The sequence below is a fragment of the Rana temporaria genome, chromosome 8, assembly GCF_905171775.1.
Source record: "Rana temporaria chromosome 8, aRanTem1.1, whole genome shotgun sequence".
NCBI lineage: Eukaryota > Metazoa > Chordata > Amphibia > Anura > Ranidae > Rana > Rana temporaria.
The window spans coordinates 160,615,494-160,687,582 of record NC_053496.1 but is presented as its reverse complement, the minus strand read 5'-3'; the positions used below and the strand labels follow the sequence as shown (position 1 = coordinate 160,687,582).

General features: G+C 44.0%; 1 protein-coding gene across 1 annotated transcript; it reads right to left on the bottom strand.

The window, feature by feature from the left end:
• Positions 1-19,939: 19,939 nt before the first annotated feature.
• On the bottom strand, positions 19,940-60,321 carry LOC120909293. The gene is made up of 6 exons (XM_040321037.1): positions 60,040-60,321; positions 44,313-44,441; positions 36,042-36,164; positions 25,408-25,539; positions 21,156-21,281; positions 19,940-20,261 (listed from the first exon to the last, which is right to left on the bottom strand). Exons 1-6 carry the CDS (start codon positions 60,319-60,321, stop codon positions 20,112-20,114), a joined length of 942 nt encoding a protein of 313 aa, XP_040176971.1. The 3' UTR covers positions 19,940-20,111.
• Between the last annotated feature and the right edge of the window lie 11,768 nt (positions 60,322-72,089).

Genomic DNA, 72,089 nt, shown 5'->3' with positions numbered 1-72,089 from the left:
GCAAACTTACATATTTTTTTATATTTTTTATGTTATTACTTTTTTCTAAGGCCTTGATTCGCATTTGTACGTCTACTAAATTGAGTTTTGGACCAATTGGTCTTATATTACCTCACGGTCGGTTGGGAAATGTTTTTGTTTCCAACTCCAAATGTTTTTCTTTTTTAAGTAATTGTTTTAGTTTGACTAAGGTTTCATTGAATTCATTTTATATAAAAGAATATAAATGTGGTACAATTTGTTCACCTTCTCTTAAACCAGACATAACAAAAATTGAGTCATTATCATGCAGTATACTACGCACCATATAACTCCTAGATGAGCTTATAATTTACATACTTTCATTTTTCACGTATTCAAATAATTACCTAATTAATTGCCTTTTTTCCTGTTGTTCCCCCATATAGTTGACACCATACCATGATTATTACAATAATATCTCACAATGTACAGGGATTCAATTCCCCAAACAAAAGGAAAAAGGCCTTTTTACAATATAAAAAATTAAATGCTAAAATTGTAATGTTACAAGAGACACACTTCTTGAAAGACTCCCAACCTACATATTTCAACAAAACATTCAACCAATAATTTTACACCTCTTCCAACACCAAAACGAAAGGAGTAGCTATATTTTTTCATCACTTATTTCCCCTAGAGGAAAGACTACAAAGACCAAGATAGTAGGTTTATTATCATCAAAGGCACGCTTTTCGGGAGAGATATCACAATTGCGAATGTATATCCACATTCTTTCTACAATTCTTCAATAAGTTACAACAATTTCACTCCCCACATATCATATTAGGCGGAGATTTTAACTCCGTTCCCCAACCTAACCTTAACAGAAGCAAACAAAATCAGAATTCCAAAACATTCTCAAAGACAACTACCTCACACCTAAATGACCTGCAACTGATAGATTCATGGAGAGCATTAAATATAGGAGCATTAAATATAGGAGCAAGAGATTGTACATTTTACTCATACCCACATGATTCGTCTTCACGATTAGACCACATTTTCTGCACCCCAATAATCTTAGCAAATTCTCAAGATGCTACCATTCACCCTTGCTCCTGGTCGGACCATCATATAGTTACTTTGTGTACTAAATTTATCTGCCTCATTTCCACCCCATACTCATGGAGACTGAATGAATCTCTACTAACCGACCCTATTCATCAACAAGAGCTAGCTACTGAAATTAAAGCATACTTCACAACGAATGCAGCCCCAGATGTCTCCTCCTCTACACTATGGATGGCTCATAAAGCTATAATGAGGGGCCATCTTATTAAAAGAGCGGCACAATGTAATAAAAACAAATGGGAAAAAATGTATTCCCTTACCAAAGACCTCCACAACCTATATAGAGATCACACTAACACACATGACCCTGATGTTTTTAAATTGATAACACACAAACGCAACGAATTAGACTCCCTGCTGATCTTTAAAGCAGAAAAAGCTCTCCGCTGGTCAAAAGCGAGATTCTTTCTATCCAGTAATTCCTATTCCACAATGTTTGCTCGTAAACTAAATCACTCTCCTGGTTAAATAATCTTCCATTTCCAAAACTTAATTAAACACAGATAGAGGACCTAAACTCACCATGCACTGATGATGAATTAGTTCACCTAATTAAATCACTTAAGAAAAATTTGGCCCCAGGAGATGGCTTTACTTCTCTATATTATAAACAATATTCCCAACTTTTAATCCCACATCTAACAAAACTATATAATAACGTCCTAAAAGAAGAACAATTCTCCGAAGAGATGTTACTCGCTAATATGTCCCTCATCCCAAAGCCGAACAAGGACCACACATTACCCCAAAATTATAGACCAATTTTGGCGATAAATAATGATCTCAAAATATTTAGTAGACTCCTAGCAATTATACCTATTTTGATCTCTCCATACCAATCTGGATATATCCCTGGTAGACAAATTACCGACAACATCAGATTGGTCACAAACATTATCCAAGACGCAAATATAAACTCTAGATCACTTCTCATGTTGAGCCTTGATATTAACAAAGCGTTTGATAGTGTTTCTTGGAATTTCTTAGATATAGTACTTAACAAATATGGCTTTAGTGATGAATTTCTACATGCTTTTCACACACTCTATTATAACCCCTTCACTAAGGATGAGCCGAACACCCCCCTGTTCGGTTCGCATCAGAACTTGCGAACACACCAAATGTTCGTGTAAACTTTAGAACCCCGTTAAAGTCTATGGGACTCTAACATTTGAAATCTAAAGTGTTAATTTTAAAGGCTAATATGCAAGTTATTGTCCTAAAAAGTGTTTGGGGACCTGGGTCCTGTCCCATGAAACATGTATCAATGCAAAAAAAAAGTTTTAAAAACGGCCGTTTTTTCAGGAGCAGTGAATTTAATAATGCTAAAAGTGAAACAATAAAAGTGTAATATTACTTTAAATTTCGTACCTGGGGGGGTGTAAAGTCAGCATGTGAAAAAGCGCATGTTTCCCGTACATAGAACTGTCCCTGCACAAAGTGTCATTTCTGAAAGAAAAAAAGGCATTTAAAACCGGCTTTGCGGCTCTAATGAATTGTCGGCTCTGGCAATTCAGAGATGATTCATTCATAAAAAAAAGCGTGGGGTCCCCCAAAATTCCATTAACAGGCCCTTCAGGACTGATATGGATATTAAGGGGAACCCCGCCGTCAATTAAAAAAAAATGACGTGGGGTTCCCCCCAAATATCCATACCAGACCCTTCAGGTCTGGTGTGGATTTTAAGGGGAATTCCACCCAAATTTTTTTAAAAAATGGCGTGGAGTTCCCCCAAAAATTCACACCAGACCCTTATCCGGGTATGTTGACCTGGCCGGCCGCAGACAAGAGGGGGGACAGAGTGCAGCCCCTCCTCTCCTGAATTGCACCAGGCTACATGCCCTCAACATGGGGATGATGTCCCCATGTTGATGGGGACAAGGGCCTCATCCCCACAACCCTTGCCCGGTGGTTGTGGGGGTCTGCGGGCGGGGGGCTTATCAGAATCTGGAAGACCCCTTTAACAAAGGGGACCCCCAGATCCTGCCCCCCCCTATGTGAATTGGTAATGGGGTACACTGTACCGCTACCATTTCACGAAGGAAGTGTAAATAGTTAAAAAAAAAACACACAGACACCGTAGAAAAAAATCCTTTATTAATAAAAATAAATAAAAATAAATCCAGCGATGTGAATCCACTCTCGGCCCGGCCCCCGCTCCAACGTTGTCTTCTATCCAGCGAGGGATGATCTCTCCAGCGACGGGTGATCAGCGGTCCGGTCGAGCGATGAGAAGATCCATCCATCCAGAGCGCAGCAGGCGAGCTCCTCTCTCCGCTGGACACAGCCCAGCGGAATGACGCGCTGGAGCTGTGACATTTCTTATATAGGGGAAGTGGCCACCCGTCACGTGACCCCGCCCCCTCTGACGCACCCTCGTACGTCACTGGCAAAGACCGGGAAAGACCGGGCTTTCCCAGTGACGTACGAGGGTGCGTCAGAGGGTCACGTGACAGGTGGCCGCTTCCCCTATATAAGAAATGTCAAAGCTCCAACGCGTCATTCCGCTGGGCTGTGTCCAGCGGAGAGAGGAGCTGCCTGCTGCGCTCTGGACGAATGGATCTTCTCATCGCTGGACCGGGCCGCTGATCATCCGTCGCTGGAGAGATCATCCGTCGCTGGATAGAAGACAATGTTGGAGCGGGGGGCCGAGCCGAGAGTGGATTCACATCGCTGGATTTTTTATTTTTTTAATTAATAAAGGATTTTTTTCTACGGTGTCTGTGTTTTTTTTTTACTATTTACACTTCCTTTGTGAAATGGTACAGGTACAGTGTACCCCATTACCAATTCACATAGGGGGGCCAGGATCTGGGGGTCCCCTTTGTTAAAGGGGTCTTCCAGATTCTGATAAGCCCCCCGCCCGCAGACCCCCACAACCACCGGGCAAGGGTTGTGGGGATGAGGCCCTTGTCCCCATCAACATGGGGACATCCTCCCCATGTTGAGGGCATGTGGCCTGGTGCGGTTCAGGAGAGGGGTGGGGCACACTCTGTCCCACCCTCTTTTCTGCGGCCGGCCAGGTTAACATGCTCGGATAAGGGTCTGGTGTGGATTTTTGGGGGAACTCCACGCCATTTTTTTTTAAATTGAGGTGGAGTTCCCCTTAGAATCCACACCAGACCTGAAGGGTCTGGTATGGATATTTGGGGGGAACCCCACGTCATTTTTTTTTTAAATTGACGACGGGGTTCCCCTTAATATCCATATCAGACCTGAAGGGCCTATTAATGGAATTTGGGGGGACCCCCAGCTTTTTTATTTTTATTTTTTATGAATGAATCATCTCTGAATCGCCAGAGCCGACAATTCATTAGAGCCGCAAAGCCGGTTTTAAATGCCTTTTTTTCTTTCAGAAATGACACTTTGTGCAGGGACAGTTCTATGTACGGGAAACATGCGCGTTTTCACATGCTGACTTTACACCCCCCTAGGTACGAAATTTAAAGTAATATTACACTTTTATTGTTTCACTTTTAGCATTATTAAATTCACTGCTCTAGAAAAACGTCCGTTTTTAAAACTTTTTTTTGCATTGATACATGTTTCCTGGGACAGGACCCAGGTCCCAAAACACTTTTTAGGACAATAAATTGCATATTAGCCTTTAAAATTAACACTTTAGATTTCCGCGGCTTTTCGAATTTGCCGCGAACACCCCTAATTGTTGAGTTTGACTCGAACTCGAAGCTCATCCCTACCCTTCACTAGAATAAGACTGCCAGGTTGCAATTCAGAATTCTTCAGTGTGGGCAGGGGTACACGTCAGGGTTGCCCCCTTTCCCCATTGTTATTTGCGCTAGCTTGAACCATTAGCTACAGCTATTCTACACCATACGGACATAATGGGTTATTCAACAAGAAATAACAATTACAAATTAAGCATGTACGCAGATGACATGTTACTGTTCCTAACACAACCTAAGACTGCATTACCCAACCTTTTACATACCCTTAACATATTTGCATCCCTATCTGGCCTAACAGTTAATGTCTCCAAATCAACAGGCATGCCAATAAACATCACACCTCCCACCCTAGAGTCTTTACGCTCCTCTTTCAATTTATCTTACTCATTAGAATCCCTCCCCTACTTAGGAATTCACCTCACCCCCAATCTCAAGGATCTTGCTGCAAAAAAACTACATTCCATTAATACGAAAAATTAAGATCAACTCTAAAAATGTGGAAATATCGTTTTTAGGCAGAATCACAGCAGTTAAAATGACATTACTCCCAAAATTGTTATACTTATTTAGGGTACTTCCTGTTAGACTCAATAAGATAATGATCACAAAATTCCAATCTGACATCATTAAGTTTGTATGGTCAGACTCTCATCCATGCTTATCAAGATTGATCCTATATAAATCCCAAAGACACGGAGGTTTAGGCCTCCCTGACTTTTGATTGTACTACCTATTAGCTAGATGGACTCAAATGGCACAGTGGCACATTCCCAACCCAAAGGTCCCATGGATAGACTTTGAGAGAGTTTCCATCCGACCATATTCTATTTCAGGTATATTATGGGGAAACAAAATCTTTATATCGATATATAGACTCTCTAAATCAAATAGTCTCACAATCATATCAATTATGGAAACTGTATAACCAGAAATGTAATCTTATATCCAAATCACCCCCACATACATCATTTATAGGTGACCCGAAATTCAGTCAAATTTCACATGATACCACAGATCTCACTTGGTGGACAGATAATGACCTGATTTCACTCTCCAATTTTATAGAAGGTACTAACTTCACATCTTTCTCCTCTCTAAAATCCAAACACCAGATTCCGGATATGGAATACAATAATTTTCTTCGGATTAGAACATTTTTCAGCACACACTTCCAGACTTCAAACATGCAGACCCCCAACTTTTTTGAAAACCTTTGCCTTAAATCACCAAGAAAGCAAGGATTTATCTCTGAAATATATTCCAATTTAATCAATAACACTGTTATTAATATTCCAATTTAATCAATAACACTGTAATTAATAAACTCCCATACATGCTCAAATGGGAACAAGAAGAAAACTTCACATTTTCCACTGTTAATTGTGACAATTGTATAAATAATTTACATAAATGCACTAAGTCTATCTCTATCAAAGAAACCACCCTTAAACTGTTTACAAGATGGTATTATACCCCAATTAAACTTCATGCTATTTTCCCTACACCCCCCCCCCCATACTGTTTTAGAGACTGCAACTCCACGGGATCATCATCTCAGACAATAATATCACTCTAACATGAAAAAACTGCCTTCTTTTCTCCCCCATTATTGGCCTCTCTGTTCACAATATGGGACTGGTACATACAATTTGTGTTGCAATCCACTGGCTTATTGCATAAAATTGGAAGTCACTAGGGATGAGCTTTGTGTTCGACTCGAACGTGTGTTCGACTCGAACGTATGTTCGACTCGAACATCGTCTGTTCGTACGTTCGAGGAATTTCGAACAAAACGGGTCGTTCGTGCCAAATTCGAGTGACGCGCGTCGGCCCATAATTCACTGTGGCGTTGCGCGCTGATGATTGGCCAAGCATGCACCATGACCCTGCATGCTTGGCCAATCACAAGGGGCAAAAAGCGAAGAACCACAATTGGCCAAAGCCAGGGTGGCTTTGGCCAATTATGGCTCAGGGGGTTTAGTACACGCCCCACACTATATAAGGCCGCCTGTAAGGCGGTCGCGTGTAGTGTGTTCCAGCTTTGTTAAAGAAAAGAACAGTCAGACTGTGTCTCTATCTATCTCTCTCTCTCTAACTGTGTCTTTTCTACTAGATAGATAGATAGATAGATAGATAGATAGATAGATAGATAGATAGATAGATAGATAGATAGATAGATAGATAGAGCAGGAAGGCTAGTCAGTTTAGTTAAATTTACAGTGTGTAGAGGATCCTAGCATTGCACATATATTCATACACTGTATAGCTTAGCTAGATTAGCTATTCCTATTGTTGTGCTAGATGCAGTGCTCTAACGTGTTGTATTGCCTGCATAAGGCCAGATTCAGGTACATCTGCGGTGGCGTAACGTATCGCATTTACGTTACGCCGCCGATTCACAAAGCATTTGCCTGTAAAGTTGTGGCGGCGTAGCGTAAATCCCTCCGGCGCAAGCCCGCCTAATTCAAATGATCCGGGTAGGGGGCGTGGATCATTTAAATTAGGTGCATTCCCGCGCCGAACGTACTGTGCATGCTCCGTTTTGAAATTTCCCGCCGTGCTTTGCACGAAATGACGTTGCACCGACCGTCATTTTTTGAACTTCGACGTTGAGTATACGTCCTTTCCTTTCACGGACGACTTACGCAAAAAAAAAAAAATGAATTTGACGCGGCCCCGGAACGACGAGCTAATACTTAACATGGCAAGTCTAACTATAGGCCACAAAATAGCAGCTTTAACTATACGCCGGGAAAAGCCGACTAGCGACGACGTAAGAGAATGCCACGGCCGCGTGTACCTTCGTGGATCGACGGAAAATGCTAATTAGTATACCCGACGCGGAAAACGACGCGAACTCCACCCAGCGGGCGCCGAAGTATTGCACCTATGATCTGAAGGCGTACGAAGCCGTACGCCTGTCGGATCGAAGCCAGAAGCCGTTGTATCTTGGTTTGAGGATTCAAACTAAAGATACGACGCGGCAAATTTGAAAGTACGCCGGTGTATCAGTAGATATTCCGGCGTACTTCTTCTGTGAATCTGGCCTATAGTGTTTAGTTTACACCTAAACATAGTACTCAGTGTTAGTGGACGTGTGCTATTTAATTGCCCATAAACGCATTAGCTGTTACTGCACGTGGGCTATTTAATAGTGTATAAAGGGATATTGCGTGAGTGAGAACGTCGTTCGCAGTCGGGTGAAAACGATCATGCAGTACGACGATACAAAACTTGATTTTTGGACTTTATGATCAGTGGATGAGTTTGTGGGTTTGATATGGGGAGAAAGCTAAGGCTTGACTGACATTATTTTTTTTTTATACTTTGACTTGCAGAAATAATGGAGGCCTTCAGAGAACAGGAGTTCTTCACAGAATTTGTTCAAAGGGGGCCCCGGGTGGCAACCCCCCTTTTTTCTAGAATGTTTCTTTCCCCAAAAAATTAGTTAATGAGCCAAGATCTGGCATTATAATGGCCCCCCCCCCCACCTCTAAAATCATCGACATATTGTTGCCACACAGCACGTGCACTTTGGGGGGCCAAGCCTGTATGGACAGTCTCACGGGCCACCACCACTGGAACATCAGTGGCCTAATCAGGCACAAGTGTCATGTAGTTTGTTGAGGGTCTCTTTAGGAAATTGTGCAATATGCAGGAGCAAAGTATGACATGGTTCTGATTCTACTTCTAAGAAATCCTACAGTCCTTATCTTGTTTGCACCGCCTGTATACTGCTGTTCAAAGTATATAGGGCCAAACGGTCTTGTCAGAGCCGATCCTCGCTATAGGCTCACTATGCAAGCCGCTTAGGGCCCCGCAAAGCTGCAAAGGGCCCCCCAAATTACTAGAGGCCCCGCCTGGTGAGAAGTCATTTTCGCCCCCTCACGCTTCTAAACTCGCTGGCTGAGTCATTTCCGACAGCAGAACACCCCCTTACCCAGCTTCTCTACTTTCTTTAATCATTTTCAATGATTTTTATCCATATTGCAGGGACCAAACATTAAATTAAAGTCGCAAGCAGTATTACATTTTTTTTTCTGAGAGTAATCTCATGTTGTGCAGGGACATTTCTAAACATGTGCCACTACTATAGACACCCAGCAGGTACCATATTTAAAGGATTTTTTTTTTTCACTTTAAGCATCATTAAAATCGCTGCTCAAGAAAAAACTACAGTTTTTACATCTTTTTTTCCCATTGATACATGTTCCTTGGGGCAAGACCCGGGTTCTCAAAGACGTTTTCCAACAATAACTTGCATATTGGGCTTTAAAATTAGCACTTTTGAATTCGAACGTTCGAGTCCCATAGACTTCAATGGGGTTCTAAATGTTCGCGCGAACGGTCGGTCTGTTCGAACGTTCTGGTGTGAACCAAACCCGGGTATGTTCGGCTCATCCCTAGAAGTCACCAATAATCCCATTAGCACCTCTCAAAGCAATGATTAACAACATAAGTCTGATGGAAAAAATGTATCATACAATACAGAACACAAACCAGATATGCACCAATAAATGGGATCCATGGTTCGAACACTCTGCCTTGTTCTTTAACCCTGCCTGACATACCCTTACATAGTTCATATATAGAAATTCTATATTGTTTACTACTACAGCTATCATAACGTCCGTCCTCAATTTACCTGTCAACTAAATTACATTACTGCTATCTTTATACTTTGTATTAATCTATATATGTAAAATGACCTCCATTAACCTTGTATGTACTTATGTCATATCGGTTTTGTACCACCTTTTGTACTCAATAAAAAAGTTTGTAAACAAAAAAATGAACTTTTTGCCGGAAGCATTCTGTCTGGTAGAAGTAGCGTTCGTATTTGAAAGAGCACATTCGTGACGTGGCAAGTTCTGAAATCAAGAAAAGTAGTGCACATTCTCTTCCTCTTTATAATGTGATAATACTAAAAGCTGCTTTGCTGGTGATACTGACGGAGTAAAAACAAATGTCTTTACTTTGGATTAGTGTATTTTGGTTATATGAATCAAACATATTTTTATATATTTTTTTGTGGATCAAGTTAGCACAACCCCATTGCGCAACATGTCTGCTTGATGAACGGACGTTCAGAAACAAACAACATTGCACGAAACTGAAAATCGCAAATGCACACAGACGAAACCTCTTCTAACTCTCAATTAGCAGAAGAAGTCCAAAGGGTGACTCCGGAGAATTGAACTTCCTCTTTTGTTTACAATATTATTTTATTATTTTATATAAGTATTACAAGCGTTTACCCTATACACGGCAGACATACTGTATATATATATATGAAGGCCATCTACATATACTTGCAGAGTACAGTATATATTCTTACATATCTTCAATGCATATTTTCTTTATAAAGAAAAAAGAAAGAGAAAGATAAAAAATAAAAAAAAAAAGGAGGGGAAAAAAGGGAAGAAATAACGAAAACATTAATAATTATAATCACTCGAACATAGCTAAACAATGGTAGGATTTCCCTTAACCCAGATTGGAAACTCAGTTGACTGTCGAAACTTTGACCAAATATGGGAGAACTGTTCTTCTCTTCCCATTTCCCGTGCCAACAGACCATCTAAGTCTCTAATAAAGTCCATTTCAATTGCCCATACCCCCAGGGAAGGTACTGTCGTTGATTTCCAGTGTCGTGGGATGACTGCTCTGGCTGCAGCGAGGAAGTGTCTAAGCACATCCTCCTTTGCTTTCTTTAAAGATCCTGGAATCATGGTTAAGAGAGCCACTTTGAGTGATGCGTGGATAGTTATATCCACTAGTTTTCCATATAGGTCAAGGATATGTTTCCAAAACCTTCTCACCGGGGGACAGTCCCACCAGATGGATCATATGTTCCTTTGATTCATGACAACGCCAACAGATATCAGATATATCCTGGTTAATTTGATGGAGGGTAGAGGGACACCTGTACCATCTACTCACCAGTTTATATGCCTTCTTTTGAGATCTTGTAGCTATTGACATTTTATGGATCAAAATGAAGCTTTTTTGCCAGTTCGATAAAGTTACAGTCTCTTGGAGGTCTTTTTCCCATTTCCGTGTATACGGGGGGAGATCTGAGTGGATTGATAGCAAAAGAATAGAGTATAATACAGAGACAGAGTGTGGTATTGGTTCCTCTTGCAGGAGCAAAGATTCAAATGCAGTTGGTTTAGCACAGATATCTTGTTTTGATGGAATAGATCGTATATAACATAAAGCTTGATGTCTCTGTAGCCAGGGTTATGGTAAAGCATTGTAGATGAAGAGTCTACCATCAATAATGGGTCCGACTGGAGGACTTGAGCAATTCTTCTATGTTCCTGTTTGTACCAAGGGCCAAACACAGTTGAGTGTAAGGCTGGTAGAAAATCTGGCGTTCCAAAGAAGGGAGTCATAGGGCTCAATTGTTTTGATATTCTATAGATCATACGATCCCATATGTGTAGTGTTTTCCTAGTGAGATCTGCTGGAATTGAGAGGCCCTTTCGTAAAATAGATGAAGTCCACGGAAGGGCACAGAGATCTATAGGATTTATGTGACCTTCCAGTTGTACCCATAACTTGGATGAGGAGTGGTGAAACCAGTCAATAATACGTGTCAATATGATTGCTTTATGATAGATAGAAACATCTGGTACCCCTACTCCACCTTTGTTTTTCGGAAGAGATAATGTCCCAAAGCTAATTCTAGACTGGGCTGAGTTCCATATAAACTTGGAAAATAGCCGGTGGATTTTACGAAAGTACAAGGCCGGAAGATGAATTGGAATCGTTTGAAACAAATATAAGAGACGAGGGAGTATGTCCATCTTAAGGGTATTAATTCTACCAAACCATGAAAGTCTCTTAAATGCATAAGATGTCAAAGTCATTTCAATTTTATGAAGCTTCGGTAGAAAATTTAGAGAGTATAATTGTGATGTTGAGGCTGGGATATTAATCCCTAGATATCGAATCGACTCCGAACAGGTCTTGAAAGAAAAGTTCTTCGATATTGGCTTCATATTTGTTTGCGATAGGGATATATTGAGAAGTTCTGATTTATTATAGTTAACTTTAAAATTGCTGACTTCACTGAATCTCTGGAATTCTAGGAGTATAGAAGGAAAATAAGTATGTGGTTTTGTTACAAATAAAAGTAAATCATCTGCCAATTTTGCATGAAGAGGGCCAACCTGAATGCCCGTTATATTTTTGTTTTGTCGCAGTGCGTTTGCCAGGTGTTCCATCGTAATAGCATATAACAGGGGTGATAAGGGACAACCCTGACATGTTCCATTAAAAATAGGAAAAGCAGGGGACAAGGATCCATTCCCCCCAATTCTAGCTGATGGTGATAGATATAAGGACATAATCCATGTTATCATATAGGGACCCATGCCAATCTGTTGGAGAGAAGATCGTAAAATCTTCCAACTAACCCGGTCAAACGCCTTTTCGGCATCAATTGTTAGCAGGCAAAGAGGGATATCTTGAGTACGGGCATAATTCGTCAGCAGGAGGGCTTTAAGTGTGTTATCTCTAGTCTCTCACCCACTGACAAAGCCAACCTGGTCTAGATGTATTAATTGAGGCAATAGTGGTTGTAGGCGACTAGCTAAAATCTTAGCAACATTTTTTACGTCAACCCCAATTAAAGATATAGATCTGTAATTTACACATAAAGAAATATCTTTATCTGGTTTCGGGATGTATGAAATATGTGCTTCCATCGTTTGTGTAGGAAAAGTAGACCCATTCGGTATGGAATTAAATACCTGAGTCAGGAAAGGAGTAAGAAGAGAAGCAAAATGCTTATAAAATTTGGGCGAAAAGCCATCAGGGCCTGGACTTTTACCCACCGGGGGGGTTAGCGATAGCCTTAGCGACCTCTTCCTCAGTAATTGGGGTTTCTAATTCTTCTATCGTATCTTCATCCAAAGTAGGTAATGAAGTATCTGCTATATAGGATGCCACATTATCCTCTTCAGTAGCAGGTGAGCTTGAAGGTTGGTGTGGGGATATATTATATAGAGACTGGTAGAAATCGCTAAATGTTTTCATAATTAAAGAGGGTGAAGATATAATTTCTCCATTTGGTCCCTGAAGCTGTGAAATAAAAGTAGGAGTCTGTTGTGGATTTAAAGAACGAGCCAACGACTTCCCACATTTGTCACTAAATTTGTACTGATACAGTGCCAATTTACCCGCATATGAGCGGGCCGAAGATTAATATAGATTGCGCAAGCATGTCCAAGCTGAGGCAACCTCCAATAGAGTTTCTGTCGTGTTTGAGCGCTTATGTTCTATTTCTAAGGTTCTAAGCTTTTCAACCGCCGTTGTAATGGCTGCTAATCGCTTCTTTTTCAATCGGGCACCTAATTGAATAAAAGACCCTCTCAAAACTGCTTTAAGAGCCTCCCATTGAATGGAAAGTGCAGTAGAGTCTAAGGCATGGTCTGCCAGAAAGTTTGAAATAGTTTAGGCAATATAAGTAAAACATTCTGGATTTACCAGTAAAGCATCATTCAGGCGCCATGTCCATTCTCTAAATGGAACCGAAGGGATTTTAAACGTCAAAAAAAGAGGTGCATGGTCTGACCAAACCATAGTGCCAATATCACATACAAGAAAGAGAGTCACCGCTCCAGGTGGGTCTACTATATGGTCACACGTGTAGGACAGGATACCAAGGGTGCTGGCAGTGCACTAGGCAAGCATAAAAAGTAGATGAAAGATGGATAGCCGCACTCCAAAAAACTGTCCAGGTTGTCTTTTATTCAAATAAACAGCAAATACATCATCAAATCATAAAAACAGGAACAGGGGAACAGCCGACGTTTCGCACAAGATCAGTGCTTATTCAGTGCTTATTCATTTCCATGAATAAGCACTGATCTTGTGCGAAACGTTGGCTGTTCCCCTGTTCCTGTTTTTATGATTCGGTGATGTATTTGCTGTTTATTTGAATAAAAGACAACCTGGACGGTTTTTTGGAGTGCGGCTATCCATCTTTCATCTACTTTTTATGCTTGCCAATATCACATGTTTGTGGACCATAAATGTCTTGACTGGTCACCAAGAAATAGTCAATTCGACTATAGGATTGATGAACCATAGAAAAATAAGTGTAATCTCTTGATTTAGGATGCAATATCCTCCAGACGTTAAATGGTGGTCGTATAGAATACGCTTCAACATCTTCAACCTAGATAATGAAACGGCAGTTCTTGATGAAGAGGTATCCAACTGCAGGTTTATTGGAAGATTAAAGTCACCCCCCATAATGAGTCTCCCCTCCATGAAACCAAACAATATTTCCAGATATCTCATCGCTGTTTGACTTTGATTGGTGTTTGGCAGATACAATATATGTTAGACACTGTAAATGTAATTCCCCACAGGGAAAACTTGACAAAATTGTACCTTCCCTGGGGGTCTGCTATATAGTCAATTAAATCAATAGGCAAAGTTTTGTGAAAAGCAATAGAAACTCCTTTAGCCTTCTGGTTAGGATTAGTACTATGAAACCACCGATTAAAGTATCTGGTGGAGCAGGTGGGAAGAGAATCAGTCTGAAAGTGAGTTTCTTGTAGGAAAAGTAAATTATCTTTATATTTATGCATTTGATATAGAATTTGCCCTCTCTTGGAAGCTATATTTAAACCTTTAACATCATTAGAGCATATATTCAAGAGTGGTTGAGTCACCATTGTAACAGCCATGGTGGAGAAAAAAAAAGGGGGGGCAGGGGGAGGACACTCAAAAAAAAAAAAAAAAAAAGATAAGAAAAAGGGGAAGCAGGGGGGAAAAGAGTGTCACTGGGAGACCCTAATGTACCTGCAGAACGCAGTACACTGTGTGATACGCCACAGAATAGGCACCAACTGTGCCTGTCCTATGTAGGGGGTAAACAAAAATACAAAAACAAATCAAGCAAAAAAAAAAAAAAAGGGAAAAAAAAGACAAGAACTTCCTCTTTTAAACTCTCGTCAGTACGTTGAAACGTCACTACATTCGTGTTTGTTGCCGAAAAAGTCCGAGCATGTGTACGCTATGGGTGTGACCGGACAACTCCCTTCAGACAAAAATCCAAGTGAAAGTTTGTTTGATGTCCGACCGTGTGTACGAGGCTTTAAGCCCTTCTTATAGGTCTTTCTTTGCCATCGTGTTGGAGATTATATTTTCTCCTTAATCTGAATTTTTTGTTTTGTGTTTATTGATATTTTTTGTATTTTCTATATATTTTGTGACCCGATGTGGCTCTATATTGGTTTTGAATAGGTTCTGTACCCGTGTGTAATATTCCCTTTTCTAAAAAAAAAAGCTTAAAGGGGTTGTAAATTTTTTCATAATAAGCATCCTTTACCTGCAGACATTCCTCTTTTCACTTCCTCATTGTTTGTTTTTGCTCTATTTCTTCTCTGTTCTGTTCACTTCCTGCTTGTCTGATTGTTACTCATCACCGTGAAGGGAGGCTTTACTGCGGTGATCAGTGACATGCTCACCCCCTCCTGGGAACTACATCTGTGTGGCAGGATGCTCTCTACATGTTAGAGACTTCAAGGAGGTGTGAATTACTGGGAAATGTAGTTCTTACATGAACTAACGCCGCAAACCAGGAAGTGAATGAGAGAACAGAAACTAGAACGCCGGAGGTGATATAGATGAAGGAATTTAATAGGTATTTACTTGTTTTTTAACAGAATCATTACACTATTTTGTCTGTCTACCTTGCAGACATTAATTTTAGCCAAAAAAAATGTTTTCCTTTAACATAAAAATAGTTTGTCTGATCTTCTGGTAGATTTAAATTGCTCCTATTGAGGAGATCAAAACTTGCAATATTTGCATTTTTTCATGTTAAATATGGAGTTGGATTGGCATCAGTTGTACCATATGGACACCCAAGGCGCCATTAGTGGTGATGTTCAAATTTTGGGCTTCACTAGGTGGCGCCATCTTAGTTGGTTCCTGGATCCCCATTTCCCAATCACTTTTCTATTAACTACACTTCCAGGGATATGTTGATAGATGGCTTTTGTGACGGTATCGGTATGATATCCCCGTCAACGTTCCCTTCTTCCCATAACGAAAATCACCCCAATATTCCACGAGGAGGGATATCCCTGGAATCGCCCAGAAAGCCACACATGAGACCAGCTTACTGCTTGAACAACACAGACTTTAATGTTATAACACACAGCTTATATGTCATTTCCAAAACTGTTACAATGACAAATCTCCGCCCCCCTCACACTGGGGCTTCCATACAGATTATAGGTAGACACGACGGGGCCGATGCTGAAACACATTTTCTTTAGACAATGACATCAATGACGCTGAGCTCTAGCTGTACTGAATACATCAACCAGACCGCTCGACCCCGCATATAGAGAGATAATTACCACAATGAAGCAATCAGAATAATTAACACAAGCCACTTAAACCCAGCTCTCCTTCACACAACACAATAGATCAATTAACCTTTAGAAATAGTGAGGGGACATTAGCACATCAATAACCTGGCTAGCAGGGAGCAGTAAACTGAGACATATAGGCAAATGTATCACAGCTTTCTATTAAGATCGCCCCCTTGTCTTTGAAGTGTCCACAACCCTTTTAGAGTAATGCATGTCTGTGGATTGTAGTGATATTGCTTAATACATTTTAATACATGGCACCAATGTAGTGATATATAATATTGTGTAGATAATTAGTAGTTATTATGATGATGATGAAAGTAATTTTCCAGCAGCAACCAGATTCTTCCAGAGAGATGCACTTTATTGACTTCCAACACAGAACAAAGTCCAATAATTGCAACAGATGACAAAAATCCAACAAAGTAAATATAACTCAGAGTCCTATTTTTCTTAGACCTGTGCCTTCATAATCATAAAGAATGAAAAGACTGAACGCCAGGTTATATTCCCTATACACTGAATGGCTAAGCAATTTGAATGGCCATTTCCATTGGGCCTTTGATCTGCCCTCAGATTGACAGACAGTCGGAAACAGCTGCAGTCATAAACTGCCCTAATTCTTGCATATTAACATTAACATAGCCGAAAGTCACTATCTGTCCACTTTGATATGTGGAGTAATCTTGTTTGGCCACTTCCCCCCTTTGATCAACAAGTCCCCTTCCTTAACACCCTTTTGCCTGGAATGTTTGTATGTGACACACATACACTGTGCTATACATATGACACAATATATAAAGTACATACACATATATATTAATATTACAACATGGAGGAGGTGTGAACAATGTAGAGTGAAAATGTCTGTTGAGGAGGGATGTGGACATGGCAATGAGTCCTAACAGAAGGCAGTTTGTCTGTTGAAGAATGGTTCATGGATGAGTATATGAAGGAGACTGTGGAGGTTCCAGGAAAGTTTAGACACAGGAGAAAATAACTGTGGAACTATGTGCTTTTAACAACTTAACAAAGACATTAGAGGAATGACTCTGGAGTTGTTGTGAACAATGAAGTATTTCTCTTTAGGGACGGGGGGCCAAATCCTCAAAAGGGATACGCAGGCGTAACTGCTGTTCAGCCTGCGTATCCCTGTGCCTATCTTTGGAACTGATCCTCAGAAGCAGTTTTCCAAAGATAGGCAGAAGATCCGACATCTGTAAGAGACTTACACTGTCGGATCTTAGGATGCAGTACCGCATCCGCCGCTGGGGGCATTTCGAGTCGAAATGCCGCTTTGCGTATGCAAATGAGGACTTACGGAGATCCACAAAGCTTTTCAGCTTTGTGTTTTCTGCGTAAGTTTATGTTTGCATATGTAAAATTAGTTCTGCTTTTACAAAGTGTAAACTAGTAACACCTTGTAAAAACAGATCTTTTTTTCGATCGCCGCATTTTTTTTTAAATTTTGATTTTTTTTTTTCGGCGCGTAACTTTTTTTTTACCCGACGCAACTTTATTGTCCCGTCGCAATCCACAAAGCCCGACGTAACGTAATTTCGCGCGCTGCCCGTCGGGAAAATTACGTCACGAGCATGCGCAGTACGGCCGGCGCGGGAGCGCGCCTCATTTAAATTGTCATCGCCCCCTGCAGAAGAGGACCGCCTTGCGCCGGAGACATTTAAGTTACACGGCCTGAAATTTCTACGTAAGTGCTTTGTGGATCGGGCACTTAGGTAGAAATTTTAAGACAGTGTAACTTAAATGGGAAAAGATAAGTTAGGCAGGATTTTTGAGGATTTGGCCCGGGGTCTCTGCACATTAAGAAATGTCTCTGAAGAGGAGGACACTGCACAGTGTGGAGTGTCTGTGGAGTGGACAAGGACAAGGGAGAGTGAAAAATGTATTTGGGGGGAAATGAGACATGTCATTATAAAATACATATATAAGAAAAAAAGGAGAGTGAGGAATGCATGTAAAGGTTGTGGAATACACTGTAGAATGAGGTATGTATGGACTGGGGGACAATGCTGAGTGAGTAATGTCCCTGTAAGCCTAGTTCCATACTGACAGCAGGTTAGAAATCGTGCAAGTTTTTTTTTTTTATCTTCCTACCGGAGGAAGGTGGGTTGGACCCACAATGTCCTCCCTCGGTTATTTTATGACCCGGACAACCGTACTGTTAATGGCTGGTTGTTTCCACTTCAATGCACCTCCCTTCTTGGCCATGTTTGATGCTCTCCTAGAAGCGGAGACCCAGCATGCCACGAGACCCTGTCGACCGCTCAATATTTCTAAGCTCTCTGAGATCCCCCCACAGTGTGTTCCCCTTCGGGTTGGGCGGTTGTTGGAACGAACCCCAAGGATCGGGTATCTTATCTTATTTTATTTTATCTTACTGTATTCTACTCTGTCACACGCACCGAAATGTTCCTAGTCCGGCCCCCCCCTTAGTCTAGGTTTACTGACCGTTTTTATATGTATGTTCACCATATATGTACCTGGTGATGTTTTATGACTAAAGCAATGAACTGCTTGATGTATTGGTCTTTCCTTGTTAATTCTATATTTGACCCTCGGAACTGTTATTTTCAGAGATACTCTGTGATATGTATCTTATGTTGCATATGTACTCGCTGAAAAATGTAATAAAATATTTTGGAAAAAAAAAAGAAATCGTGCAAGTTCAATTTCATAACCACATGTCAGTCCGACTGCGGGACCAATCTTAGAGACATCTGTTTGTGTTCTTACACAGATGTCTATACAAATCTCACCCTGTGGTTGCCAAAAGAAGTACAGGAACTACTTTTGGGAATCGGTGTGGCGCCGCACTGATTCGAACGGTGCCATTGCCGGCAATAGCCGCCGATTTGGCATGTGAACCTAGTCTAAGGCCCCATACACACCATAGAATCTATCCGCAGATAAATCCCATCAAATGGGTTTCTGCGGATAGATCCTATGGTGTGTACACTCCGTCGGATATTTATCCGCAGATAAATCTCCCCTGGGATGGATTTCCAGCAGATGGATATTTGCTGACATGCTCAACAAATCCATCTGCTGGAATCCATTCCAACGGATGGATCCGCTCGTCTGTACAGACTTACCGGATCCATCCGTCCAAAGGGATTCCCCGCACGCGTCGTAATGATTTGACGCATGCGTGGAATTCCTTATATGACAGCGTCGCACCCGTCGCCGCGTCATAATAGCGGCGACGGCGCAACACGTCATCGGCAGAGGATTTCAGCGCGGATTTCAATGCGATGGTGTGTACACGCCATCGCATTGAAATCTTCTGAAATCCTCAAGAGGATTTATCCGCGGATACGGTCCGCTGGACCGTATCTGCGGATAAATCCTCTCGTGTGTATGGGGCCTCAGGGATGAAAATGCTGCAGAGTGAAAAATGTCTGGAGGGGATGTGGGCATGGTACAGTGAGAAATACCTGTGGAGGGAGTGTGGATACTGCAAAGGGAGTAATGCCTTTGGTGGAGGTGTGGATACTGGAGACTGAGGAATGTCTGTGGAAGGGCGTGTGGATACTACAGAGCAGTTACTCCTCCATCTTTCAGCCATTGACACAATAAGGAGACATTCTACATAATTAAAACAAGTAACTATTTTTATTGAATGCAAATTTTCAAAAATAAAATGCAACATAGACAAACAATTCTTCTCTAGCTATAGATTTCTCCACAACTGTCATTAGAAAAAAAAATATATATATTATTTTTGCTTTGAATTCTATTTTCATCATTTCAATTATCCTGTTTTTTCCCCAGTATTTTTTTTTCCGTTCTGTAAGTTCATGGTAACTTATTTCCTTTACAAATGGGCAACATCCAATTAAATTACAAATTTTATATGAGGAGGAAGGGGTAGTGAAACAAAAGATTAAAAGAAAGTCACGTCTCTTTAAGATGAGGGATTCTGGTATGCTGTTGGTCCACCACCCATCACACTTTTTGTCACGTAAGGAGGTGGTTGTTTTGAAGGGTAGGTAGGATAGGATCCAGGAACTGGGGATGCTTGCAGAACTTCACCACCAATCTGTATTACAAATACCTATGAAAAAATATTATATTTAAAATGCAAAAATGAACAACAAGCAGAGTGGTGCACTGCAGAATAGATACGGCATAGAAATAGTAAATTGTGTTTTGAGCAAATTCTCCTCTCGTGTCTTCATTATCAGCCATGAACCAATTTCAAATATACCTCTAAAGAATCACAGGAGTTTTTAAAAAAATTAAAAAAGAAAATATCGAAACAAAAAATGTATTATAACCAGGTGATTTTTTTAAATTTTCTTCCAGAGAAAAAAATATTAAATCTAATTGGTCAATAGGGTAACAATATCACTTTTGTTTTCCAGTTTTCCTTGTGCCAACCAATGGTGTCACTAGGGTTGGTGTCACCTAGTGCTGTAAAACATGCTGTCACCACCCCTCCCCTAAGTATAGCCCCCCCCAGTACAGAGCCTCCTCTTTACTATGAATAGACTTCTTCAGTACAGACCCCCACTCCGCCAAGTATAGTCCCCCCTCCCTCAGTACCCCCCCCATGCAAACTCTGTGCCCCTCTACAATAGAAATACAGTACAGACCTTAGCTTGGAATGCACAGCAGTGTCCCACCTCCGGTCTGTGTACATGTAAACAGCAGAGGAGACGGCTTTGGCTTTCGTCCTCTCTGCTGTGTGGGACAGGGGCAATCCCAACAGCCGGTGAGCCAGCAAGAGAAGCGTATTCTGGTGTGGTGTTAGTGGAGTCCCTGCCGACCTCTGTCACCCCTCTGGCGGTCATCCATCCGCACCCCCCCCCCCAGCGATGCCACTGGTGACGACTTTACCTAGTACCACCACAGTTTAGAGACTTCAAAGGAGCTTTTGCACCAGGCCACTGTGACTTTGGCAGAGCTTTAAAACAACCTAAAAAGATATGACTTTTCTGGCACTTACCTGAATGGGTGGTGTTGGATTTGAGGGCTCCTGGACCCGGAAGGCAGATACATAAATACTAACAGAGGCAGCGAACTGCAACAGATGTGTAAGAATGAACAATCCACGAAGAACCTGGCTTCCAACCTGTACATACAAATAAACACCTTAAATCTAATATAAATCTTCAAGAGATGGCAGAGTCTGCCAGGTGGTGTAACTCCACACAAACACTGAAATATCAGAGAGATTTTAGCAGGGATAACTGGAACGCTCAAATTTTCCTGGTGTTAAGAAACACAGTTAGGAAGGACAAGGAAGTCTTTGTTGGAGCACATAAGAATTTACATCTAAAGTTTACATCTCTCATGTTTAATGCAGTTTGCCCCACGTTGGGCTGGAAAAATCAATCCTGCAGAAATCTATACCGCAGGGATGCCTGTCCTCTACCCGTCTCTAAACATCTGGTGGTACAATGGTTAAAAGTAATGAGCTGACTTTTGTCCATATGGACCCTGTTCTATATATGATGCTCAGCTCCCATTGAAGTAGTAGTTCTACTGCGTCTGTACATGACAGCTTTATTCTTAACGGAACAAGGGTACGTCACCCTACGCACCAAGGCCAAATGGTATTAAAATGTAACCTTTATTCAAATTCTATTAAAATGTTTGACTGTGTGCGTTGGTGGGGATTTATAAGCAATGATACAGATGACAAAGCTAAAAGAGAATAAAAAATAAAAAAGGGACAATAAATAGGAAAAATTGTACCCCTTTCTCTATCCTCTCCTTTCTCTATCCTCTCAAGGTTGGGGCAGCTAACCAACTGAAATTGTTCGGATTGCAACTAGTCTGGCCATTTGGTGGAGGTACTTAATCTATGGACCCTTACAACCCAGTCTAGACTAGTGCCATCTTTGATGCCTAGGGATTAACTCTTCCTTGAAACTCAATAGTAAGCTATGCTTATGCTGTTGCATCTCCAATTCTAAAGAGCTCCTCACAGTCTAGACTAGCACTGTCTAAAGCTACTAGTTAACCATTACTTAGGTTACCCCTTTATTTGGAGGTATAATTGCAGTTTGGCAAATCACCTCTTGTTTCCCAAGTGTGTCTTGACGGAGGCACCCTTGTTTAGTTAAAAGTATTTATTGCCAGCAGAGGTATTATCCCAATCACTTAAGGCATTTGTTAGTAGAAACATGACAGCATTAGCACTTGTTCTTAGGAATAGCAGATGCCTGCATCTGCAGCTTCCTGAGGAACAATTGGCGACACTGGTAATCTCCACTACATAAGCAATGGGACAGGAATATCAGTCCAAATGGCCACTGGCAAAAATTGGGCAATTATGTCAACTCTATACCCTCATGCTCCTCTTATATAGCCGATGACCACTCATGCTCCTCTTATATAGCCGATGACCACTTATGCTCCTCTTATATAGCCGATGACCACTCGAGGACCTGTAGTTTGGATAGTTTTACTGTCACGTGGGCCGGGTCATCTTTTTTACATGCGAGTCAGCTGGTAGCAAGCATAGCAATGTATTTCTAAGTCTTATTTTTTTGAGAATGAGTAGAGGCCTTTTGTACCCAATACTCATGCATGTAGGGGGACTGGTACCTGGAGTTCCCTTTATTATGAAAGAAGGCTTCCAGATTCTGAGGAGTCATCCACCCACAGACCCTCACAACCACTGGTCAGGGTTGTGAAGGAGAAACCCATGGAGTCTTATCAGCCACATGATTCTCCCCACCATTCAAATATTGTGTTACAAGCAATGTGGTCAGTGAAATAACTTTTTTCAATGAAGGAGGAAGGGGTTGAGTCCCTGTCGGACCATCTGTTCTGTTGTTCTGCCTGACGATCCAAAGCAGTTAAGCTTTGCAGCACTGAAAGTTCAGAGCCAGGAAGAGAGTGGGGCATCCCAACAGTAAAGACTTCTCCAGGATCCAGCTGCCTGCACAATGTGGGACATCCTTCATTAAAAGGTATTTCATGTGACTAAAGATGTAGGTTTTTTTTTTATTCCACCATTGTATACTTCAGCTTTAAGAAGCCAGTAGCTTGCTGAACCCACCTGGCTCCTCCTATGATAAAAACGATCACTTTTTGAAAGGATTCAATATTTAAAAGCATTGTTTAACCCATGGATCTTCAAACTACGGCCCTCCAGTTGTTCAGGAATTATAATTCCCATCATGCCTAGCCATGTCTGTGAATGTCAGTGTGTTACAATGCCTCATGGGATGTGTAGTTCTACAACAGCTGGAGGGCCGTAGTTTGAGGATCCCTGGTTTAACCTGTAAATGTCAAATTCAGTTTAACAAGACCACTTATGTTCCTAGTGTTAAAAAAAAAAAAAAAAAAAAAAATTATATTATTTTCCTGGTGTAGCTCCCTACCTCTGTTATGCCGCATACACACAATCATTTTTCGGCTTGTAAAAAACAAAGTTTTTTTTAAAATGTCATTTAAAATGATTGTGTGTGGGCTTCACATAATTTTTCGGCTTCTGAAAAACGACAAAAAATAAATTCGAACATGCTGCATTTTTTTAACGAAATTTTAAACAATGTCGTTTTTCGGGTTGTAAAAAATTATTGTGTGTGGGCTAAAACGACGTGAAAAACCCGTGCATGCTCAGAAGCAAGTTATGAGACGGGAGCGCTCGTTCTGGTAAAACTACCGTTCATAATAGAGCAAGCACATTCAGCACGCTGTAACAGACAGAAAAGCGCGAATCGTCCTTTACTAACACAAAATCAGCTAAAGCAGCCCCAAGGGTGGCGTCATCCGCATGGAACTTCCCCTTTATAGTGCCGTCGTACGTGTTGTACGTCACCGCGCTTTGCTAGAGCATTATTTTTTAAACGATCGTGTGTGGGCAACGTCGTTTTAATGATGAAGTTGGAAAAAACAAAGTTTTTTCTAGATGCTGAAAAACTTTGTTTTTTGCAAGCCGAAAAATGATTGTGTGTACGCGGCATTAGGCTCGCTATAATTTTTGGCTTCACTGTAGCCATTGGAGCAGTTATCTGTTTTCCTGGTCTGGTCAGCATTTGATAGCCTGGGTGTTTGATTGCTTTAGCCTGTTTCTGGAAGAAACCACCAGAAAAAAGGTCAGGGAAGGTAAATTATGCAGTTAAGAATATTTATCAGACTTCAGCCAATCCCTGGGAGGTAGCATCCAGAAGGTGGCAGAGGAAGGTGATTAATATTTGGGAGGCCTTTCCAGAGGGTTATTTCCTCTACAGAGAGGGTTCCAGTTCTTCTGGGGATGCTGACCATGGCAGATAACTATTGAGTCGAGAATTTGTAGTCTGGGCCTCCGCAGGTGCTGGGCTGAGGGTCTGGAGAAGATTGCTAAAGGATTTTTTTTGGAATGCACTATCCTGGAGTTCTAGTCTTGATTTTTATTGTATTGCCTTCTTTGGGTGTGTATCTAAAGATTTAATGCTTCATAGACTGGACATAATATGATTATTCTCATAAATCCACTGCATCTAAATGGCTGGATTACAGTCTTCTGAGCCTTGGACAGAGGTAGGCAGGAGGTGAGTACTTGTGGGGGGGGGGGGGGGGGGGGTTGGCTCAGCTTAGGGTAGTTTAAGGCGCTAGGAACCTGGGCTTGGGCATCTTTGTTAACATTTTGAACTTGCCTTTCTGATATTAAAGTTAATACTAATATTAAAGGCAGAAGTTTTTGTTATCTTAAAGCATTCTATGTATTAAGATAAAAAACCTTCTGTGTGCAGAAGTCCTGCTCAGCCTCCTAATACGTACTTGAGCTCCCTCTAGATCCAGTGATGTGCATGACAGCCTCAGCTGTCCGATACTCTCCTTCATTGGCTGAGGGTGTAGCGGGCACCATTGGCTCCCACTGCTGTCAAAGTCAGTGAGCCAATGAGGTCGTAGAGGGGGCGAGGCTGGGTCGCAGCGACGTGTCTGAATGGACACAGAGCAGCAGCTCGGCTTGGGTGCCCCCCATATCAAGCTTCTTGCTGTTCAGGCTCTCGGCAGGAGGGATGGGCCAGGAGCGCCGTTGAGGGACCCGAGAAGAGGATCGTCCAGGCTGTTCTGTGCCAAACCACTGCACAGATCAGGTAAGCATATATTATATTTTTTTTAAATAATAAAGCCTTTAGTATCACTTTAATGCCAAAATTATTTATGGTTGGTAAAACTGAAAATATTCTATTGAACCATTACACGATTTTTAGTAAAACATTTTCATTAGCTGGTAAATTAGATAGATTGATACTTACAATTAAATTACTACAGTAGTAAGAATGGGAACCATGGCAATAATAATAATCCAAGTAATCCACAAAGTTCAGTGACAGTCCAACAACAGAGAAAACGCATATCAAGATGCTCAAGTAGAGGAAGCCTTGTATCTGTAAAAACATGTAAATAAAAGACACTTTGCTTTAAAGTTAATCTTAATCTTATTGTATTTTGTTTATAAGTTAACTTCCAATTGTAGCACCCTCCGTGTGTAGGACACTAGGCAAATTTAGCTTTTTGTAGAGCTAACCCCTATAGGAGCCACCCGTTAGGAATTGTAGTCTGAAGCCCTTAAAGAGGTTGAGGCAAAGCCCAATCCTATTATCCCCAGTGTTCTGCATATAAGTTCATAGGCTTTTCTGGCTTTAGGTATCCCTCTGCTGACTGTAGGGGAAGACTGAAGAAGAGGACCAAGAAAGTTAAATGATGGGTCTGAAGACTTTGGAAATTAATAAGTACGCTAGTATAAACAAGCATAACATACTGTGAGGGTATTTATATATATATATATATATATATATATATATTGTGACAGGAAGTCAGGTAAATCTGGGGGTGTTGTCACAGACGGGAGATACAGTTCTGCCTTGTTTAGAAAATTCACCAATTACTATCAGGTGTCGGCTGCAGAGGTAGCCAGAAAGGTTTAAGGACGTTGGATAGCGTCAGCTGTTCAGAATGAGGCAATTAAGGCCTCTATAAGTTGTCCAGAGGATTACTACTAAATGCTGCATCCGGAGGCTTTTTGGAGTTAAGGAGAGCAGTGAGCGGAGGAAGACTTCTGAAGGTGAAGTGGTTGTTGATCGTTTTGTAACTGTAAGTGTTTTTAACCGGCATTAAACTTTCCATGTTTGCACGGAATCACACTATGTGCCTTTCATTTCCTCCTTCTACGAGTCATCTCCAAGTTGTTGATACCTCCCTCATCTTTCATCAAGTGAAGACTTCATCGTATCCTGTCGATCGCACACTTGGTTTTTGCTGGTGCATCTTTCATCTACATACATTCAGCCTTATTGACCCTTTGAGCATATGCTCACTTGGGTTCAATATATCTGGTAAGCCTCCCTTTCTGGTGGCGGGTATTATCACTACATGTTTAGTTCATTAAGAATCACCGTGGGTTTGAAATAACAACTGTCGGAATTGGTTTATTCATCTATCAAGTTTGTTTATTTACATGGACTCACATCTGTCTACACTGCTCAATTGGTGTTGGATATGTCTTCTTATGATTATGTATTAGTTTATTCATCTATTAAGTTTATGTGGACTTACATGGAGTTATATTTGTCTATACGGCTTAATTGGTGTTGGATTTAGACAATCAGTGTCTTCCTATTATTCATTATTTTTTTAGCGCTACATTTTTTGTATTTTGTTTTTTTTTGCTTTCCTTTACTCACTGGATTGTGTGTAGCTGCTCACCATCACGATAGCGCAGATTTCGTTTTTTTTTTTTTACCTTGCGTATAACACGCAGGCACAGTTTACCCTCTATATTCAGGGTAAAAAAGTGAGTGTTATACGCAGGGGTCAAGTCCTGTGGAAAAAAGGGTGGGAACTCCCACCCAAGATCCACTCCCCTACCCCAAAAAAAAAAAATGATACGCTCATATGCATAATTACTAAACCGCATGTTTTTTTTTTTTTTTCCGATTCACTGTACCTTAGTAATCCTTTATGTTACTGGCCGCTTCCTGTTTATGGATTCATCGGGTAGTGTGCGGGTATTCCGTCACTTCCTCGATGCTGCAATGTCTCCTGGGAGCTTTTGCCATTGTTCCCAGGAGACATTGTGGAGTTCTGCCGCGAGTTATCACAGGATTTAGAGAGAACTTTCTTTCTAAATCCCACGATAACTCGCGGCAGACCTCCGCAATGTCTCCTGGGAACAATGACAAAACAATGACATTGCGCCATCGAGGAAGTGACGGAATACCCGCACGGCGCACACTACCTGATGAATCCATGTACAGGAAGCGGTCAGTAACATAAAGGATTACTAAGGTTCACCTGCCCCTGACAGTGACTCGAGCTGGGCTTAGTGAAGGATTGGCTTGGGCGGCTCGGCTGCTCTCGGCTGCTCTAGTCCTGCAAAAGGAACTGCGTTCCTGCTGTGAAAAAAGTGGAGGGACTCCGTTCCCACACGTTCCCCGCAGGACTTGAGCCCTGGTTATATACCAATAAATACAGTGGGCCGGATTCAGATACGACGTAAAGCCTAACGTAAACGACGTAAAAAAAATGCGCCGGCCGGATGTACGTTTCTGAATCAGCGTAAATACCTAATTAGCATATTCCTTGCGTAAATATACGAAAGCGCCACCTAGCGGCCAGCGTAAATATGCATCCTAAGATACGACGGCATATCTCCAGATAAGTGTCTTACACCGTCGTATCTTAGGCTGCATATTTAAGCTGGCTGCTAGGTGGCGCTTCCGTAATTTTTTACGTCGTTTACGTTAGGCTTTTTTCGGCGTATAGTTACTCCTGCTATATGAGGCATAGCTAATGTTAAGTATGGACGTCGTTCCAGCGCCGAGTTTTGAAAATTTTACGTCGTTTCCGAATAGGGCTGGACGTCATTTACGTTCACGTCGAAAACAATACGTCCTTGCGGCGTACTTTGGAGCAATGCACACTGGGATATTCGACGGACGGCGCATGCGCCGTTCGTAAAATATGTCAAATACGCGGGGTCACAGTTAATATACATAAAACACGCCCACATCATCCCCATTTGAATTAGGCGGGCTTACGCCGGACCAAATACGTTACGCCGCCGTAACTAAGGGCGCAAGTTCTTTCTGAATACGGAACTTGCACCCAAATTTACAGCGGCATAACGTATCTGATATACGTTACGCCGGCACATAGATAGACCATTCTATCTGAATACAGCCCATTATATATATATGAGGAGGAAGGGGATATGAAACAAGGAATTAAAAGAAAGTCACGTCTCTTTAAGATGAGGGATTCTGGTATGCTGTTGCTCCACCACCCATCACACTTTTTGTCATGTAAGGAAGGGGTTGTTTTGAAGGGTAGGTAGGATAGGATCCAGAAACTGGGGATGCTTGCTTCACCACCAGTCTTTACCACAAATACCTAGGAAAAAATATTGGCCTGGATTCACATACATCGGCGCATATTTATGCCGCTGTAGCGTATCTTTTTTACACTACGCCGTAGCAGCGCAGAGAGGCATGCACTGTATTCATGAAGCCATTGCTTACCAAGATGCGCCAGCGTAACGTATTTTCGAAGGTGCAGGCCAGCGTAAGTGTAAGTGGGCGTGACCCCATGCAAATGATGGTCCGAGCGTGTCGCAGTGGTTTACGTCCGGCGTATCTTAAACGGTTCATGCGCCGTGACGTGGACTTATGTCCCGCTCCCCTCTGCGCATGCTCACAACTACGCCCGGCGTAACCCCTAAGATACGCCGGGCCACCGTCTACGCCCAGAGCATAAATACACCCAGACATGCGCCCGTCGAGCGCAAAAGTACACCAGCAGCATTTGGTGTAGGTACTTTTGCGTTCTGAGCGATGTCTGCTCCTGTGACTGAGAGGGAGAGGAGGAAAATTAATTTTAGCCCGGAGAAGAAGGCAATCGTGATATCTGCCATCTCCAGGTACAACGTGTACCTCCATGGGGCACAGAGTGGCACGACCAGCAAGATCAGGAAGGAGGAGATCCTCCAGGAGATCGCCATGCAGGTCAATGCCCTTGGAAATGAGCGGAGGACCTCAAGGGACATTTGCATATTTGCATAGAAAATCAATGGGTGCGCCAGATGCGTCCAGCGTAAATATGAGCCCACGATACGCCGGCGTAGGAAAGTGACGTAGGTCGGAAGAAGCCTATTTTCAGGCGTATCTAGTTCTGTGGGCACGGCGCACAGATACGACGGCGCACATTTACACTTACACGGCGGATCTCGAGATACGTGAATCCAGGCCATTATATTTAAAATGCATAGATGAACAACAAGCAGGGTGGTGTGTGTTTTGAGCAAATTCTCATCTCATCATCATTATCAGCCATGAACTAATTTCAAATTATACATCAGACAGGAGGCTCGTATCTATGCATTAATCCTTCTTTATTAATGCTCACAGCAGAAATGTAAAAACATCTTACTGTAATATTTAAAGAAAAAAACTGTAAGAACTACGTATCCCAGCAGCCCCCTGGCCTTAGCCACTCCCATCTTAGTGTCTATAAATGGGGCTGCCTTCTCCTGATTCTGCCTCTTTCTTTCTGCTCACGGCAAAAGATAAGTGATGAATAATAATTTTTATTGAAATTTTCTTATGGATTAGAATATATAGATATTATAGAGATTGATAATATTTGGACTATAATCGATTAGCATTATTCGATTTATGTTATATTGTATATTTCTTGTATTAATTGTTTTGTCCTGAGGGGGTGCTGGCTGTCAGGTAACAGGTACAACTATCCTGATCCCTGCGCTACACATCCTTCCCCTGTGCCTTTCTGGCACGAATCCTTTTCAGCACCTTCACACTTGTCCTGAGACGCCGCGATAAGCAGCGTCCCTCATCCGCATCCACCCCTCCTCTCTCTCGATCGTACTCCCCGCGGCGCCATCTTACATCCTTCCTTCCCTCAGGAAGGTTTTCGCGCCGTAGAGGGGGGCGGACCCTCCGCCTCCCTGCGACCTATCCGCAGTGCCGCTCCCCCGTCCAATCGCGACGTGCGCGGGACTCGGGGGGCGGAACTGCACCATTCTCCAACCTATTGGAGCGCTGGGGCCGTAGACCGCGAGACTTCGCCCTACAACGAGATCTGCAGGCTCTCCTCACCGCAAACTGTCAGCTGCTGTACGGAGGTTGAGCCTGCAGACGAGTGAGTCATTCTAATCATACCCTTGGGAATTCTATTCCCTGACCACGGCCAGCATATTACCCCACAATATCTTCTGGGAATTTGATTCCTTGACAGCTTAATTAAAACTATTACCCTTATTAGATCTGCATAATTAGCAGCATGGCAGAAGAGGGCTCCCTTCCCATCCCAGAGCAGGAGCTGCTGATAGAACCTACGCAGATGCTGAATGCTGCCCAACTACAAGACATTATAAATAGGTCTATACAATCAGCGTTAGCTGCAGCTGCCACCGCTTCTAGAGCCAAGCCAACTCTGACCCCCCCTGAACCCATGCCACAGGCCACGGTACCGACCGTAAAAAAGGGGAAAGCTTCTCAAAAGAGGAAGCATACGGTGGCAGCCTATGACTCCCCGGCAGGGGAAGCAAATAATATGCTCAGAGCAGATCCCTACCCGGACTGCAACCCCACGCATCCGTCAGACCCCCTTCAACCCCTGGGCCTCAGGGAGTCATATAAGAGGCATGGATCCGCAAAAAGGACCAAACCAGACTCGTATGTGATAGAGTCAGACGACGATTCGTCCGCTGAGTCGGCCGATTCCGAGGTCTCGGGGTCCGACTACAATGATGAGGATGCGGGGGCACCGGCACTCCTACAGGATGCCAACCCTGACAACCAGGGCAAAGATATTATGGATGCCATGGGTGAGCCACTGTTCAACCCTGACGCTATATCCCACCCACGCTCTGGGGATTGGTCTCCCCTTCCCCACGTAGCAGAGTACGTCGAGCTGTGGGCACGTAAATCACTGGAGAGGTCAAACCGCAACAAACTTAGAGCGGAATGCCCCCGCCCCCACATACCTATGAAGGCTGTAAGTACACCCGAAGTGGACCCGATCCTAGCAAAATACCTGCTAAAGACGGGAAAACTCCCGAAAAAAGGCATAGATCGGTCTTTTAAGAACATACAGGACCGCATCCTGGACCTATTCGGTCCTCTGACCAAGATCCTAAATCTGGCAGAACAAGCCGCGACCACTGGCCAACAGGTTGACCTGACTCAATTACGTGGCTGGGCCCAAAGGGCCATATGTCTGACGGGCAACGCCAATACAGCCTGCTCCGTCGAGCGCAGACGCTCTATCCTCATGCGGCTCGATCCGCAACTGGCCCATCTAGCGGAATCCGAACCAGGCCCCACAGCAGAGGGCATGTTATTTGGTGATTCTTTAATCAAAGACATCAATAAATTTGTGGGCATGTTTAATAGCCTGGATAAAGCTCAAACGTCCCTCAAAAAAGCGGGTAACGCTACAGTTTTTCCCCGGGCCGGCAGAAGTAGGGGCCGTTCTGCCGGCCGCTATAATAACAGCAGACCTTTCCAGAGACCAGCTGCTCAACCTCACTATACCCAGGCTCCCACTCCGTACACCACCACGGCGCAACCGGCACCGTTATTCCCACCACGTGGCAGACCCTGGAGGGGACGCGGCCATAGAGGATATCCTCGCTCCCGCCCGTATACCGGTGAGTACCACACACATGCCCTTACCCCTCACACCTGTGGGGGGCCGTCTAACGTTTTTTACCCACGCTTGGTCTGCGATTACGGCAGATTCATGGATTCTGAATACGGTTGCAGGGTTTCAGATAGACCTCCTATCAACACCGACTCTGGGATTAATTCCCCCCCCCATTCAATTTGCGGGGCAAAATGTAACCCTGATAGACAACGAACTCAGGGATCTCATTGCCAAACATGCAGTGGTCGAAGTCGATCCCTCCTCCCCAGGTTTCCTCAGCAATCTCTTTTTAGTCAAAAAGAAAGGGGGGGGATACCGCCCGGTCATAAATCTTCGGGACCTGAACCAACATGTCGCCTATCGGCATTTCAAAATGGAGGGCATTCATTGCCTCCGAGACCTCCTCGTGCCGGGAGATTGGTTGGTGAAGGTAGACCTAAAGGACGCATACCTCACCGTCCCCATGCATCAAGAATCCCAACACCTTCTCCGTTTCAGGTGGTGGGGACGCACTTGGCAGTTTACATGCCTCCCGTTCGGATTGTCATCCGCCCCATGGTGCTTCACGAAACTATTGAAACCGGTCGTAGCATCGCTGAGGAGCAGAGGAGTACGTCTGATCATTTACCTGGACGACATCCTCATAATTGCGTACTCCAAGAACCAAGCACATCGCCACATGTCATGGACGATCAACCTTCTACAGGATCTAGGCTTCCTGATCAATCAGGAAAAATCGGTGCTCGTACCGGCCCAAGAAATAGAATTCCTGGGCTTCTCGATAGATACCAACCAGGCTGTCCTTCGCTTGCCCAGCGAGAAATTGGCCCTGATCCGCAAAGAAATCAGGGCAATACTTCGCAAAGGGTTCTTATCCCTACGCGCATTGGCCCGCATTGTAGGCCTGCTTGCGGCATCCATTCAGGCCATATTTCCGGCCCCCTTGCATTACAGGGCCCTCCAGAGGCTGAAAATTTTACACCTACGACAGGGTCTCCGCTACGCGGACGAGGTTCCCCTCTCTTCAGAAGCCCAGGTCGAACTACGATGGTGGCTCAAACATGCCACCGAATGGAACGGCAGGACAATCTTCAACTCACGTCCGGACGTCGTCATAGAATCGGACGCGAGCCGCCGAGGCTGGGGAGCCCGACTGGGGGAGACCTCGACGGGAGGGACCTGGTCCAGAGAAGAATCCCTCTTGCACATCAACGCTTTGGAACTCTCAGCGGCACTTTTCGCTATTCAGAGTTTCCTAGCGGAAAGGTCCAACTGCTGCGTCTTATTACGCATGGACAATATTGCAGCGGTACAATACATCAACCGCTTAGGGGGCACCAGATCCAAGATACTAGCAGACATCACTTCAGAGATATGGCACTTCTGCCTGGCGCGAGACATCATCCTTATGGCGGAGTACATTCCGGGTACGTCCAACACTGTCGCAGACTGGAATTCCCGATATCTTATCGACTCCAGCGATTGGTGTTTGGACAGGCCAATCTTCGCCCAACTGAACCTACTTTGGGGCCCATTGGACATAGACCTTTTCGCCTCCAGACTCAATCATCAGCTGCCACGCTTTTTCAGCTGGAGACCGGATCCCGGGTCATCGGCAGTGGACGCTTTCCGCCACTCCTGGACAGGGGGAACACACTATGCGTTCCCCCCATTCTCGATGATCCCCAAGGTTCTGCTACAGATTGCGAACCAGGGAGCGACCGTAGTTCTGATCACGCCATGGTGGCCTGCGCAACCATGGTTTCCCCTTCTACTAGGATTGGTCATCGACCATCCCAGACTGCTTCCTCAACTCCCACACATCCTCTCCCACCCAACCAAGGGCGTCCATCCCCTGGTGGAGGAGGGCACACTGACACTCCTGGCATGGTTGGTCTCGGGGTGCCGGACACTCACGACGGCCTTTCAAACTCGGCTAGAGATCTCCTCGCCGTGGCCTGGGCCCCCGGGACTCGAGCAGCGTACAGATCAGCCTGGAAACTCTGGGTGCGTTGGTGTGACCAACGGCAGGCTGATCCAGTGCGTGCCCCTGTCACTGTCATAGTGAATTACCTGGCGGATTCCTTCAACTCCGGCAGGTCTTACAGCTCTATCAATGTTCACAGATCAGCCATTTCGGCCTACCACTATCCGGTGGATTCTCTGCCAATCGGCAAACATCCCTTGATCTGCAGACTGCTACGAGGCATCAGGTTCGAACAACCCCCTCGGCCAAAATACCAATCCACCTGGGATGTCTCCAGAGTCCTTGACATGTTCTCAAGTTGGGAGGACAACGATTCCCTGTCGCTTAAGTTACTGTCGTTTAAACTGACAGTTCTGCTATGCCTGATTTCCATCAAACGTGTCTCAGACGTTAGGGCATTAGACATCTCCAGACGGCAGTTTTCCCCTCAAGGAGTAAGGTTCACGGTAATCCGCAGAACCAAAACAGGCCTACGATCGGTGTTCTACCCCTATTTTCCCGCACATCCACGGTTATGCATGGTTAGGTGTCTTCAGGCTTACGAAACGTGCACAAATGGCCTGCGTACCCCGGGTTCTTCCCAACTCCTAATATCCTATATAAGACCTCATCATCCGGTCACCCCGGCTACCTTAGCACGTTGGGTTAGATCAATCATGGCAATGGCGGGTATAGATGTTACCCTGTTTGGAGCACATTCATCCAGGGGAGCCATGGCTACCAAGGTGGTTGTGACCGGGGGTTCTCTTTCTGACCTATTGCTGGCGGCCGACTGGTCTTCTGAGACCGTTTTTCGCCTTTTTTACTTCAGACCGGAGGAACATGTCACCATGTCTGTGTTATGATTTTATGATGTCATTTTTGTATTAATGATGATTTGAATGTCATGTTAAGCTTTGAACTTGCATAGATACGAGCCTCCTGTCTGATGTATAATTCGAGATTTTCCTAGCTTGTGACGGAAAATATTGATTATATGAAGACAGGAGGCGAGTATCTTCCCTCCCTTCCCAACCCTCTCATGGTTTTGGATTCTATTTCAGGTTATTGACCACGTTCCTGTTTGGGATACAAGTGCGATCTGTCGTTCGGGTGATGTTCCCCGGTTTCTGGATGACCAGTGGGTCAAAGTCGTGCTGTTGGTCGACCTCGTTGGGACCTGTTGATATTATTACAAACAGTCTTCAGTTAAGTGGTCATGGGCCGGCTGGCCGAAGGATCGACGGTTGAAGACACGATTCACGCAAGGATCCTGATAAAGACACCTCTAAGTTCACAGAAGAAAGAGGAAGAATCAGGAGAAGGCAGCCCCATTTATAGACACTAAGATGGGAGTGGCTAAGGCCAGGGGGCTGCTGGGATACGTAGTTCTTACAGTTTTTTTCTTTAAATATTACAGTAAGATGTTTTTACATTTCTGCTGTGAGCATTAATAAAGAAGGATTAATGCATAGATACTCGCCTCCTGTCTTCATATAATCAATATTTTCCGTCACAAGCTAGGAAAATCTCGAATTTACCTCTAAAGAGTCACAGGAGTTTTTAAAAAGAAATAGAAACAAAAATGTTTTAAAAGAAGTTTATTATAACCAGTCAGATTTAATATTTTATTCTCTGGAAGAAAATTAAAAAAATCATCTAATTGGTTAGTAGGTTAACAATATCACTTTAGTTTCCAGTTTTCCTTGTGCCAACCAATGGCGTCACTAGGGTTGGTGTCCCCCCCCCCCCAGTACAGAGCCTCTTCTTTACTAAGAATAGACTCTTTCAGTACAGACCCCCCAAGTATAGTTCCCCCTCAGTACAGACCCCCCTCCCTCAGTACCCCCCATACAAGCTCTGTGCCCCTCTACAATAGAAATACAGTATAGACCTTAGCTTGGCATACACAGCAGTGTCCCTCCTCTTGTCTGTGTACATGTAAACAGCAGAGGAGGGGGAGACGGCTTTGGATTTAGTCCTCTCTGCTCTGTGGGACAGGGGCGACCCCATAAGCCGGCGAGCCAGCGAGAGAAGCGGATGCTGGTGTTGCATTAGTGGAGCTCCTGCTGGCCGCTGTCACCCCTCTGGCGGTCACCCAGGAGTGGTCTGTACTCCCCTAGCGATGTCACTGGCTACTACTTTACCTAGTACCCCAGAAGTTCAGAGACTTCAAAGGGGCTTTTGCACCAGGCCACCGTGACTTTGGCAGAGCTTTAAAACAACCTAAAAATATATGACTTTTCTGGCACTTACCTGAGGGGGTGGTGTTGAATTTGAGTGCTCCTGGACCCGGAAGGCAAATACAGGAATAACAGAGACAGCGAACTGCAACAGATATGTTAGAATGTACAATCCACGATGAACCTGGCTTCCAACCTGTACATACAAATAAACACCATTAGCCGGATTCAGGTAGAGCGGCGTATATTTGAGCGGGCGTAGCGCAGCTCATATGCGCTACGCCGATGTAACCTAGAGAGGCAAGGCCAGTATTCACAAAGCACTTGCTCCCTAAGTTACGGCGGCGTAGAGTAAATGGGCTGGCGTAAGCCCGCCTAATTCAAAGTAGGCAGGTAGTGGCCGTGTTGTATTAAAATGAATCGTGACCCCATGTAAATGAAGCGCCGAACGAACGGCGCATGCGCGCGCATGCTCAGAATCATGTCGAATTTACGCCCTAAGATACGACCGCTCAAAGGCAACGACGTGAACGTAACCTATGCCCAGCCCCATTCACGTACGACTTACATAAACGACGTAAAATCCGACGGCTTTTCCGTCGTCCATACCTTTGCATTGGCTGCTCCTCCTATTTGGTGGTTTATCTTTATGTCGGACGTACACCTTACGTAAATGGCGTATACTCATGCGACGGGCGCAAGTACGTTCGTGAATCCGCGTATCTTGGTCATTTGCATATTCAACGCGTAAATCAATGGAAGTGCCCCTTGCGGCCAGCGTAAATATGCGCCCAAGATACAACAGCGTAGGAAACTTACGTCGGTCGGATGGAGCCAGATTTCAGGCGTATCTTATTGCAAGAATAAGGCGCATAGATACGACGGCGCATCCATGGACTTACGTGGCGTATCAGTAGATACGTTGACGTAAGTCTTTGTGAATCCGGGCCCTTAAATCTGATATTTCAGCGTTTGTGTGGAGTTACACCACCTGGCAGACTTTGCCATCTCTTGTAGATTTATATTATAGAGATTTTAGCAGGGATAACTGGAACGCTCAAAATTTCCTGGTGATCAGAAGCAGTTAGGAATTATGTTTAATGTAGTTTGCTCCATGGTGAACTGAGCAGTGGCCAGAATTTTAAGGGGTGCACAAAACAGACCTGGCCCCCTCACTCGCACCTCCCCCCCCAAGGCTGGCTATTGCACTACATAGTAGTCGGCAGATCTATAAAAGATTGCACAGACTGTCCAATCCCCTTTTTCATCAGACCATACACAATACAGAGTATGGTCAGCTTTAGGACAATACCTAGAAATAGCCTGCTTTCATATATGGAATAAGAGGGATAGCCAGGATATACACAACCAGCAGGAATGGGTGTACATTAATGGATGGACAGGTAGGTGAGTACATGGATGGATGGGTAGGTGGATGTTTAGGTGGGTGGACGCCTGGATAGATGGGTAGGTGGGTGGATGGATGGATGGATGGGATGAATGGATGGATGCAGCAAGGAAGGAGATATTTAATGATCAGGAGATAGATCTGCCTGTCAGTGTTCTGATCCAGCACAGATCAGTGCACAGTGAAGGAAGCTTGTCTTCCCCTCCTCCTAGCACAATGTCACAATGCCATCTTTGCTCTCAGACTGGGAGTACATGCAGCAGGATAAGAGGAGAGGACAGCCTGAACAACTAGCATAACATTATCTTATCCAGTGCGTGCCAGGCTGCCCCTCCCCCTACCTGACACACACTGAACACTAGATCCACTACTCAGCAGTGGCGGCTGGTGCTCAAAGTTTTTGGCGGGGTGCCAAAAAAAAAGAAAAAACGCAGCCAAACGCAGCCACTGTGCCATCAATTGTCGCCACTGTTCCATGCCATCAAATGCAGTCACTATGCCATGCCATCAAATGCAGCCACTGTGCCATCAATTCGCACCACTGTGCCATGCCATCAAACGCAGCCACTGTGCCATCAATTGCCACCACTGTGCCATGCAATCAAATGCAGCTACTGTGCCCATCAATTGTCGCCACTGTGCCAATTGTCACCACTGTGCCCTTTAATTGTCGCCACTGTGCCAATTGTCGCCACTGTGCCCTTTAATGGTCACCACTGTGCCAATTGTCACCGCTGTGACCTGTAAAATGTCCCTCCCCCCGCCCGGCACTTACCTTTCTGGAAGTCAGCCATCCTCCTAGTCCTTCCACGTCCCTCGATGTCTTCTCCCACCCTCGATGACGCTTCAGCCAATCAGGTTACCGATAACCAGAACCGGTGAACCTGATTGGCTGAGACGCCTGTCAGTCTCATCCAAGGAACGCACCCCCCGTACATTCCCTGTATAAGCATCCGGAAGGCTGAGGGCTATACTCAGAAAGCCTGGCTCTGATAGGCACTGGCTCCCCTGGCTCTGATAGGCACTTCTGCACAGCCAACCAGCTGCCATTATTTCGGTGGCCGGCGCTCAAGGTCTGGCCATATGAATAGACCAGCGGCTGGCAACAATAACATAGATTCATGCAATGCATGAATCTATGTTATTTTAATCAGTGGCAGGGCGAGAGCCAGAGGGGGCGGCGCTCCAGCGCCCTCTTTAGACGCACCGCCACTGCTACGCAGGCAGCTGCTGCAGGTCTGACTGAGAGCACAACACAGTGTGCTCTGCTTAATCTTACCTGCTAGCAGCTTCAGTAAAGTGTCCCGATCACCGGCCAACTCCTCTGCTCGTGTTCAGACCAGCCACTCAGCCAGGATGAGTCACTCAGAGACTCGGAAGTGATTGGCTGGTCCGATAAAAGCACCGCCCTACGTCCTATAGACCAGCCAATCACTAACCATCTAGGGCGGTGAAATAAGTATATGCAGTCTGCACCTGCCCGGCCATCCATCGCACTGGAAGCTGTGGCGCAGAGCGAGTTTTTGGCTGCAAATGAAGCGCCTCGTCTGCAATCTCGTGATTGCATAGACGTGGCGCTTCCTATATTGCACTGTGCCCCGGCGCCTGACGCCCAGCCGCAGTGCACATAAGGACCTTTTGTTAAAGACACATTTTTCTTAAAGGGACATGTTTAAATACATATTTTTTTTTTTACTGCCTGGGGGAGGGGGGCGGCGCTCGGGCGCCCCCTATGGACGGGCCGCCACTGGAGCTGAGCATCATGTATAGAAGTAGTAGTTCTACTGCGTCTGTACATTTTATTGCTAACGGAATGAAATGGTATTAAAATGTAACCTTTATTCAAATCATAATAAAATGTTTGACTGTGTGCGTTTATTGATCTCAAGGGAGGATTGGTTGGCAGGGAATGATACATATGACAAAGGAAAAAGAATAAAAAAGAAAAAAGGGACAATAAAAAGGAAAAATTGTCCCCCTTTCTCAAGGTTGGGACAGCTAACCAACCCAAATTGTTGGGATTGCAACTAGTCTGGCTAATTGCTGAAAACACTTAATCTATTGACCCTTACAACCCAGTCTAGGCTATTGACATCGTTGACGCCTATGTATTAAATCTTCCTTGAAACCCAATAGTAAGCTATGTATATGCTGTTGCATCTCCAATACTAAAGAGCTCCTCACAGTCTAGACTAGCACTGTCTAAAGCTACTAGTTAACCAATACTTATGTTACAACTTTATTTGGAGGTAGCATACAGTCTGGCAAATCACCTTGTTTCCAGACTGTGAGTCACAGTAGTTTTAGACAGCGCTAGTCTTGAATGAGGCACCCTTGTTTAGTTAAAAGTATTTATTGCAAACAGAGGTAATATCCTACTTACTTAGGGCATTTGTTAGTTGAAACATGACAGCTTTATGCAACATTTTACTTGTTCTTAGGAAGAGCAGATGCCTGCATCTGCAGTGTCCTGAGGAACAGCTGGCAACACTGGTAATCTCCACCACATAAGCAAAGGGGCAGGAATATCAGTGATATCGCTGCTCAAATGGCTACTGGAAAAAATTGGGCAATGTCGACAGGGCCGATCCTGGGCAGGTGCACGGGGTGCAGCGCACCCAGGCGCCACAGAGGTGGGGGCGCTGAAGCACCAGAGTACCATCTCCTGTACTATGTCTGCAGTCTCTGACCATCTCCTGTACTATATCTGCAGTCTCTGACCATCTCCTGTACTTCGTCTGCAGTCTCTGACCATGTGGGGGCGCCAGAAATATTTCTGCACCCAGGCGTCTGTGACCCTAGGATCAGCCCTGAATGTCGTCACCTCTATCCCCTCCTGCTCCTCTTATATAGATGACGACAGCTCGAGGGGTTGGAATTTGGATAGTTTTACTGTCAGGATCAGTCACATGGGGCGGGTCATCTTTCTTTTTTACATTAGAGTCAGAAATACATTGCGATGCTTGCTGCCAGCTAAGTCGTATTTTTTGTGGATGAGTAGGGGTCTTTTGTACCCAATACTTATTCACGTAGGGGGGGGGGTGGTGCTGGTATCTGGAGTTCCCTTTATTATGAAAGGAGGCTTCCAGATTCTGAGGAGTCGCCCACCCACAGACCCTCACAACCACTGGCCAGGGTTGTGTGGAAGAAGCCCACGGAGTCTTATCAGCCACATGATTCTCCCCACCATTCACAGATTGTGTTACAAGCAATGTAGTCAGTGAAATCATTTTTCAATGGAGGAAGAAGGGGTTGTGTCCCCATCGGACCATCTGTACTGTTGTTCTGCCTGAAGATGCAGAGCAGTTAAGTTTTGCAGCACTGGAAGTTCAGAGCCAGGAAGAGGGCGGGCCATCCCAACAGTAAAGATTTCTCCAGGATCCAGCTGCCTGCACAATGTGGGACATTCACTTCATTAAAGGTATTTTATGTGACTAAAGATGTAGGGAATTTTTTATTCAGCCACTGTATACTTCAGCTTTAAGAAGCCAGTAGCTTGCTGAACCCACCTGGCTCCTCCTATGACAAAAAATATCACATTTTGAGAGGATTCAATATTTAAAAGCATTGTTTAACTTGTAAATGTAAAATTCAGTTTAACAAGACCACTTTTATATCCCTAGTGTTAAAATTTTTAAAAATAATATATTATTTTCCTGGTGTAGCTCCCTACCTCTTTTAGGCTCACTATAGTTTTGGCTTCACTGTAGCCATTGGAGCAATGATCTGTTTTCCTGGTCTGGTCAGCATTTGATAGCCTGGGTATTTGATTGCTTTAGCCTGTTTCTGAAGTGAGCCTCCAGAAAATAGGGCAGGGAAGGTCAATTACACAGTTAAGAATATTTATCAGATCCAGTTGCTATGCCATGCTGTTGAATCTTTTCCTACCGGGTGCCCCTTTGAAGGCGGTGGCCCGATGGGAACAGGATGTGGGTGCGTTTGAGGATGAGAAGTGGGAGAAAGCCCTGCAGCCTGTCCCCATGTGCTCCCTGAACGTGGCGCATAGACTTTACATACTAGCACGCATGGGACTGGAGGTGGATCCCACCTGCACTAGGTGCAGTAGGGACCACGGCGATCTTATCCACCTGCTGTGGCGCTGCCCAAAGCTCCACTTGTACTGGGCAAAGGTCATCGACACTATCAACAGGGCTTTCCAGGTTCAGATACCTTTGGAGCCTTAGGCCCCATACACACGAGAGGATTTATCCGTGGATACGGTCCACCGGACCGTTTCCGTGGATAAATCCTCTCGAGGATTTTGATCCGATGGAGTGTACTCACCATCGGATCGAAATCCGCGCCGAAATCCCATCGCGATGACATGTCGCGCCGTCGCCGCGATGATGACGCGGCGACGTGCGCGACGCTGTCATATAAGGAATTCCACGCATGCGTCGAATCATTACGACGCATGCGGGGGATTGATTCGGACGGATTGATCCGGTGAGTCTGTACAGACCAGCGGATCAATCCGTTGGGATGGATTCAAGCGGATAGATTTGAAAGCATGTCTTCAAATTTTTATCCGCTGGAAATCCATCCCAGGGGATAAAAATCCGCGGAAACAGAGCCGCTGGATTGTACACACCAGGGGATCTATCCGCTGGAGCCGGTCCGCGGATCAATTCCAGCGGATGGATCCTCTCTTGTGTATGGGGCCTAAGACTTGTCTACTGGGGATAGCTGACGGCCTCCTAGTGGAAAATATCCCTAGCCAGGCTATTGGTAGAGCCCTATTTCAAGCTCGCTTGATGATCCTGAGGCACTGGAAAGACACTGAACCACCCATGATGCAGGAGTGGATTACGCAGATGGGGGACACATTGAGTTTGGAAAAAATTGTGTATCAGCGGAGAGGGACTGGTGTTAAATATGAAAAGCTGTGGGCCCCATGGCTGAACGTCCCGAGTCTGGCCCGATAGATCTTGTGTATGATCGTTTGTTTTAGGTCTGTGTGGGGTTGGGAGCGTGTAAGGTTATGATATGCTGTCTACTTGCTAGAGTGGGTTGATGTTGGTCTGGCATAGTACTTGAAAGCTTTGAAATGTCCACTCGGGGAGGGAATGGGGGCTATTCTATTTATAAGTGTATGGAGGCGTGCTGTACCACACCGACTGTGTTTTTTGCTTATGCTCTGAGTTCTTTGTATGCTCTTTTACTTTTGTTCAATAAAAAACTTTGACTGAGAAAAAAAAATGAATATTTATCAGACTTAAGCCATCCCTGAAGGGAGCATCCAGAAGGTGGCAGACAAAGGTGATTCATATTTGGAGGCCTTTCCAGAGGATTCTTTCCTCTAAGAGAGGGTTCCAGTTCTTCTGGGGATGCTGACCTTGGCAGATAACTAGTGAGTCAAGAAATTGTAGTCTGGGCCTCCGCAGGTGCTGGGCTGAGGTTCTGGAGAAGATTACTAAAGGATTTTTGCTGGAGTGCACTATCCTGGAGTTCTAGTCTTGATTTTGATTGTATTGCCTTCTTTGGGTATGTATATAAAGATTTTATGCATCATAGGCTGGACATAAATTATACTCATAAATCCACTGCATCTAAGTGGCTGAATTACATTCTTCTGAGCCTTGGACAGAGGTAGGCAGGAAGTAAGAACTTGTAGAGGGATGGCTCAGCTTATTGATTGGATTGGAATAAATACTTATAGCGCGCCGAATACGAGTTGTGAAACTCGCGTCTAAGCGCTTACCAACAAGCTGGGGGTATCCAGTTCCCAAGAGCAAAAAGAAGAAACTAGGACATCCAAGTAAAAGAGGGGAACAGACAAGAAAAAACAGAAATATAAAAAGAAGTGGGGGGGGGGTGTCAGGGGCTAGGTGTGTGCTTCTGTTAATTTAAGGGGCTAGGAACCTGGGTGTGTGCTTCTGTTAATTTTGAACTTGTTAATATTAATACTAAAGGCAGAAGTTTTTTTTATCATAATGTATATAGAATACATTATGATAAAAAAAACTTCTGCCTTAGTATTACGATAAAAAAAAAAACCTTCTGTGTGCAGCAGTCCTGCTCAGCCTCCTTAGGCCTCGTACAGACGGACGGACTGTCGCTGAAAACGGTCGTACGCCGACCGTTTTCAGTGGACATGTCCGCCCGGAGATTTCTGTCTGATGGTTGTACACACCATCAGACAGAAATCTGCGCAGTACACGATACAAGGTGACGAGGCCGCGCCGTCGCCGCGACGATGACGCGGCGACGTGCGCGCCCCTGGAAGTTCAATGCTTCCACGCATTGCGTCGAAGTGATTCGACGCATGCGAGGGATGGCGGCGATCGGACAAGTACAGTGAGTCTGTACAGACGACCGAACATGTCCGACGGACAGGCTTCCAGCGGACATGTTTCTTAGCATGCTAAGAAACATTTATCTGCTGCAAAACGGTCGGCTGGACAAATGTCCGCTGGAAACCTGTCCGGTCAGCCGTACACACGACCGAACATGTCTGCTGAAACTGGTCCGCGGACCAGTTTCAGCAGACATGTTCGGTTGTGTGTACGGGGCCTTATACTTACTTGAGCTCCCTCTGGATCCAGCGATGCGCAGGACAGCCTCAGCTGTCAGATACTCTCCTTCATTGGCTGAGGAAGTAGCGGGCACCATTGGCTCCCACTGCTGTCAAAGTCAGTGAGAGAATGAGGTGGTAGAGGGGGCGAGGCTGGGATGGGCTCGGGTGCCACCATAGCAAGCTACTTGCTGTTCAGGCTCTCTGCAGGAGGGAGGGGCCAGGAGCTCTGGCGAGGGACCGGAGAAGAGGATCATCTAGGCTGCTCTGTGCAAAACCACTGCACAGATCAGATAAGCATAACTACAACATAACTAATGCCAAAATGTTTTATGGTTGGTAAAACTGGAAATATTATATTGAACCATTACATGATTTTTAGCAAACTATTTTATTAGCTGGTAAATTAGATTGATACTTACAATTAAACTACTACAGTAGTAAGAATGGGAACTATAGCAATTATAAGCCAAGTAATCCACAATGTTCAGTGACAGTCCAGCAACAGAGAAAACGCATATCAAGATGCTCAAGCAGAGGGAGCCTTGTATCTGTAAAAACATTTAAGTAAAAACTCTTTGCTTAAAAGTTCATCTTAATCTTATTGTATTTTGTTGGTTAACGTCTAATTGTAGCACCCTCCGTGTGTAGGACACTAGACAAATTTAGCTTTGTGTAGAGAGCCAGCCCCATAGGAGCCGCCAGTTAGGATTGGGCTTTGCCTCAACCACTTTAAGGGCTTTTGCCCCCTCTGACACATTAGGTGAATGAAGCATGAAATATTACAGAAAAATCACTGAAAGTAATACATTAGTGCCCAGTTGTAATACTATATCAAAAGAAAAAACAGGTACCAAACGTCTATGCAGAGCTGTACCAGATTTTTCACACTTCAGTTTTAGTAAATCTCCCCCTTGGCATCCAGATCAGCATAGACAGTAGCAAGGTCACTAGAAATGCAGCAGTGGGCAGTAATGAAGCTTGATTTACTTAACACATGATCTTAAAGAACAATACAGCCAAAGTGCATTAATGGCAACTATGCTAGGTCTAGAACAACTGGATGTGCACAGTCCATAAAAATGAAGGATAGGGGAGAAAAGGACAGAGTGGGCTTGCAGGATGGTTCTTCTGCTGGCCATCATTGGGGCCCTTTAAGAGCTGTTGGTGCACTTATCAACAGTTTTATTAAACCAGCATGCAGTTTGGGTGCAGTATAATGTAGGCGAGTACAAGTTTGGTACAGGTACAGTATAGGTGCTGTGAAGATACAGTAAAAGTGTGGTATACTTAGTGTCATGCCTTTAGAAACTCAGGGCCAAATCCACGTACCTCCGCGCATTTTTCCGTCCGGCGTAGTGTATCTCAGATACACTACACTGCCGTAACTTTCAGCGTAATTTTCCGTATATCCTGAAAGAATTTGCACCGTAAGTTACAGCGGCGTAGTATAACTGTGTCGGCGTAAGGGCGCGCAATTGAAATGGATGAGATGGGGGGTGTTTTATGTTAATACGTCTTGACCCGACATCTAAATTACGTTTTTTTTTAATGGCGCAGCGCCGTCCGTGGGGGTATCCAGTGCGCATGCTCCAAATTAACCTGCAACGAGCCAATGCTTTCGACGTGAATGTAATTCTACGCAAAGCCCTATTCGTGAAAGTTTTACGCAAACAACGTAAAATTTGACGCTGGCCCCGACGTCCGGACTTAACATTGAGTACGCCTCATATAGCAGGGGTAACATTACGCCGAAAAAAGACTTACGGAAACTACTTAAAAAAAATGCGCCGGCCGGACGTACGTTTGTGGATTGGCGTATCTAGCTAATTTGCATACTCGACGCGGAAATCAACGGAAGCACCACCTAGCGGCCAGCGTAAATATGCATCTTAGACCCGACGGCATACTAAGACGTACGCAGTCGGATCTAGCCCTGCTTCAGGCATATCTTGTTTTGTGGATACAAAACAAAGATACGCCGGAGCAACCTAGAAGTTACGCGGTGTATCAATAGATACGCCGTCGTAACTTCTTTGTGGATCTGGCCCTCAGTCCTGCTAGCAATGCAAACAATGGGCAGTCCCTCTCAACAGTCCTTGTGGTGTGGCTTTGAACTCTCACTGTAGTAAAGGGAGCCCCTATGTCTCTCCAAAAAATGCCTCCAGAGATTCAGTGGAGGGAAGTAGAGGATGAGAGAATGCTCTGGTCTCCCAGCATCAACTGTGTTTGATGCGATCGCTGTGGTCTGCGCTGCTTCAGGTGTCTCCACTGGTCTGGCCTCTCAGCAGTCTTCTCAGTATGTAGCAGATGTACTCTAATAAATTCCTCAGTGCCAACTGCCAAGAGGAAGACGTTCTTAGAGCAGTCTGTTAAGCTATTCCACCACTCCCCTTCTTTCCACATGGCCCTATGGAAACTGTATTGTAAACGTCAATAAATTTCATTCTGTGATTGATATTTCAGACTACAATTACCATGATCCTCAGTGTTCTGCATAGAAGTCCATGGGCTTTTCTGGCTATAGTTCCTCTCCTCTGCTGACTGTAGGGGATAGTGCAACATAATATTCAGCATAACAGAAGGAATGTTAAAAGTAAACTGATTGTAAAGAGAAATGTTGCCTTCTCCATGTTTCTGTAGCCCAGCACTGTTGAATATTTTTTTTACTTGCTATATTAACAATTAACGCTAACTATCCAATACGAGCTGGTCAGTAGTATCTAGAACTTCTGCATCCTCATTCCAGCATCCTGGTATTTGGTTTGGTTGCTCTGTCCTACCTGCAAGGTAGGTTAAAGTGCAGTCTTTGGGTGGAAACCAAACCCGATTTGAAGCTAGCCAAGCCTGCTGTCTCATGTAGATAGCGTGTGTACTACCTCGATCAGGACCCCCGTTTGTCTGCCCTGCTAGATGGATTCCCTTGTTGACAAACCTGGAACGATATCGACTTTCTCTCTAAACTCTGTCTGCCTTTTGGCTTTTGGGACATTGACCCCCAACTATTCTTAACCTTGCCTGTCTGCCAACCTCAGTACCATTTGCTTTGCTCAGTTTGGCGCATGCCCTGGCATGGTAGCAAGGCACTATATCATTGTGTATAAGTCCTGGGGGCAACTGAGTACCTCTAGTACCACTTATGGGAAAGGGACTGCTATAGGTGAAGAACACAGAAGCTAGCTATCGTGTCTGACCACTTGAGTTAGGGGTAAGCGTGACAAACAGCCAACTCTGGGGGTTTTTAATATTCTAATGGGCTCATGGGTAAAAAGAAAAGAAAACAGGCTGCAAAAAAATATATAAAATGAAGGGTGTCATAACCCTGCCCCTCTTCATTCAGTGCCAATCTCCATCTGGAATACTGTTGGGTATAGACTGAAGAAGAGGATCCAGAAAGTTAAATGACGGGGTCTGAAGACTTTGGAAATTAATAAGTAACGCTATAAAAAATCATAACATACTGTGAGGGTACTCTGTGGAAGGGGAGAAGCAAAATGGTGGTGAGGTGAGCTGGGGATTTAATTACGCAGTAAAGTCTTAGCTTCAGAACACATATAAATGACCAAGTATATAATAGGGGATGAACATCGTATGTTCGATCGTTTTCGTCGAATTATGAACGTTTTGGGCCGTTCGTGCCAAACTTGAGGTGGTGTGTCACAGCCCATAATTCACTGCGGCATCGCAGTGCATTGCTGGATGATGATTGGCCAAGCTTGCACTATGACCCTGCATGCTTGGCCAATCACAGCTTGCAAAAAATGGAGAGCCATAATTGGCCAAAGCCCGGGTGGCTTTGGTCAATTATGGCTCAGGGGTTTAGTACACGCCCCACACTATAAAAGGCAGCCTGCAGGTCGGCCTTGTGTAGTGTGTTGCGGTGGTTAAGAGAGAGAAGACAGAGAGAGAGAGAGTGTGTCATTTTTTGTAGGTAGATAGAGCAGGCAGGCAGGCAAGGCTATTCAGTTAAAGTTACAGTGTGTACTGGATATATATGCATCCCAGGTGTTGTATATATATTTATACACTGTATAGTTTAGCTAGATCCGCTCTTCCTAATTTACTGGCAGGTAGGTGATTGTGCTAGCTGCAGTATTCTCACGTGGTGTACTGCCTGTGTCCTCTGCTGTGTGCACCTAAAGCTATGTGGTGTGTGTACTGCCCGTGTCCTCTGCAGTGTGCACCTAAAGCTATGTGGTGTGTACTGCCTGTGTCCTCTGCAGTGTGCACCTAAAGCTACGTGTGTGTACTGCCTGTGTGCACCTAAAGCTACATGGTGTGTAATGCCTGTTCCTCTGCAGTGTGCACCTAAAGCTACCGTGGTGTGTGGTACTGCCCGGTCCTCTGCAGTGTGCACCTAAAGCTACATGGTGTGTGTACTGCCTGTGTCCTCTGCAGTGTGCACCCTGAAGCTACATGGTGTGTGTACTGCCCGTGTCCTCTGCAGTGTGCACCTAAAGCTACGTGGTGTGTGTACTGTCTGTGTCTGTGCTATTTTTCTAAATGATTTTCATCCATATTGCAGGGACCAGACATTACATTAAAGTCGCAAGCATGTTTAAATTACTTTTTTCTTATAGTAATCTCATTTGTGCAGGGACAGTTCTAAACATGTGCCACTACTATAGACACCCAGCAGGTACGATATTTAAAGGAATTTTTCATTTTTTTTCCACTTTAAGTATCATTAAAAACCACTGCTCCAGAAGAAAACCGACCGTTTTTAAATGTTTTTCCCCATTGTTACACATGTTCCCATGGGGCAAGACACACGGGTTCTCAAACCCGTGTTATGACAATAACTTGCAGATTAGGCTTTAAAATTAGCACTTTTGAATTCGAACGTTCGAGTCCCATAGACGTCAATGGGGTTTCTAAATTTCGCGCGAACACAGTTAAATAAAAATTACAAGAATCTGTAACTGAAAGTAATGCAAAACTGGGGAGGTAACATTTTTTACTAACTTAATAGGTTGTTCAAATTTAACATGTTGGTAGAGTAATGCTTCCATATAGTAACTCAATGTTTGATTAAAACAAATAAAAATGTAAACATTAATAAATAATATCAATATTAATGCACTCCCCCTTCTCACCCCTTCATTAGGGGTAGGTCAGCAATGAAACAAACACACACACAACTGTAGGGGTGAAAAAGATTATATTGTATCATGAATTAACATGAATTGCTTTGTTACAGGCAAGGAAATATTAGCCAAAACAATAATTTGTAGGAGGTAGGCAACCTTTGAGATGGGAGATCTACCGGGACAACATTGAAGAGATCCAAGATGTTTAGGATGCAGTGCCCCCCCCAAGACATTTACTAGCAAACCCCAAATAAAAAGTAAAGACAGCATTAAGAAAACCTGGAAAAGTCTACTAAAAGTAATGTAACTGAAAAAATATAAACTTAGCCCATCTTAAAAGTTAGCTTCAGTGAGAAAATTGCTATTCACTTTGAATCACATTTGGTCACCTCCACAAGTTTGATGCTGGAGTTCATCATGAAAGTAGAACATGTGGTACTGCAAGCTGATCTTGACTAGTTTCAGGCATGGTTATCTGCTCTGATTTCTGGCAAATGTAAGTAGGATGTAGGGCAGTAGTAGCAAGGGCTGGTGTCAGGAGGCAAGGTAAAGGGGGGTCAGGGGTGGGGATCAGAAGTGCATGGTACTGGGAGATCAGGAGGTCACAGTACACAGGGGGGGTCAGGATGACTGGAGTGTCAAGAGGGCTTGGCACTGGAGAGGACAGGAGGGTATGGTATTGGGGGGAAATCAGGAGAGCTGGGGTGTCAGGAGGGCGCGGTACAGGAGGCAGAGGAAGGCATTACGATCACGTAATGAAACAAAAAATCTTAATCCGACTACCGGTGACGGCATTTTCTACGAGCCTTTCAGGTCAGCACCTTGGAGAGTGTAGCTCCACCTCTTCACAGGAAACACTGCGTGACAACGTCCCTTTTAAAAGCAGCTGCTTCCACCATACCGTCAGTTGTTACAGAGAATTCTCCGACATGCTTGGAAGATATAAGCAGACAATTACCAAACCCAACAATTATATTTTACATATGATAACCTAGGGAGGGAAGTAGGCTGTTGTCCTGAAAGGCTCGTAGAAACACTGTCACGTCTAACTAAGGTTTTCTCTCTTCGCCTTTCAGAACAGCACCTTGGAGATGATAACTGAGAACTTACTTCAGGGTGGGACCACTGCCTGTAAAACCTTCATACCAAAGGATTGGTCTGAGGCTGACAGTAGATCCAACCGGTAGTGCCTTATGAAGGTTGAGAAACTAGATCACGTGGCAGCCTTGCATATCTGCTCGGGAGATGCCCTGGCCTTCTCTGCCCCTGATGCTGCCACTGCTCCGGTAGAATGAGGTAAGAATCCCACCGGAGGTTCCAGACCTAAGGAGAGGTATGCCTCTTTAATGGCTTGTTTTCACCATCTTCCAAAGGTACTCTTGGAAGATAGTCACAAAGGGAGTAAAGCTTCCAAGACAAAGAGTGAAGATAATTTCCTAATACTCTTCGTTATCTCCAGAAAGTTTAGAAGACACCTTCTGACTTGTAGAGTGTAGAAGGCTTCTTCTCCGTGCCCCGAAGGTAAGGGGCAAAAGGTAGGGAGAATGATCTGTGTACAGTGAAAGACTGAAGATACTTTAGACAGGAAGGCTGGATCTGTCCTCAAAACTACCCTATCTTGCAGACATCTCATGAAAGGCTCCTTGATTGAAAGTGCTTGTATCTCACTAATTCTACGGACAGACGTCATTGCTACCAGTAGTATAGTCTTTAGAATCAGGAATCTTAACTATGTTTCTTCTATTGGCTCGAACAGTGATTTAGTGAGTCCTTGAAGAACTAAGGATAGGTCCCATTTGGGAAAACTAATAAAAAGGTCTAGGCCTAATTTTTGCCATAGCCCTAAAGAACCTGATTATCAAGGGTTTCTTTTCCCCAAAAAATGATAAAGCAGCTACAGTACCTGCGTCTTGAGAGTACTTGCTGCTAAACCTTTCTCCAATCCTTCTTGGAGAAATTTTTAAATTGAAATAGCGCTAAGGAAATTAAAGTTCTTGTAAACCTTCCAGACTTTGAAGTAGATAGCCCTGGTGACTTTCTTCCTACTTGCAAGAAGGGTATTGATAAGCTTTTCTGCCTCAAGATTTGTTCTTCAGAAACCAGGCTGTTAAACTGAGGTAGGCTGGATCTGGATGGAGAATCTGACCCTGGGTTTTGCTGAGAGATTCATTAAGGTGGAAAACCAGGGTCTCTTCGTCCAGCAAGGAGCTATCAAGATTAGATCTGTGGACTCCGCTCTGAATTTTGCCAACACCCTTGGTATTACAGTAGTTGGAAATGGTGGAAATGCGTAAGACAAATGGAAAGTCCCAATTGTGGGCTAACGCATCTACTCAGAGAGCTTGATCCTGCCTTCTGAAGAAAAAAAAGGCTGTATTTTTTGCCTTTCTTTGGTTTGCAAAGAGATCCACCTGAGGACAACACCAACTTCTGGAGATCGTCTCGAATAACTTCTGGTTTAGAGGCCACGTCTGCTTCTCTTAGTCCCTTCTGCTGAGGAGATCCGCTAGGGTGTTTCTGTGCCTTTCAGATAAACTGTGGGTAGGGAGGCTAAATTGTTCTACGCCCAGCTCAGGGATTTGATGAGCGAGTTCAATCAAGCATTTGCTCCTTGTGCCCCTTTGCTTTGTTAAATCTAAAACTGCTGTCATGTTGTCCGATCACACTTGGAAATGGTTTGTTCCACTAGAACATGGGTGCTCAACCTGCTGGCTCTCAGCTGTTGTGAAACTACAATTCCCATCATTGCCTCTGCCTTTGGGAGGTCAAGCTTGTACTGTGAACAGCTTGCAATGCCTCATGGGACTTGAGTTTCGCAACAGCTGGGAGAGCCACAGGTTGAGCACCCATGCACTAGAACCTGTTGGAAGGAATGGAGGCTTAGGTGGATAGCCTTTAATTCCCTCCAATTTAAAGGACCTTCTTACCTCTGGCTTGGACCAAACCCCTCCAAGTCGGTCTGTTTCTCGAGGTGAGCTCCCCACCCCCATGCGCTCGCATCTGTTAACCTCCGAGTTACCGGAAAAGTCCATAGCAGTCCTTTTAAAAAGGTGTTTCTCTGGTCTCTCCACCACCAAGGTGATCTTTTTGCTCTTGTCCCTATGCTGAAACTTCTTTTCCAGAGGTTCCTGGTATGACCAATTTGTTAGAGTGTTTGCCTCCAGATGACCGAGCATGAAACCTGGCCCACTGACTGAGGAAAATTGCTGCCATCATCAGGCCTAGAACAGACATAGCTTGCCTTACAGAAACCTCTGTGTTGGTTTGAAGTGTCTTCAAAGCCGACTGCATCTTTTCCTCCTTCTCCTGGGGAAGAAAGATTCTTTGTTCTATTGAATCTATTTCATACCCCAGACACCTTACTCATTAAGACGGTACCAGATTTGATTTCTGAAGGTTGAGAAGCCAACCCAAACCTTTTAGATGTGCTTGGGTTACTTGCAGATTGACCTCTACTTGATCCTTTGAGTCGGCATTCAGTAGGTCAACAAGTAGGGTACTATTGGGATCCCCTTCAGTCTCAGGGACTCCAAGACTTCTGCCATCACTTTTGTGAATACTCTGGGAGAGGAGGAAAGGCCGAAGGGCAAAGTTCGGAACTGCAGATATCCAACCCCTCCTCCAGATTGACTGCAAGTTGCAGGAATTTCTGTGATGAGGGTGTGATTGGTATATGGAGATAGACATCCGTCAGGTCGATAGATGCCATTAAGGATGAGCTCCGGCATGTTCACAAAGCCCACGTGCAGAGCTCGTCAGGAGGTCGACACTGCGCTAATCACAGGCAATGAGACATTTTCCAGATGTGCGGATGCAGAGATCGGGAAATGTCTCACTGCCTGTGATTAGCGCAGCGCCGTGCCGACTTCCTGGTGGGCTCTGCACGTGGTCTTTGCGAACACGCTGGAGCTCATCCTTAGATGCCATTTAACATCTGGGGGTGAGTAAATTCTCACAGAATATTGTATCCATCCAAAAATGTTTGTACTTTATGGATTGGTTAAGAATTTTCAAATTGAGAATCAGGCAAAACTTTCCTGATGTTTTTTTGACCAGAAAGATGTGGGAGTAAAACCCTTTCCCCTCCTGATCTTTTGGCACTTGGGAAAGGACACCCTGTTTGCAACAACTCTCTAGAAGAGACTTCATAGCCAGGGCCTTCGCCCGATCCCTTGGCATGTTTGTAATGTAAAACTGACTTGGGGGTATCTGAAAACTCTAGCTGCTATCCCTGGTTGAATAAATTCAGAACAAACTGACTTTTTGTTGCTTTTTTTCCCCAAGCTGGCAGGACGTCCTGTAATCTCCCGCCTACTGGGAGATGGTCGTTGCTTTTTTGGGGTTTGCTCGGGAGGTCAAAAGAGCACCCCTCCTCTGCCTCTTCCTTTATAAAGGGTTCCAGGTAGACATGTGCGATTTGGCTCGTAATAAATGGATTTCCGTACGAATTTATTAGTATTCGTACATTCGGATCAATTCAAACATCCGAAAAGCTGAAAGTACTAAAATACGAAAATTACGGAATTACGAATAAGCAAAATAACGAACAAGCGAAAATATGATTACGATTGGACAAACTTACTAGAATACCAAACACCGAAACAGCAAAAGAACGAAAATGACATCTATAACACACGGTTTACAATCTGTATTTTAAATCCTTTGCCTGTTCGTAATTTCGTATATTCATATTTGTATTCATATGTTCGTATATTCAAGACTTTAAGAGAAAGTCTATCTTAATATGGATTAGCCACGTGTTGAAAATGAAACTAAAATACGAGATTACGAATGACCGCACCGCTATGCATTTACTAAAGTACAAAATTACGAATCCATTCGAAGCACGGTAATAGACACGAATCAACGAAAACAAAACGATGTTACGAATCAACGGAAAAGGCAATCTCACATAAGTAACAATTACTAAATTATGAATAGTGTACCGAATAAACGAAAATTATTATCTAACAAAATTACGAATTTCGAATCAATGAAAATAAATTAGACAGAATTACGAATCATTCTGTATCAACGAAAATAAAACAGTTTGAATAGGAAAACATGCGTCTTACGAAATTACGAATCTACGGAACGAGACAAAACAAAACAAAGAAAAAATAAATTTTTTGTTGTGCACATGTCTAGTTCCAGGGCCTTTTTTGAGTTTGATCCCTTTCTTTATTGGTTTGTTGAAAAGGACGAAAATTCTTCCTTTGCTGCACCACTTTTTAATGTGGGAAATCTTTTTTTTATCTGCCGTCCTATCATTGTCTCCAATTCCAGCCCGAACACCAGGTCTCCTGAAAAGGAAATTTCGCACAGCTTCACCTTAGAAGCAGAGTCCCCTGACCAAGTCTTAAGCCAGAGGGCCCTCCTGGCTGAGTTAACTAGCGCTGAGGATCTGGCTGACATTCTGATGGATTCCGCTGAGGCATCTGCCATATATTTGACCGCTCTCAACAGGGTAGGGAAGGACTTTAACAAATCGTTCCTGGAGGTACCTGCTACCACATGGCCTTTAAGTTCATCTAACCGACACTGTTTCTAGCAACAACTGTAGCAGCCATTGTAGGGTTAAGATTAGATAGGGATGAGTCCCAGGCTCTCTTTAATAGTCCATCTGCTCTTTTGTCCATGGCATCCACAAGAATGCCAATATCCTCAAATGTCAGATTAATCCTTCTAGACACTTGTGAAAAGGCGGCATCTATTTTTATTTATTTTTTTCCAAACTTACGCTTCGTCCTCCTCGAAGGAAAACCTTCTTTTCAGGGCTCTAGAAAAAAAAACTGTCCTTTTTCTGAATCCTTCCATTCCCTTTTAAATGGTATCGGTCAGAACTTTGTGGACAGGGAAGACTATGGGCCAGATTCAGAGAGAGATACGACGGTGTATCTCCTGATACACTGTCGTATCTTAGAGTTAGGCTGGTCGTATCTATGCGCCTGATTCATAGAATCAGTTACGCATAGATATGCCTAAGATCCGACAGGTGTAACTGTGTTACACCGTCGGATCTTACCTGCAATTTAAAAATGGCGTGGGGGGCGTTCTCGCTGATTTACGCTGAGAAATATGTAAATCAGCGAGATACGCAAATTCACGAACGTACGCGGACCCGACGCAGTGTTGTTACAACGTTTCCGTAGCGGGTTTTCCCGGCGTATACTTACCCCTGCTTCAATGAGGCGCAGCCAATGTTAAGTATAGCCGTCGTTCCCCGCGTCGATTTTTAAATCTTTTTACGTCGTTTGCGTACGCCGATTCAGAAACCCGCGCGCCGCAAGTTACGCTCACAGCCGAAACCACTGACGTCCTAGCGACGTCAGTGGGAGCAATGCACGCCGGGAAATTTCGCGGACGGCGCATTGCTCATTTAAATCGGCGCGGGGGACGCGCCTAATTTAAATAGTACACTGCCCCCTAGCCGCGGAATTTGAATTCCGCCGGGGGTTTTACGATCCGCCGCCGCAAGTTTGGAGGTAAGTGGTTTGTGAATTACCCACTTGCCTCTCAAACTTGCGGCAGCGGATCTTTAATCACATAGATCACGCGGATCTAAAGATCCGCTGATCTATGTGAATCTAGCCCTCTGTCTAGTTTTCTCCAGCCCCTGATACATTTTGTCATGTAGTGATGGCTGGGTTTTCCTTAAGGTGGTATAGACTGCTTTGAGCAGTTTATCTACCTCTTTGAGCGTTAGCTTGTATCTAGTCGATCTCGTCTCCTCTTTCTCCTCCTCATCCTTGGAATCAAATGGTTGAGGGGGGAATGCTTTCCCTTTCTTCCTCAGAGACTCACTTTCCATTGATCTGGAAGTGGTCGGAGGGAGACTGGACTGAGAGCTCTGTTCCTGGCTGGAACTCTGGCCTTGATTTTCATAAGGGCACGCACGTCCCTAGGGTCTCTGCTAGTTCTTTTCTTACTGATGAAAAGAGTTCTTTACACTCTTGTGTAAACTCTTCTCTCACTAAACCTGCAATGCAGGATCTGCACAGCGGTTTGGCCCAAGAGTCCCTTAATGGGATTTTGCATGAAGGGCATTTCCTTCCTGTTCTCTCTGATTTGGTGGTGGCTTTCTGTAAAAACAGTAAACAAAATCCCCAGGTCCCCTTTTAGGGCTAAACATATAATAGAGAGAGTACACAGTGCCCAAAGCAGACTCCCCCCAGACTGCCCTAGAGTCTCTCTCCATGATGAACTGCTATTAGAACACATCACTATAGCAGACTGCTGAAGGTCCCAACACACAAAGAAAAAACACCCAGTGAACAGAAAAGGAAAGAGGCTCCACTGCACCTCTTTGACCTGGGCCTCGCCTGGCCATAAATCTGAGCACCTGCATCCGCCATTGTTGCTGATGACTCAGCCTCCTCCAACGTGAACGCCGCATCAGCTGCCTGTGGGCTTTAAATGTCTCCCTCTGCTATGAATGAGTTGAAGGAAGTCCCAGCCAGAGGACCCGCCCCTTCCTCCTGCATTCCAGCAGCCGGAAACCAATTGCTGTTATGCCCCCGGAAGTCTCCGTCCACTGGAAATGATGTCACCCGCCATCTGGGACTCGGTGCCGCCATGCTGAGACCTGCCATGGACACACGCAATGAGCACACCCATGGCCCTCCAAGCACTCTGGGCGGACGACCTCTGACAGACCCTTACTCCTGTGAGCTGGTGAAGGAAGGGACACCGGAGCACTCCCCCTCTCGTTCAGGAAGGAGCTGGGCTGGTCTGAAGCAAAAAATGAACAAAAGTACTTCCAAAACCCCCTCCTTAGAGAGGGCGCAGCCCCTCTGGTTCCCCAGCAGTGCTTCCACCATGGTGGAGGAAACACTAAAACAGACAGCGTGGTGGAAGCAGCTGCTTTTAAAAGGGGCGTTGTCAAATCCCCAAAAAATAGAAGAAAGGGGGGGTGTAATAAAGTGGGAGTACTGAAATATGCACCAATGAGTCCCTTTTATAAGAATCTCTATGAGCATTTGAGCTATACTACATTAAGTGCTGGATAGGCTGGAGTGTTTTTACATTCTAACCAGTTGTACCATATCAATGTGAAATTTAATTCTAACCAGTTGTACCATATCAATGTGAAATTAGTTAGTAGTTATTTTTTCCTCAGCTATTCTAATAATTTCATCAATGTTGTTTATTCTGCGGAACCATTCCTTTTTTGTTGGAGTAACAATTGATCACCAGTGGCAGGGAACGCGGTGTCTTGCAGCATTAATCATGAACATAGCTAACATAGCTAGCTTTTTAGGGATTGAGTTGTGGTGTAATAAATACTGTGCTGGTTCAAGCTTAAGGTTTTCTTAGGTAATTGAGATAATAGTTTCATGTACCATTTCCCAGAACGTCTGGATCAATGAGCAGGACCACCATATATGCATCATCGAGCCTTCCTCTTGTTTGCATCTCCAGAATTTATTGGATATTTGAGGTGAAGATTTATGAAGCAGAGTGGGAGTTCTGTATCATCTGGTAATGATTTTGAAACCACACTCTTGGGTGGCTACATTTAGAGAACCTTTGTGAGCATGTATTTAGATTGTCTCCCAATCTGTAGGTGTTAGGTTAATACCAAGTTCCCTTTCCCATGCTTTAAATGCCGTTTTGGAGAAATCTGTTTGACCCTCAAATAGTGAGTTGTATAGGGTGGAAATTACCGTATTTATCGGCGTATACCGCGCACTATTTTTCCCTGAAAATCAGGGCAAAATCGTGGGTGCGCGATATACGCCGATACCCGCTTTCCCGCGCCAAGTTTGAATACTGCGCCGACATATACCGAGCGCAGTACACTCGTGTATAGTCGGGCAGTCTCGGCTACACTCGCGCTCACGTCCTGTACGTCCAGGACGTCAGCGCGAGCATTGCCGACTATACGCGAGTGTACTGCGCTCGGTATATGCCGGCGCAGTATTCAAACTCGGCGCGGGAAAGCGGGAAACGAGCGAGGAGGACGCTGCAGAAGGATGCCGGACCCGACGAAGAGGACACCCGAAGCCGCAGACAGGCGCCGGACCCGACGAGGCCGCCGATGGACGCCGTGCAAGACACCAAACTGTAAGTACAAAAATATTTTTTTCACAGGAATTTCTGGGCAAATTTAGGGGTGCACGCTATATGCGGGAGCGCGCTATACCCCAATAAATACGGTATGTGTCTTTGAGGAGTCTTTTTTTTAAACATAATTGTTCTAGAGTTGTAGGGGCCTAGACCAAAGTGGATAGTTTCTCTTCTGGACAGGAAATGTTTGATTTGTATATATTGTCAGTATGAGATTATATTTGGGCTGATTTCCTTATTTAGATCATGTCTAGATAGGAGTGATCCTGTTTTCTAGATAGGACTGATCCGGTTTTAAAGAAATGTTTGGTCAAAATATCTTTGTGAGGCCAGGAAGTATTAAGGAAATTTTGTTCTGTACCTGGTGGGAAGTTCGGGTTGTTCTTAAGTGGGGTAAGTGGACCAAGCCAAGGTGAAAGTATTATCAGGGTTGAAAGAATATCGAAAGATCTTGAGCGTGGGACCAATAAGTGGGTGATTTTTAGCAACTATGAGGTGGTGTTTTGGGTGTATCAATGGAAGGGATCGAACTGGTTGGGAGAGTTGTGCGTGTTCCAAGGAAACCCAGTCTTTAACTGTTTTGGCGAGAATAGTGGACTGGAACATTCACCAAAGGGCTGCCTGATGATATTTACGGAGATCAGGAAGAGCAATTCCACCTTTATTTTTTGGTAGGTTCAATCTAGAAAATTAAATTCTGGGTGGGTTGTCTCTGGGACACCTCTAATTCTTATATTATAGTGTCTTCCTCAGTTGTCGAGGTCCTCTAAGTGGCGGTGGATATCTATTATGTGGATAGATGTGTATCTGAAGTTTTTTGTACCTGTTTAATGGCGTCTGCATGGCAGGCTGTGGCCTGCTCCACTGCTCCCATCCTTCCTGATATGCTCTGTATATGTGCTTTGAGATCTGCAATGGCTGCCTTTATTTTGTGGGCTACAGCCTGAAGATCTGCTAGGCACAGCGGTTGGGAGGGATGTGGAGATTACACCATCTGAGGAGCATGATTCGCTGTCCCCTGCACGCCGTCCGTGATGGTACTGGAGCTGCTGAGTGGGGTGGGAGGCTTAGGCAAGGCTGCGGCTGTGGGGCCTTCTCCCTGCGATGCCCGGAACATTGCAGGGATGTTATTTATCTGTTGCTGCGGCATGTCCTGCAGTCTGCGGGAGGCAGAGGAGCTCCGATCCCTCTTTCCCATGTTTGTGTGGGGTTTCTTCCATTCTCAAGCTCAGTTTAGCTGGTCCTGTGTGCCAGGGGTCCTGAGCTAAGCATCCATCTATGCCCGGAGTTAGGCCACGCTCCCAGTATCTTTGTAGCACTTTCAGAAAACGCAACAAAAATACGGGATCTAATAGAAAGTCTATAGAAAGCTCAGGTTGACCACATGAAAATTGTGGGTATACCTGGGTTATGGTTTAGCCACAGTGTGAACCTCATCTCACTCTACCTGCGAAATTTGAATGACCTACAGTATGCAAGATAACAAAAAAGTCATGCCTACTTTTGCATTACTTTCAATACAGCCCTAATAATAATAATACTTTATATAGAGCTATCATACAGTAAATACTTAGATCTGTTCAGACATTAGCCTCCTATAATCTTTAGCACAGCACCACATCAGTGCTTTGCAGTACTTAAAATTAACTGTTTGAAAAATAAGATGACAAGAGAGCACTGATTTTTACATTCATTGTCCAGTAACAGGCAGTGTTTAAGTTTGTGACCAAACCGTATTGCATAACTGCAGTAGAGAAAAGTGAGGTCACTAACTTAACTGTGCTGTTGAACTGAAGACTGACTGACCACAATTACAATTCCTTAAAGAAAGAAGTGTCTATTGAATTTGCCAGCATCTACCCAACAGTGAAATATCATTTATGGATTTACTGAACCTATAGTTTTGTTCTTTTAATTATTTTATTTTTTATTCATTAAATTATGGTTTATTAATCACCCAACTACATACTCACATCTCTTTAGGACTTACCCCCATTACTTTTGGTTTACACTTTAGGTGAGGCATAACACTTCCAGGAAGAACATTTTGAGACTGAGCCATAGAAGGTATTGTAGCAGCAGAATAAATGTTCCACTGTTGAGACTTCATGGAAGTAATTGGTGCTCCATTGCAGATGTTCCATGCTGGGTTGGCAGAAGGAACATTAGAGGAATAAAGGGGATGTTCAGAGGGAGAAATGCATTCATAAAGTGAAGGGTCCATCTGATTCGAAGCTTGCATTTCAAACTGCTGGTTCACTTGCGATGACATCTTAGTAATTTACTGTAATACAAATATACAATTAAAACAGGACATTTTGATGGTGAGCGCATATTTTAAGATTGTGCAAGTTTCCTTAAAACACTTAAAGAGAACGTCCATGAAAAATGGAAGCCCCCCCAGTCACCTGCTTGCTTTGAATCCCTCTAACATTAATTCTCATGCGCCTCTTGATAAAACCACTTTAGCTGAAATCACTCTGCTCATCCTTAATAAATAGGCTTTGTTGATTGATGTGCTTTAATGCTCTTGTGAAAATAATTTGTTAATATGATAAATCTCTGGGAACACATGACATCACCTTACACATGTGGTGTATGACATTACATTCATCTTTTCTTAAAAATAAAATATATTTTTTGTCAACAGCAAATGAGCTTAAAGCGGATGTGCCACGGGGTAAAAATATTAAAAGCCAGCAGATACAAATACTGCAGCTGCTGACTTTTAATATTAGGACACTTACCTGTCCTGGAGTCCAGCGCTGATCGCAGCAGAGCACGAGCGATCGCTCGTCTCTCTGCTGCTCCCCCCGCCATCCACGCTGAGGGAACCAGGAAGTGAAGCGCTGCGGCTTCACTGCCCGGTTCCCTACGGCGCATGCGCGAGTCGCGCTGCGCCCGCCGATTGGCTCACACGCTGTGTGCTGGGAGCCGAGTGTTCCCAGCACACAACGGGCGACAGACGGGAAGTCAGAAAAACCCGTCTTTCGCCCGTAGCGTGTGGCCGGAAGTGGGTGCAAATACCTGTCTTTAGACAGGTATCTGCACCCCCCTCCCCCCTGAAAGGTGTCAAATGTGACACCGGAGGGGGGGCGGGTTCCGATCAGCGGGACTCCACTTTAGGGTGGAGAACCGCTTTAATGCTGAACAGTGTATGCCCAACATGAGGCACATGACATCATAAGCTTCATCTCACACATGCAGGGCCGCCATCAGGGGGGTACAGGCAGTACCCCTGTAAGGGGCCCGGAGGCCCATAGGGCCCCATATGGCAACTCCCCTTTTTTTTATTTATTTTTTATTAAAAAAAAAAAAAAAAAATTATATATTTTTATTTTATTTTTTATTAAAGGGCCAAATAATTTTTTATTTTTAGAGGTCCGGAGGTCCCCAGGGGCCCGGATGGAAACCCCCCTTTTTTTTAATTATTTTTTATAAAAAAAAAAATATTTTTTCAAATATATTTTTATTTTATTTTTTATTAAAGGGACAATTTTTTTTTTAGGTATACGGGGGGCCCGGGCCCTGGATGACAACCCCCCCCCCTTTTTTTTATAAAAAAAATATATTTTTTATATATTTTTTTATTTATTATATATATATATATATATATATATATATATATATATATATATATATATATATATATATATATATATATATATATATATATATATATATATATATATATATATATATATATATATATATATATATATATATATATATATATATATATATATATATATATATATATCGAGCCTGCTCGGATCGATTCCAGTTCCAGATAGCTTTTCCCCAGCCTGTCAGTCCCCTTCTTCTGCCTGATTTCCTTAGCACTTACTTGCTGCAGGAATCAGGCAATGTGAAGGGAAAGCAGAATCACTTCACCAGGCCTGCAGCAGGGACTGAGAGCGCCAAGACTTCTACTTCAACAAAAGCGTCCGGCACAGGATAGTGTAAGTCCGCAGGTGCCCGAAAAAAAAGAAAAAAAGTCCCCCTCAATCTACAGTATTTCAGCCCTCCGGTCGTAGTGATGAGGACTGCCTCATCCCAGGAAACATGCTGTTATCCGGGCGGGAGTCCAGATACATGAAGCCTGAAGCTGCCCCCTGTAAAGTGACAGGGCCCCCTATGGGAGACAGCCTTGTTCTCACACACACGTGCCGCTCCCCTTACCTAAGGACAGGACGGTAGAGAGACAGCGGAGAGCACACAGAGCAGGGAGCCCAGTGTCCGGCCACTGTACAGGGAACACCCCCTCCGGGAGAGCCATGCATGGCAAGTCCCCCAGTCCTCTGCTTACCAGCCATCGGGATTATTTCCCTGGCTTCACTTTCATGCTGCGCCCTCTGTTCTATAGGACGCAAGGTGGAAGTTTTCGTTCTCCTATTGGAGGGAAAGACAGGTATCTTACCAGTCTGAACCCCCAGCGAGTGGCTGGGGATCTGAATTTTGCCGCCCCCCTACCCTGGCGCTCTAGGCAGCTGCCTGACCTGCCTATTGGTAGCGCCGGCCCTGGCTTCTGGAGGAGGACCGAGGGAGAGGAGGACGCCTTCCTGCACTATTCTACGCCTTCCTGCGCTTAGTGAAGGATCAGCTCGGGTGGTTCGGCTGCTCTAGTCCTGCAAAGAGAACGGCTTTTCCGCTCTAAAAAAAAGGCTGGGATGCCGTTCCCACATGTTGCCGCAGGACTCAAGCCCTGACACACACGCACTTAAGATCAGGGTGAAACGTTTGCTGCAATAAGAAAGGAATATGATGTACCCAAACACACGTTTTATAGATACCTTCAAATTAGACATGCTTTAAATGCTCAGTTTGATAGAGTAGGACCAGTGTGGAACAGGACCCCTATTTCTCAGAAACTGGGTAATCGGAGTAAGACGAGGGGAGTTATTTCGAAATTTACCCACATATATGCAAGGGAAGTATTGAAGGCCCAGAACAGCTTAAGTGTAGAGGAAAATGAGAGGAAGACCTGGGGACTATAAAAGAGGGACAATGGAGGAAGATACTGGAGAGAGGACACTTGGTCACAGTTTCGCCTGCACAGAAGTTTTCATTTCTGATGCTGATACATAGTACGTATTATACACCTAAAAGATTGTTCAATTTCGGGTAGAGAGTAGATGCAAGGTGTCCTAGGTGCCATGATACAGGGGATTTAATACACATGATATGGAGGTGCCCAAAATTGTTTAGGTATTGGCGGGGGATCCTCAATATCATAAATATGACATATAAAATGAAGTTGGAGATGGATCTCAAACTGTGTATCTTGGGTTTAGGGGAAGAAATAAGTGGAGTAGCCAGTACATTAAAAGTAGTGCTGAGGTGCCTCTTTCAAGCAAGAAAATTAATTGCTCAAAGATGGCAAGCAGAGAATCCCCCAGCCATCAGTAAGAGAATGGGTTAATGTAGTTACTGAAACAATATGGAAGGAGAAGGTACAGTAGTATATACTAAGAGAAGAAACATCAGGGAGTTTGGTAAAATGTGGAACCCTTGGTTGGAAAAGATGGGATACCCCATGTAAAAGAAAACCCATTGACATAGATAGCAATGTGGCGGGGAGGGAGGGAAAAGGTAATAAATTTAAATGCAGGATATCAAAAAAGTCATGATATAAGAGAAATAAGAAATTTGAAAATTTGAAAGATCAGGGTGATTAAACTCAAGTAGTCAATGCGTTTTTCAATAAGTTTTTAAGGACATGGCAGTCCACTTTTATTTAAAGGAACCAAAAAACTTCACAAAAGTTAGCAATTTCCCATGCAAAGTTTCCACCGTTACTGTAACTTGCACACTGCTTCAGCTTCCTGCCACACTGCTGCCTCAAGCCTAGGCCTTATGGTCACCTCAGTCCAACACAAAGGTTTCCTTTATTCAAGCTCTCTCTTAACTTACTCAGGACTAGCTTATTGCTGCTCACCTGCAGCCTCTGACTCCTAGAGACCTAGGGGTAGATTCACAGACAAGATACGATGGTGTATCTCCAGATACGCCGTCGTATCTCTGAGTCCGGCCGGTCGTATCTATGCGCCTGATTCATAGAATCAGTTACGCATAGATTTCTATTAGATCCGACCGGCGTAAGTCTCTTACGCCGTCGGATCTTAACTGCATATTTACGCTGGCCGCTAGGGGCGTGTACGCTGATTTACGCCTAGAATATGTAAATCAGCTAGATATGCGAATTCACGAACGTACGCCCGGCCGACGCAGTACATTTACGCCATTTGCGTTAGGCTTTTCCCGGCGTAAAGTTACCCCTGCTATATGGTGGCGTAAGTGCGGCGTACCAATGTTAAGTATGGCCGTCGTTCCTGCGTCGAATTTTCAATTTCTTTACGGCGTTTGCGTAATTAGTCCGTGAATGGGGCTGGACGTCATTTACGTTCAGGTCAAAACCAATGACGTCCTTGCGGCGTACTTTGGAGCAATGCACACTGGGAAATTCCACGGACGGCGCATGCGCCGTTCGGGAAAAACGTCAATCACGTTGGGTCAAGCCTGATTTACATAACACACGCCCACCTCTTCACAATTTGAATTAGGCGGGCTTACGCCGGCCTATTTACGCTACGCCATCGCAACTTTATTTTAAGAATACGGCACTTGCCTGTAAAAGTTGCGGAGGCGTAACGTAAATAGGATACGTTATGCCCGCACAAAGAAACGCAGATCTACGTGAATCTACCCCCTAATGTCTCTCTTGGGTGGAGCCGTCTCCATCTGGGAGCCCTGAGCTCTAACCCTGGGGACTATTATGAACCCAGCCGACACCTGAAACTGCTAATAAACACAATGACATGGGCTTAAACCTAAAGCCAAAACAAGTCCACTTTAGAGTTGGGTGGGGAAGGAGCAAATAAGTAGTTTACAAATTACAACACCCTGCTTGTATATATTGACAACTGGCCACAGCTGATCCACCCACTTCTGGTTTACTAGATAACAATAATGGTACTCCAATAGCCATGCTTTCAATTACAAATCATAATAAATACCTATCAAATTCAGCAGTCACCAGAAATGTCAGACTCACACATAGGTTTTTCTCTGACACTAGTGGCAAAGGAGCATGTAGAGGGTTCCTGATACTTCCAGTTTGGAGGGGCATGATGTATCTCCCTCCTCTGCCCACCCACAATGCATGTTGGGTGCCTAAGTGACCAATAACATGAAGTGATGGTGGGTGGGGGAGTCATTTAATTATCAGTATTAAACCAATGAATCAGGCATAGATTTATCTTGTTTGAGATCAATGAAAAGATAGGTAACCCATTTCCCCAGCCACATAGTGATTCAGTAACTTTAAAGAGAAGCCCGGAGTGGGGCGCAGGCTAGGCGCAAGGCTGACATGACAGGGTAGCAGGGTAAACCAGCAGCCAAGGAGTTAAGAAGGGGAGTGTACTTGCTAGGGGGCAGGGGGTGTCTAAGGAAGTTGTTCCCTCCTGCCCTTTGATTTGTGTTTCAGGTTATGGGTGATGTTTATGCTGATTGTGATTATGGGGTGGCAGTTGGGGATCTATGGAGGCATTAGGAAGTAAGAACAACATGACAGAAGTGGGGAACCATCTTGGTATGGTAGCCTTGGTTGATGCCAGTTAACCAAGGTTTAACTGGCATCGGGAAATGAGTATCACCGTGTAAGGTATAGAGTGGTGTTGTCCCTGAGTTGGTGCGGCCGCGACTGGGGACCTTGTGTGGACGCTGATACGGTGATAAATTTGGTTAGTGCCTCCAAGGATCCTCAATATTGGTTAAGATGTATCTGGGATGAATATTGTTTTGTTGTTAATAAAGGTTATGGTTTGAAATGTTTAATAAAATGGCTGGTGCGGCCAATTTACTCGAAAACAGGTGTTGTTTGGTTATTTAACAGGCTATGTGTGGGGGGATATAGTGTTAAGTTATACTATGAGGTCTGCATAGGCTATACCATAGTCAAGCATATTCCTTGGAAAGAGTAGGGAAGGAATAAAAATGGTCAGCTATTTTTTTTTTTTGCTGTTCCAATGAAGTGATCTCACTTCACTTCCTGTTCTGGAGATGGAGGACAGGAGTAAATATCTACAACCTAAAGGGAGATTTCCATCTTAGGCAGCTGTCGCCAGACAAGGTGACCCATTGGAAGATTTCCCTTTACCTCTTGTTCTGCTGACAATCGCAAAAGGGTTACTGCCCCCAGTGGGTAAATAAACAGGATCTCTTAAGTCTATTTACTGTAACTTTTTTAAATTCAGTTGTATATATATATATGAACATAACTGGCATTGGGAGTTCCAGTGCGTCTACGGGCTTGTTGGCCCACTTTTATTAACACTAACAATTAATAGTTTGCACAAATTGCTAGAAACTTTTCTTGCAGGTATTTCCACTATCACTTTAAAGATTAAATTAAGCAACGTTAGCCTCCTGGCTTGCTCTGGCAGTACTACAGCTTAGGCCTCAAATTGGTCTTTGGCTGGTCCCTCAGGCTGCCTTACACACACCACTGTGTTCATGTGCCGCTCTTAGCTCTCTCCCTCTCAGATCTCTGGATTATCCCAGTCCACTAGATTCACTCTCTCCAAGCTATTGCCAAACCTGTGAATAAAGAGGCTGTCCGGGATTCCCATCCCTCTGACGCCCATGTACTGTTTAGTAGGTCTCCCTTTCCCTGGTGTCTCTAAGGCCTTGTACCGATTGATATATTTTATTCTGCTGGCTGCTAAGAGGGTCATCCCAAGACTATGAGAAAGGTGAGGGGTTCCGCGCAACCTAGCACGCGGACATGGTGAAAGTGCTAAGTATAAATAAATAAATAAATAAATATAAATACTGATCAGTGTTAACACAAACACGAGCAAATCAAAGCTCAATCCAATCCAGTGAGGGAGTGTAAATATCCAAACCTCAAAGAAGTAATTCTATATATACCATGTACATAAAATATAATATGCAGTGAATATATCAAAAATACTAATAATGAATATATACATATAAAAAACAATATATGAATGTATATAATAAAGTCTATAGCCGTGAAAGAGTGTCCATTCCTAGGATGAGAAATAAATAAATAAATAGATAAATCAATCTGGTACACCCATCTACCAACACTATTTATTGGATTATCTTGTGATCACATCAGCCACATCCCTTCTGGCAGCCTATGCTTATTTGAAGAATCAATACTAGCACGGGATCACCAGATTGATTTATCTATTTATTTATTTATTTCTCATCCTAGGAATGGACACTCTTTCACGGCTATAGACTTTATTATATACATTCATATATTGTTTTTTATATGTATATATTCATTATTCATTATTAGTATTTTTGATATATTCACTGCATATTATATTTTATGTACATGGTATATATAGAATTACTTCTTTGAGGTTTGGATATTTACACTCCCTCACTGGATTGGATTGAGCTTTGATTTGCTCGTGTTTGTGTTAACACTGATCAGTATTTATATTTATTTATTTATTTATTTATACTTAGCACTTTCACCATGTCCGCGTGCTAGGTTGGGCGGAACCCCTCACCTTTCTCATTTATATTTTTGTGTATTGTAAACACTTTAGGTTTTGCAGCAACTTATTTATACACTTTGTTTAGGGTTTATTCATTGAGTGTCTATAGTAGCGCATAAGCACTGTCACTTTATTCACCATCCCAAGACTATGGCTGTCCACCTCGCCCCCAAGAATCCCACAGCTGCTCGCTATTGTAGCTGACATCCACAGAATGGAGCAATTGACGGGTACAGTGGAGGGAACGGATTTTTTTTTTTCTGAAACGTGGTCAATGTGGGATGACTCAGTACATCGGTCTAAAAGGAGGTGAACCAAGTTAGTTAACTTCAATTACCTAAGCATTCCACTAGTGTGTTTACGATTTTTATGTACAGGTTTTTCTGTGAAGTTTTACAGTATGTTTATAGAGTGATTATGTTTCCTCCATGGCCCCTGTACAGATGATTGTTTCAAACATATTTTGAGTGTTTTCTTTTGATATTTTCCTGATTTTCTTATTGATTTATTCTTTCTATTTTATTGAGATGGGCTCCCTCACTCCCACTCAAGACAATCGTTTATTCACATCGCCATTCCTATACTTGTATGCATTGTCTTAGTGAACTACTGAGCATACATAATTTGTACAAGTGTTTCTTCATACTGTTAATGATTCATCTGTACTCTGTTTTTTTTATTGTTGTTTATTTAAAAGTTTTGCAAATCATACAAAAAAAAGAGACTGTGTCCATCTTTATGTACTCTCTGCTAGTCTCTGGCAAGACCTGGACATTGAGTTGGAAGCGTCTATCCTCCCAAAGTTCTCGTGAAGCCAGAACCCAATCTGGGAATGACAAAACCCTGAGAAAGCTGAAAAACTACCACAACATTACGCAAACGTTCCAAGCACCTCAGTCTGCATTAGCAGGAACACAATGGGCCGGATTCAGATACCTGAGCGTATCTTTATACCGGCGTAACGTATCGGAGATACGTTACGCCGCTGTAACTTTGGGCGCAAGTTCTGTATTCAGAAAGAATTTGTGCCCTTATTTAAGGCGGCGTAACGTATGTGTTGCGGCGTAAGGCCGCCTAATTCAAATGGGGATGTTGGGGGTGTGTTGTATTTAAATTTGACTTGACCCCGCGTTTTTTACGTTTTTTTTTTAACAGCGCATGCGCCGTCCGTAAAATATCCCAGTGTGCATTGCGCCAAAGTACGCCGCAAGGATGTATTGGAATCGACGTGAATGTAAATGACGTCCAGCCCTATTCGCGAACGACTTACGCAAACAACGTAACATTTTCAAAATTTGACGCGGGAATGACGGCCATACTTAACATAGGATACGCCGCACATACCCCTCATATAGCAGGGGTAACTTTATGACGGAAAAAGCCGAACGTAAACGACGTAAAAAAAAAAGCGCCGGGCGGTCGTTCCTTTCTGAATAGGCGTAAATACTAATTTGCATATTCCTTGCGTAAACATACGGAAGCGCCACCTAGCGGCCAGCCAGAAAATGCAGCCTAAGATACGACGGTGTAAGACACTTAAACCTGTCGGATCTTAGGGATATCTATGCGTAACTGATTCTCTGAATCAGGCGCATAGATACGACCTCCCGCACTCAGAGATACGACGGCGTATCAGGAGATACGCAGTCGTATCTCTTTTCTGAATCTGGCCCTGTGTGTTTTCTACATCCATATACACAGTTATAGAGAGTAGCACCGTCACTGTATATATATATATATTTTTTTTTTATTTTCTTTTTTTTTTTTTAAAAGAATTATAAAAAATACCAATATATTTACTATTTTCTTCTCTATCTGTTCCTGACTTCCTAATATTTTATTGTACATCTTTATGTATAGGCTCCCTGATGAATAGAGACCATTTGACTCTCCAAAACCCTTGTCTTTTTTTGACATAAGAGCCTGAATAAAATTTAAATTGAACATGATGGGCCAGATTCAGCGGATCTTTATGGATCTTTAGATCCGCGTAACCTATCTGATTTACGATCCGCCGCCGCAAGTTTAGGAGGCTAGTGCTGTATTCACCAAGCACTTACCTCAAAACTTGCGGCAGCGTATCGTAATTCCCCCGGCGGAATTCAAATTCTGCGGCTAGGGGGAGTGTACTATTTAAATCAGGTGCGTCCCCGCGCCGACTTAACTGCGCATGCGCCGCCGGCTAAATTTCCCAGCGTGCATTGCTCCAAATGACGTCGCTAGGACGTCATTGGTTTCGGCGTGAGCGTAATTTGCGTCCGGCCGGATTCTGAATCGACTTAAGCAAACGACGTAAAAATTCAAAACTCGGCGCGGGAACGACGGACATACTTAACATAGGATGGGTAAGTATACGCCGGAAAAAGCCGAACACAAGCGACGTAAAAAAAAAACGACGGGCGGGCGTTCGTTTCTGAATCGGCGTAAATGCTCATTAGCATATTCGACGCGTAAAAGACACGGAAGCGCCACCTAGCGGCCGGCCTGGAATTGGAACTTACATCTGTCGGATCTTAGGCATGTCTATGCATAACTGATTCTATGAATCAGTCGCATAGATACGACCGGCCTATCTGAATCTGGCCCGATGTGTTTTGCTTTTGGCTCTTTCTCGCATACCCAGCCTATTCTCGAACAAAGAGTCAACTTTTCGCCACTCCTGGGAGAGCTACCTAAAAATAATCATTCGCTCCACATAGTTTAAACCTGCCTGAGAACATCTACTACTTTAAGAGATCCAGCACACCACTACTTCCGTTTACTTCGCAAAGAATAAAAACTTATCCACACTCTATCAAATTATATACCTGTAGTAGCACCCTCTACCTTAGGTAGGTAGGTGCTAGAGTAGTGTTTGTGTTTTCTCTGCCAGTGCAGGTAAATTTAGGCAGGGTTAGCTGTGAGTTAGTGTAGCAACAGGTGACTTGTAATCCTTCACTTTTTGGGGATGTGACCCCCCAAAAGTGAAGGACTACAGGTCCTAGCATGAGCCCCTTAGAGCAGAGAGGATGTGATATCCCCCAACTAGCAAAGGACTACAGGTCCGAGCATGACCCCTGAGATCTCACGGGTCACGTCCATAGATCTCAGGGGTCCATGCTGGGACTTGTAGTCCTTCAAATTTGGAGGGGGTCACATCCAGTAGAGCTCTCAGGGCCCATGGTTCATTCATGCTTGAACCACAAACCCACTAGGGACCCCACATAGCCACCAGAGACACCGAACAGCCACTTGAGAAGGAAGGGGTGGGAAAATTTAGATGGGGGTGCCCAATTTTAGTCTTGCCTAGAGCAGCACAAAACCAAAATACATCAATGGATGACACCTTATCCTTGTCACCATTTCAGGCCCACACAACAACCCCTATAAATCAGCAAGCTAGATTTTCAGACACTGCTTAGTTATTATATACAGAATACTGCTCACAGAATGTTCAGAATATACTCACTTTGTACTGTGCTTTGCTGCTTATTATTATTGTAATGAGAGCTGTTCATTTTCTCCTTATCTCCTTCATTTGCCATGTATTTGCTTGCTCCATTATTTTGTTCAGGTCTTTCTGAAAAATTTCTATATCCTGATGTGAAGTTATTGCTCTGCTTAATTTTGTGTAATACGAAAAAACTGGGATAAATAGCTCAATCTCATCATCTATATCATTTATTGTAGCCACCTTCTTTCCTGCTTAGAGATTTCTCTTTTCAAAAACCCTCAACATTGCCTATGGACCCTCCATATCCCTAAAAGCTGCATTCCCCTTGGATCTTCTGGTTCTCCAGCTTGGAACGCACGCCAGCTCCCCAGCGAGGAACTCTCTCCACAACCCCATCTGCTATGCTGACTAGCCTCAGTGTCAGGTCGAAGGCACTACCCAAGTAAGAGGCCATTTGGCGATGCTGTATTTTAATAAATATTTTAATAAATAGTACTTCACTATGGTGGTTTCCCTCTCTTTTTGTTTGATATTATGAGAGTGGTTGGACTAAGGAAACGTAGAGCCGCGCAGTTGAATCCTGGGTACTGGTTCAGTGACCAATGCTTTACTTGACCTTTTCTAAACAAATCAGGTCAACACCTTATGGTAAGGAGCTATCCATTAGTGCACTTTTGGGGGATATTCTTGGTGGAGGTGGACATCTCTTGCATCGAATTTCCAGCACTGTACTATTCAGTTTCAATTTAACACGGACACTTATGCATGGACTATATTTATTTATTTATTTGTTTATTTATTTATGGACTCACATTCACTTTATATTGTATCACTTTTGCTATTTTTGTCTATTGTTGGTTCAGATGGACCATCTTATATAATTTATATATAACAGTCATCACCCACTTATTTATTATGCAGTATTAGCGCCCCATTTATACACTATAACTACAGCTTGTTGCCAAACCCTATTTGAAATCTCAAGGAGAAAGTGACTGGTCTTATACATGACCTGCTATTGAATGCAACCTGAGATATTTTGATAATCTCTATCTATACTGAACACCT

Excerpts from the sequence above, each read along its gene's own strand:
- LOC120909293 (XM_040321037.1), bottom strand. The coding sequence starts at position 60,321 with ATGTCATCGCAAGTGAACCAGCAGTTTGAAATGCAAGCTTCGAATCAG. Across the intron at positions 36,165-44,312 it reads ACTACTGTAGTAGTTTAATT|GTTGGAAGCCAGGTTCATCG; the intron begins GTAAGTATCAAT and ends TTGTATGTACAG. Across the intron at positions 21,282-25,407 it reads ACTACTGTAGTAATTTAATT|GTTGGAAGCCAGGTTCTTCG; the intron begins GTAAGTATCAAT and ends TTGTATGTACAG.